The sequence below is a fragment of the Triticum dicoccoides genome, chromosome 5B (assembly GCF_002162155.2).
Source record: "Triticum dicoccoides isolate Atlit2015 ecotype Zavitan chromosome 5B, WEW_v2.0, whole genome shotgun sequence".
NCBI classification, from domain to species: Eukaryota; Viridiplantae; Streptophyta; class Magnoliopsida; order Poales; family Poaceae; genus Triticum; species Triticum dicoccoides.
Window position 1 is genome coordinate 511,332,187 of NC_041389.1, and position 71,824 is coordinate 511,404,010.

General features: G+C 46.4%; 4 protein-coding genes across 6 annotated transcripts in view; all 4 read left to right on the plus strand.

The window, feature by feature from the left end:
* LOC119311234 (vacuolar protein sorting-associated protein 22 homolog 1-like) overlaps positions 1–375 on the plus strand; it is a 4,300-nt gene extending 3,925 nt beyond the window's left edge. The window contains exon 7 of the mRNA XM_037586871.1: positions 66–375. Within this exon, the coding sequence (XP_037442768.1) occupies positions 66–173 (108 nt within the window). The 3' untranslated portion in view covers positions 174–375. The remainder of the gene's footprint in view (positions 1–65) is intronic.
* Positions 376–43,755: 43,380 nt separating this feature from the next.
* LOC119311235 lies at positions 43,756–46,674 on the plus strand. The gene is made up of 2 exons (XM_037586872.1): positions 43,756–44,962; positions 46,255–46,674. The coding sequence occupies exon 1, from the start codon at positions 43,796–43,798 to the stop codon at positions 44,906–44,908; it is 1,113 nt and encodes a 370-aa protein (XP_037442769.1). The 5' UTR covers positions 43,756–43,795; the 3' UTR covers positions 44,909–44,962; positions 46,255–46,674.
* Positions 46,675–46,861: 187 nt separating this feature from the next.
* LOC119311236 lies at positions 46,862–48,863 on the plus strand. The gene is made up of 3 exons (XM_037586873.1): positions 46,862–47,272; positions 48,123–48,486; positions 48,576–48,863. The coding sequence occupies exons 1-3, from the start codon at positions 46,928–46,930 to the stop codon at positions 48,755–48,757; spliced, it is 891 nt and encodes a 296-aa protein (XP_037442770.1). The 5' UTR covers positions 46,862–46,927; the 3' UTR covers positions 48,758–48,863.
* A 174-nt stretch (positions 48,864–49,037) lies between these two features.
* On the plus strand, positions 49,038–53,921 carry LOC119311237. Of its 3 annotated transcripts, none has more exons than XM_037586876.1 (5): positions 49,038–49,755; positions 51,469–51,535; positions 51,629–52,242; positions 52,537–52,657; positions 53,596–53,921. In XM_037586876.1, the coding sequence occupies exons 2-4, from the start codon at positions 51,493–51,495 to the stop codon at positions 52,624–52,626; spliced, it is 747 nt and encodes a 248-aa protein (XP_037442773.1). In that variant the 5' UTR covers positions 49,038–49,755; positions 51,469–51,492; the 3' UTR covers positions 52,627–52,657; positions 53,596–53,921. The 3 variants fall into 3 exon arrangements, with proteins under 3 accessions (XP_037442773.1, XP_037442772.1, XP_037442771.1); XM_037586875.1 differs by lacking the exon at positions 49,038–49,755 and adding an exon at positions 49,766–51,302; XM_037586874.1 differs by lacking the exon at positions 49,038–49,755 and having other exon boundaries at positions 51,317–51,535.
* Positions 53,922–71,824: the final 17,903 nt, after the last annotated feature.

Below are 71,824 nucleotides of genomic sequence, written 5' to 3' on the forward strand. Positions count from 1 at the left end.
AAAATTCTTTGCCGCGTGTATAACATCGGCTATTTCTAACCCATGAAACTCTGTCGCCCGACCAGGAGGGACTTGCTATGATAGACGACGGGCACAGGGACGGCAAGCGTAGATACTGGTTCCCGTGCGTCACCCTCAGTTCCGATGCCTCCGGTTCCGAAGCAAAGTCATAATTTACCTGTGCTGTTGTACTGTTATGCTTGTGTTCATGATAGCTGGAACCACCTGTACCACTGGAGCAGTTACATTTTTTGTCTCACTAGTACGTCCTGTGTAAGAAGGAAAAACATTACCGTAGTACTCCCTTCGTAAAGAAATATATTTCTTTACAGAGGAAGTACCTGACAAAGTAAATTGTGTGCGATTATTACTTCAGAACTTTGTTGTTTTTTCAGTAAAAAAATGTGGACGCCGGTCGAGTTTTACTCGTTTTGTAGAAATCCATTGGCTTCAATTTTAAGCAGTGCTACTATACACACCATCATTTCAGTACAACTCTCGTCCGACACAAAATTTACAGCTATCCATTACATATGTTCTGCAGGCTGCAGCCATCGATTGGAGTATCGCATGCACAGTAATTCCCAATTTTAAGTGTGAAGACATGGAGTTTATATGATTTTTTTTAGTGTGTGGACTTTAGTACTCTCTCCAACTCATATTTATTGACACTGGTTTAGTACAAAGTTAGGACCTATTCTGAACCTCACCAATTCTCAGCTTCAAAAACTCCGAACTGGAAATCGGGCCTAACGCGTAAATTCTCGAAGCTAACCCAGGTCGTAGTGCAATTTGGCGAAGCCAGGAAAGCCGAGCTCCATGTTTAGAAGAATCTTTTTTCTTTTTGAGGATCAATGTTGTCGCTTTATTTAATCATAAGCATTCGGAATCTCGTCCGAAATAACGTCTAGCACAAAGTCTGGGGTAACCCCTAACCAAACCTTACATAGTTCATCTCTAACACCGACTCTAGCAAATCTATGAGCGACAACATTTGCAGAACGACGAATCCACGACACTCTAAACTCCGAAAAAGAAGCAAGCATTGCTTTAAGTTCTTGTATCCACGGCCCAGCGCTCGACAGCTCCTTGTGTGGATTGTTGAGCATCCGCACCACACCCTGAGAGTCCAGCTCTACGTGCACCTTCTCGGCATTCATCTCCTGCGCCACTTGGAGAGCTCGCCTGCATGCGATAATCTCCATGGACTGAGGGTCAGCCATGCCACGGACAAAGTGACACAGCCCAGCTCTAAACGCACCATCATGATCCCTGAGAACAGTCCCGGCTCCTCCCTTGTCGCCACCTTTTGACACGGCTCCATCAGAGTTTACTTTGATCCAGCCAGTGTCCGGGGGTGCCATTTTTTGCTTGATAGTTTGCACCGCCTGACGAACACATCCTGCATGGGCTTCCTTCCATTCATTCATGTGAGCGATAACAGTGCCCATGATCTCATGTGGAGAGGCTATCCTCTTACCGTCCCTTGCCTCATTGCACGCCAACCAGAGCCCATACGATGCTTGGATCATTGCCGCCCTCTCATCATCCGCTGCTGCAGCAAACCACCCTAGAAGCCAGCTAGCTAGCGCACTCTGGGAGTCGATCACACTTGGCAGGGTTGCCGCCAAAACTCCCTTTTTCGAGTGAAGAAGCTGCCAGAACAGTACCGAGTGTGGGCAGGTCCAAAAAGGTGCAGCACCGTCTCCTCCCGCCCACACGCCACGCAGAAGACTCCGGGTTTGATTCGTCGGCGATGAAGTTCGGCTCCCACTGCTAAACCATTACGTATCAGTCTCCACATATGGATCTTTGCCTTGCCCGGTGCACTAGTTTCCCACAGCGCCATATAACCTCTATGCTTTGCCACCGAGCTCGAGGCCTCCGGTTGTCCGGTCCTCGCTCTATTCAACGACATCCTCAGATGATACGCAGACCTTACCGTGAAATCACCGTTCTTTGTAAAGTTCCATGCTGGGTAATCTTCACATCCCGGGCCGCCAATAGCAATTTGCTTTATGCCATCCATATCATCATTAGAGAACATAGCATGCAACTTGTCCAGATCCCAACTTCTTCCATCCGGCATGAGCAAGTGAGCCACTTTGGTCACTCCTGCCATAAAAACCTGTCCCAGCGGACGCATACTCCCCATTCGCGGTATCCAGTTGGTGTGATGAATATTAATGCTGCTCCCATCACCAATCCTCCATATAACTCTCTCACGCAGTAGATCCCGTCCGTGAAGAATACTACGGAAGGTATACGACGCAGAAGCGGGGGCTGTTGCTGTTAGGATCGAATGCTCGCTGAAATAACGCGCCTTAAGCACTCTTGCACACAGTGAGGTTGGCACCTGAAGAACTCTCCAAGCTTGCTTCGCAAATAAAGCTTGGTTGAAAGCCTCGGGGTCTCTGAAACCCATGCCTCCATCCCGTTTTGCTGCATACATTTTCTGCCAAGATATCCAGTGTACCTTTCGCTCACCGTTCGTTGTTGCCCACCAGAATTTTGAAGAAATCGTAGTCAGGTTCCGGCACATCTTCTTTGGTAGCTGAAACAACTCATGGTGTGATTCGGTACAACCTGTAGTCCAGATTTTATCAACACTTCCCTTGCCGCTTTCGACAGCCCTTGGTCCTTCCAACCACCAACTTTGCCTTTCGAGCTCTCTACCACGTATTTAAAGGCGCCCTCCTTGGACTTCCCAACCTGGTAGTCCTAAGTATCTCTCACTGAGAGCCTCAGTTTGAAACCTATTTACGATCCTATTTACGATCAATATGCCATCGCCCAGGAAAACGATTCGACCTCCACGTACAGGCGCACGAACCGGCTCTGACCGAATCGTTTCCCCTCTCATCTATCCCTTGTTTGCTAACCCTCTCCTCGTTCTCTCTGTTAAACCCTACCACCGCTGTCGGAGTAATGGGCCACGGGTAGCCTCACCCGGGACCCTGAACTTATCAAAACTTCGGGCCGGCTTCGCCCCGCGATACCCCAAGCTGAAGCTCCGCCCTCCGGAGGCCGGCTGGCTCAACGGCCGGCCACCAGAGGACGACCAACTACCAGCAGACGGCACCAAGAGCGGCCGGCTCTAGTCAACCGCCCTCCAGAGAGGACGACGTCGTGCAAGCGGCCACTAGGCGTCCTCAGAGTCTGCGCCCCCATCAAGAGGACAAGACTAGGCGTGGCTACAGTGAAGTCCCTCGCCCCCGAATCCTGGGCTTGGCATGGCCACAGTGCCCCGTACAGGCGGAGATCTCCGCACGGCGCGGCACTGTTGCCACTCCCCCCTGACGTCACTCCAGACAGGCGGAGCCCTGTTCCCCATGATGACCTGTCAGTACGGCCTGCGGGCTGCGGGCCCTACCGGGCAGCGATAGCCTGGAAGACGGCGGATGCCGAACCAGTCGGATTTGGGGGAGGCCGGTCTCCAGCAGGCGGGCGTACCCTCCCTCGAAGTAAGCACGCCATTAACCTGAAGAGACAAGGTATGGCTACAGTGACCTCCCACCAGGCGGCGGGACTGTAGCCACACTGAGCTGACCAAGCCCGCGTCATTAGCGGCACGGCTACAGTAAGCAACCACCAACCAGACCCGCCAGCAGCGGGAGCGGCCTGTCGGCTCCGTACCGGACCGGTCGGTGGGGGCCCACCAGGCGGCGGGCCCCAGCAGCCGACGGAGAAGCCGGAGGCCAGAGACACTGACAGCCGGGTCCAGCACCCGGCCAGATTACCATTGTACCCTGATAACCCACAAGTGTAGGGGATCGCAACAACTTTTGAGGGTGAAGTACAACCCAAATTTATTGATTCGGCACAAGGGGAGCCAAAGAATATTCTTGAGTATTAGCAGTTGAGTTGTCAATTCAACCACACCTGGATAACTTAGTAACTCCAGCAAAGTATTTAGTAGCAAAAGTGGTGTGATAGTAATGGTAACAGTAGCAACAGTAAAGGTAAATGTTTTTAGGTTTTTGTAGTAGTTGTAACAGTAGCAACGGAAAAGTAAATAAGCGAAGAACAATATGTGAAAAGCTCGTAGGCAATGGATCAGTGATGGATAATTATGCCGGATGCGATTCCTCATGCAATAGTTATAACATAGGGTGATATAGAATAGCTCCAGTTCATCAATGTAATGTAGGCATGTATTCCGTAAATAGTCATACGTGCTTATGGAAAAGAACTTGCATGACATCTTTTGTCCTACCCTCCCGTGGCAGCGGGGTCCTAGTAGAAACTAAGGGATATTAATGCCTCCTTTTAACAGAGAATCGGACCAAAGCATTAACACATAGTGAATACATGAACTCCTCAAACTACGGCCATCACCCAGAAGTATCCTAACTATTGTCACTTCGGGGTTGTCGGATCATAACACATAATATGTGATATATAGACTTGCAAGATAGGATCAAGAACACACATATATTCATGAAAACATAATAGGTTCAGATCTGAAATCATGAAACTCGGGCCCTAGTGACAAGCATTAAGCATAGCAAAGTCATAGCAACATCAATCTCAGAACATAGTGGATACTAGGAATCAAACCCTAACAAAACTAACTTGATTACATGGTAAATCTCATCCAACCCATCATCGTCCAGCAAGCCTACGATGGAATTACTCACGCACGACGGTGAGCATCATGAAATTGGTGATGAAGGATGGTTGATGATGATGACGACGACGAATCCCCCTCTCGGGAGCCCCGAACGGACTCCAGATCAGCCCTCCGAGAGAGATTAGGGCTTGGCGGCGGCTTCGTGTCGTGAAATGCGATGAAACTTTCTCCTTGATTTTTTTCTCCCTGAGACGGTATATATGGAGTTGGAGTTGAGGTCGAAGGAGGTCCGGGGGGGCCACGAGATAGGAGGGCGCGCCCTGGGGGGCGCCCCCTGTCTCGTGGACAATCCGTGGGCCCCCTGGCCTTGATTCTTTCGCCAAAAATTCTTATTAATTCTGAAAAGTGTCTCCGTGGATTTCCAGGACATTCCGAGAACTTTTCTTTTCTACACATAAAACAACATCATGGCAGTTCTGCTTAAAACAACGTCAGTCCGGGTTAGTTTCATTCAAATCATGCAAGTTGGAGTCCAAAACAAGGGCAAAAGTGTTTGGAAAAGTAGATACGTTGGAGACGTATCAACTCCCCCAAGCTTAAACCTTTGCTTGTCCTCAAGCAATTCAGTTGATAAACTGAAAGTGATAAAGAAAACTTTTACAAACTCTGTTTACTCTTGTTGTTGTAAACATGAAAGGCCAGCATTCAAGTTTCAGCAAATATTATGAACTAACCATACTCACAATAACACATAGGTCTCACAATTACTCATATCAATAGCATAATCAGCTAGCGAGTCATAATAATAAAACTTGGATGACAACACTTTCTCAAAATAATCATAACATGATATAACAAAATGGTATCTCGCTAGCCCTTTCTGAGACCGCAAAACATAAATGCAGAGCGCCTTTAAAGATCAAGGACTGACTAAACATTGTAATTCATGGTAAAAGAGATCCAGTCAAGTCATACCCAATATAAATCAGTAATAATGAATGCAAATGACAGTGTGCTCTCCAGCGGGTGCTTTTAATAAAAAGGGTGATGACTCAATATAAAAAGTAAATATATAGGCCCTTCGCAGAGGGAAGCAGGGATTTGTAGAGGTGCCAGAGCTCGATTTTAAAATAGAGATTGAATAACATTTTAAGCGGCATACTTTCACTGTCAACGCAACAACTATGAGATGGTTTTATCTTCCATACTACATGCATTATAGGCAGTTCCCAAACAGAATGGTAAAGGTTTATACTCCCCCAACCACCAACAAGCATCAATCCATGGCTTGCTCAAAATAACGAGTGCCTCCAACATACAACAACCCTGGGGGAGTTTTGTTTAATTATTTTGATTTGCTTTGATCTTTTTGGGTCATGGGACTGGGCATCCCGGTTACCGGCCCTTTCTCGTGAATGAGGAACGGAGTCCACTCCTCCTGAGAATAACCCACCTAGCATGGAAGATATAGGCAGCCCTAGTTGTAACATGAGCTGCTCGAGCATACAAAACAGAATTGCATTTGAAGGTTTAGAGTTTGGCACATACAAATTTACTTGGAATGGCAGGTAGATACCGCATATAGGAAGGTATAGTGGACTCATATGGAATGACTTTGGGGTATAAGGAGTTTGGATGCACAAGTAGTATTCCCGCTTAGTACAGGTGAAGGCTAGCAAAAGACTGGGAAGCGACCAACTGAGAGAGAAACAACAGTCGTGAGCATGCATTAAAATTAATTCACACCGGATACAAGCATGAGTAGGATATAATCCACCATGAATATAAATATCATGAAGGCTATGTTGATTTGATTCAACTACATGCGTGAACATGTGCCAAGTCGAGTCACTGAATTCATTCAAAGGAGGATACCATCCCATCATATCGCATCATAATCATTCTAATAGAATGTTGGCACGCAAGGTAAACCATTATAGCTCATAGCTAATCAAGCATGGCACAAGCAACTATAATCTCTAAATGTCATTGCAAATATGTTTACTTCGTAATAGTGACTCAAGAACAATGAATCATCATATTTACAAAAACAAGAGAGGTCGAGTTCATACCAGCTTTCCTCATCCCAATAAGTCCATCATATATTGTCATTATTGCCTTTCACTCGCACGACCGAACGAAGTGTATAATAATAAGAGTGCATGTGCAGTGGACTAAGCTGTAATCTGCAAGCATTCAACTCAAGAGAGAAGACAAGTAATATGGGCTCTAAATATAAATAATCAATCATGCATATGAGAGCCACTAAGTATTTTCAATATGGTCTTCTCGACCCCCAAAAGAAAGAAAATAAAATAAAACTATTTACACGGGAAAGCTCCCAACAAGTAAAAGAAGAACGAGAAATCTTTTTTGGTTTTCATTTTAATTTCTACTACAAGCAAGGAAATTAAACTAACTAATTTTTTTTGGTTTTTCTTAAGGTTTATCAAGCACACAAGAAGAAAGCTAGAAAAAGAAATTTAAACTAACATGGATAATACAATGAAAGAGTATGAGCACCGACGACTAGTGTGTGAACGTAAATGTAAAGTCGGTGAGAAATACGTACTCCCCCAAGCTTAGGCTTTTGGCCTAAGTTGGTTTAATACCAAGGATCGCCGCTACTCTCTCTGGTGTAAGGAGAGGTATAATCAGGATAATACTAGCTGGTCATCTCCGGATCCCACTGGACAGATGATGCGCGATAAGGGTCCAGCTCAGGTTCCGGCTCAGGTTCAGGTTCTGGAGTAAAAGCTTGGGCTCGATGGTTGTTCACCGCCTCCGGTGTGACAAAAAATTTTCTGCAAGCAAATCAAACAACAGAGGCGCATGCAAAATAATAATCTCAATGTGTTTCTTGTTAAATCTAAGTTTATACAAAAGCATCTTTTCTTCTTTGTCAACGATAAACTTTTGTGCTACCATGCTCTTGTAATCTAAAATGTGAGGAGGCAATTTTGTCTCCTCCTCCTCAATGTGCCTAATGGGTATCTGAAAATGTTCAGCAAGACGTGCAACATAGATACCTCCAAATATGGGGCCTTTTGTACGATTTAGGGCTAGCCGTTTAGCAACGACGGCACCCATACTAAAAGTATTGTCTCCCAGCAAAGCATGTTGTAGAATAATAATATCTGGAACACTCAAATTTCCACTATTCCCACGACCAATCAAGCATCTACTAGCAAATATGGCAAAGTAGCGTAAAATAGGAAAGTGTATGCTAGAGACTTTTGCCTCAGAGCCCTTCTTTGGCTCTTCTACAGCAATAATTTTAACGAAGCTATCCACATCATCACGATGGGGTTCCTCTAATTCTCCCTCATAAGGTATCCTACATACCGCACAAAAATGACTTAAAGACATTTTTTTGAATTCATCATATAAATGAAATGATACTGCAGACGGTGACTTCTTAGGATAATAATAAAAATTTTGCACGAAAGTATTGGTAAGTAAGAGATACTGATCAATTCGGTCGTTCATGAAACCGGTGAGGCCTGTAGTCTCGATTAAAGCATAAAAGTCTTCATGAATTCCGGCTTCTTTCAAGAAATCCTCACATGGCCATTCGCACGACCGTACTTCCGCTAAGCGAGGAAGATTATACTTGGGTTTTTCCTTCTCTTTGTCTTGTTTTTCCTTAGAGCTTTGGCTAGAAGAGCCTTTAAAGAACCTCCTTAACATTTTCTGAAAATTCTGAAATTTTAGTAACTTCAAAATAAAAGTGGATAAAACTAAACAAGATTGATAGCAACTACTCCTACAAGTGCCTAGAGCCTATATCATGCATTGGAATTGCTTGGGACCTCAAAAATTTAACATGCAAGCTCAAGAACATGGTCACCTATGCAGCAAAAATTTGCAATGAATAAAGCACTAGAACAAAAACTAATTGGACCAACGGAGGAGTCACATACCAAGCAACAATCTCCCAAAGTAGTTTCGCGAATGGAGCTTTGAGCTAAGAGATCGAAAATCGCAGCAAAACGAGCTAGAACTCGGGCTTGAGCTGGATGGGGATTTTTTGGGTAGAAGATGAAGTGTGTGGGTGCTGGCATAAGTGGAGGGGAGCCACCAAGGGCCCACGAGACAGGGGGGCGCCCTCCTCTCTCGTGGCCTGGTGCTTGGCCCTCCTGCAGTGTTTTTAGTGCCTAAAATCCTCAAATATTCCAGAAAAAATCATACTAAATTTGCAGGGCATTTGGAGCACTTTTATTTTCGGACTATTTTTTAATGCATTGATAATTCAGAAAATAGACAGATAATACTATTTTTGCTTTATTTATTCTAAATAACAGAAAGTAAAAAGAGAGTACAGAAGGTTGTGCCTTCTAGTTTCATCCATCTCGTGATCATCAAAATGAATCCACTAACAAGGTTGATCAAGTCTTGTTAACAAACTCACTCCGGATAACACGGAACCGGAGAAATTTCGAATAACACTAAGTTACCTCAACGGGGATATGAAAATCCCCAACAATAAGAATATCATACTTTTTCTTGACAGTAGGGAGAGGAAATTCAAAACCTCCAAAAATGATAGTTGGAACTTTTTCAATAGAATTGATACTATGAACTTGAGATTGTTTCCTTGGAAAGTGTACCGTATGCTCATTACCATTAACATGAAAAGTGACATTGCCTTTGTTGCAATCAATAATAGCCCCTGCAGTATTAAGAAAAGGTCTACCAAGGATAATAGACATACTATCGTCCTCGGGAATATCAAGAATAACAAAGTCCGTTAAGATAGTGACATTTGCAACCACAACAGGCACATCCTCACAAACACCAACAGGTATAGCAGTTGATTTATCGGCCATTTGCAAGGATATTTCAGTAGGTGTCAACTTATTCAATTCAAGTCTACGATATAAAGAGAGAGGCATAACACTAACACCGGCTCCAAGATCACATAAAGCAGTTCTAACATAATTTCTTTCAATGGAGCATGGTATAGTTGGAGCACCCGGATCTCCAAGTTTCTTTGGTATTCCACCCTTAAAAGTGTAATTAGAAAGCATGGTGGAAATTTCAGCTTCCAGTATCTTTCTTTTATTTGTGATGATATCCTTCATATATTTAGCATAAGGATTTACTTTAAGCATATCAGTTAAGCGCATACGTAAGAAAATAGGTCTAATCATTTCAGCAAAGCGCTCAAAATCCTCATCATCCTTTGACTTGGATGGTTTAGGAGGAAAGGGCATGGGTTTCTAAACCCATGGTTCTCTTTCTTTATCGTGCTTCCTAGCAACAAAGTCTCTCTTATTATAACGTTGATTATTTGATTGTGGGTTATCAAGATCAACAACAGGTTCAATCTCTACATCATTATCTTTGCTAGGTTGAGCATCAACATGAACATTATCATTAACATTATCACTAGGCTCATGTTCATCACCTGATTGTGTTTCAGCATCAGAAATAGAAATATCATTGGGATTCTCAGGTGTGTCTACAGTAGGTTCACTAGAAGCATGCAAGGTTCTATCGTCTTTCTTTTTCTTCTTTTTAGAAGAACTAGGTGCCTCTAAATTATTTCTGTGAGAATCTTGCTCGATTCTCTTAGGGTGGCCTTCAGGATACAAAGGTTCCTGAGTCATTCTACCAGTTCTAGTAGCCACTCTAACAGCAAATTCATTTTTATTATTCAATTAATCAAGCAAATCATTTTGAGCTTTGAGTACTTGCTCAACTTGAGTAGCAACCATAGAAGCATATTTGCTAACGCGGTGAAGTTCATCTTTAACTCTAGCCAGATTATTGTTGGGGAACGTAGCAGAAATTCAAAAAATTTCCTACGTAACACCAAGATCTATCTATGGAGAGACCAGCAACGAGTAGAAAGGGGAGTGCATCTACATACCCTTGTAGATCGCTAAGCGGAAGCGTTCAAGTGAACGGGGTTGATGGAGTCGTACTCGTCGTGATTCAAATCACCGATGATCAAGTGCCGAACGGACGGCACCTCCGCGTTCAACACACGTACAGCCCGGTGACGTCTCCCACGCCTTGATCCAGCAAGGAGAGAGGGAGAGGTTGAGGAAGACTCCATCCAACAGCAGCACAACGGCGTGGTGGTGGTGGAGGAGCGTGGCAATCCCGCAGGGCTTCGCCAAGCACCATGGGAGAGGAGAAGAACTTGGGAGAGAGGGAGGGGCTGCACCAAAGGCATAAGGTGTGTTTGGGAGGCCCTCCTACCCCACTATATATAGGGATCCCAAGGGGGGGTGCGCCAGCCCCTAGGAGATCCAATCTCCAAGGGGGCGGCGGCCAGGGGAGGAGTCCTCCCCCCCCCCAAGGCACCTAGGAGGTGCCTTCCCCTGCTGGGACTCTTCCTTTAGGGTTTCCCCAGGCGCATGGGCCTCTTGGGGCTGGTTCCCTTGGCCCATGTAGGCCAAGGCGCACCCCCTACAGCCCATGTGGCCCCCCGGGGCAGGTGGCCCCACCCGGTGGGCCCCCGGGACCCTTCCGGTGGTCCCGGTACAATACCGATGACCCCGAAACTTGTCCCGATGGCCGAAACAGGACTTCCTATATATAAATCTTTACCTCCGGACCATTCCGGAACTCCTCGTGACGTCCGGGATCTCATCCGGGACTCCGAACAACATTCGGTAACCACATACAAGCTTCCTTTATAACCCTAGCGTCATCGAACCTTAAGTGTGTAGACCCTACGGGTTCGGGAGACATGCAGACATGACCGAGACGTTCTCCGGTCAATAACCAACAACGGGATCTGGATACCCATGTTGGCTCCCACATGTTCCACGATGATCTCATCGGATGAACCACGATGTCAAGGACTCAATCGATCCCGTATACAATTCCCTTTGTCTAGCGGTATGTTACTTGCCCGAGATTCGATCGTCGGTATACCGATACCTTGTTCAATCTCGTTACCGGCAAGTCACTTTACTCGTTCCGTAACACATCATCCCGTGATCAACTCCTTGGTCACATTGCGCATATGATGATGTCCTACCGAGTGGGCCCAGAGATACCTCTCCGTTTACACGGAGTGACAAATCCCAGTCTCGATCCTTATAAAACAATAGATACTTTCGGAGATACCTGTAGTGCACCTTTATAGTCACCCAGTTACGTTGTGACGTTTGATACACCCAAAGCACTCCTACGGTATCCAGGAGTTACACGATCTCATGGTCAAAGGAAGAGATACTTGACATTGGCAAAGCTCTAGCAAATGAACTACACGATCTTTTGTGCTAGTCTTAGGATTGGGTCTTGTCCATCACATCATTCTCCTAATGATGTGATCCCGTTATCAACGACATCCAATGTCCATAGCCAGGAAACCATGACTATCTGTTGATCACAACGAGCTAGTCAACTAGAGGCTCACTAGGGACATATTGTGGTCTATGTATTCACACGTGTATTACGATTTCCGGATAATACAGTTATAGCATGAATAAAAGACAATTATCATGAACAATGAAATATAATAATAATACTTTTATTATTGCCTCTAGGGCATATTTCCAACAGTCTCCCACTTGCACTAGAGTCAATAATCTAGTTCACATCGCCATGTGATTAACACTCACAGGTCACATCGCCATGTGACTAATACCCAAGAGTTTACTAGAGTCAGTAGTCTAGTTCACATCACTATGTGATTAACACTCAATGAGTTTTATGTTTGATCATGTTGCTTGTGAGAGAGGTTTTAGTCAACGGGTCTGAACCTTTCAGATCTGTGTGTGCTTTACAAATCTCTATGTCATCTCCTAGATGCAGCTACCACGCTCTATTTGGAGCTATTCCAAATAACTGTTCTACTTGGAGCTATTCTAAATTATTGCTCCATTATATGTATCCGGTCTCTCTACTCAGAGCTATCCGGATAGGTGTCAAGCTTGCATCGACATAACCCTTTACGACGAACTCTTTTACCACCTCCATAATCGAGAAAATTCCTTAGTCCACTAGTTACTAAGGATAACTTTGACCGCTGTCTTGTGAGCCATTCTTGGATCACTCTTGTACCCCTTGACTGACTCATGGCAAGGCACACTTCAGGTGCGGTACACAGCATAGCATACTGAAGAGCCTATGTCTTAAGCATAGGGGACGACCTTCGTCCTTTCTCTCTATTCTGCCGAGGTCGAGATTTAAGTCTTAACTTCGTACCTTACAACTCAGGCAAGAACTTCTTCTTTGACTGATCCATCTTGAACACCTTCAAGATCATGTCAAGGTATGTGCTCATTTGAAAGTATTATTAAGCATTTTGATCTATCCTTATAGATCTTGATGCTCAATGTTCAAGTAGCTTAATCCAGGTTTTCTATTGAAAAACACCTTTCAAATAACCCTATATGCTTTCTAGAAATTCTACATCATCTCTGATCATCAATATGTCAACAACATATACTCATCAGAAATTCTATAGTGCTCCCACTCACTTCTTTGGAAATACAAGTTTCTCATAAACTTTGTATAAATCCAAAATCTTTGATCATCTCATCAAAGCGTACATTCCAACTCCGAGATGCTTACTCCAGTCCTTAGAAGGATCGCTGGAGCTAGCATACCTTTTAGCATCCTTAGGATCGACAAAACTTTTCTGATTGTATTGCATACAACCTTTCCTTACGAAGACTAGTAAGGAAACTTGTCTTGACATCCATCTGCCAGATTTCATAAATGCAGCTAATGCTAACATGATTCCGACGGACTTTAAGCATCGCTACGAGTGAGAAAATCTCATCGTAGTCAACTCCTTGAACTTGTCGGAAAACACTTCGCCACAAGTCGAGCTTCATAGATGGTGACATTACCATCCACGTCTGTCTTCTTCTTAAAAGATCCATTTATCTCAATGGATTGCCGATCATCGGGCAAGTCCATCAAAGTCCATGCTTTGTTCTGATATATGGATACTATCTCGGATTTCATGGCTTCTAACCATTTGTCGGAATTCGGGCCCACCATCGCTTCTCCATAGCTCGTAGGTTCATTGTTGTCTAGCAACATGACCTTCAAGACAGGATCACCTTACCACTCCGAAGTAGTACGTGTCCTTGTCGTCCTACGAGGTTTGGTAGTGACTTGATCCGAAGTTTCATGATCAATATCATAAGCTTCCACTTCAATTGGTGTAGGTGCCACAGGAACAACTTCCTGTGCCCTGCCACACACTAGTTGAAGAGACAGTTCAATAACCTCATCAAGTCTCCACCATCCTCCCACTCAACTCTTTCGAGAGAAACCTTTCCTCGAGAAAGGACCCGATTCAAGAAACAATCCATATTGCTTTCGGATCTGAATTAGGAGGTATACCCAACTGTTTTGGGTGTCCTATGAAGATGCATTTTATCCGCTTTGGGTTCGAGCTTAATCCTGAAACTTTTTCACATAAGCGTCGCAGCCCCAAACCTTTAAGAAACGACAACTTAGGTTTCTCTAAACCATAATTCATACGGTGTCATCTCATCGAAATTACGTGGTGCCCTATTTAAAGTGAATGTGGTTGTCTCTAATGCCTAACCCATGAACAATAGTGGTAATTCGATAAGAGACATCATGGTACGCACCATATCCAATAGGGTGCAACTATGATGTTCGGACACACCATCACACTATGGTGTTCCAGGCGGTATTAATTGCGAAACAATTTCCACAATGTCTTAATTGTGTGCCAAAACTCATAACTCAGATATTCATCTCTATGATCATATCATAGACATTTTATCCTTTTGTCACAATGATCTGCTACTTCACTCTGAAATTACTTGAACCATTCAATAATTCAGACTTGTGTTTCATCAAGTAAATATTCTCAACATCTACTCGAATCATCTGTGAAGTAAGAACATAACGATATTCACTGCATACCTCAGCACTCATTGGACTGGACACATCAAAATGTGTTACTTCCAACAAGTTGCTATCTTGTTCCATCTTACTGAAAATGAGGCTTTTCAGTCATCTTGCCTATGTGGTATGATTTGCATATCTCAAGTGATCCAAAATCAAGTGAGTCCAAACGATCCATCTGCATGGAGTTTCTTCATGCGTATACACCAATAGATATGGTTCGCATGTCTCAAACTTTTCAAAAACGAGTGAGTCCAAAGATCCATCAACATGGAGCTTCTTCATGCGTTTTATACCAATATGACTTACATGGCAGTGCCACAAGTAAGTGGTACTATCATTACTATCTTATATCTTTTGGCATGAAATGTGTATCACTACGATCGAGATTCAATAAACCATTCCTTTAGGTGCAAGAGCACTCATTCAGGTTTAATACTAATCTTGATGGTAGACGGAGCGTGCGATGTTAGATCACATCAAACTTGGAAACACTTCCAACACATATCGTCAGCTCACCTTTAGCCAGTCTCCGTTTTATTCCGTAGCTTTTATTTCGAGTTACTAACACTTAGCAACCGAACCGGTATCTAATACCCTGGTGCTACTAGGAGTACTAGTAAAGTACACATTAACATAATGTATATCCAATATACTTCTATCGACCTTGCCAGCCTTCTCATCTACCAAGTATCTAGGGTAATCTTGCTCCAGTGGTTGTTCCCCTTATTATAGAAGCACTTAGTCTCGGGTTTGGGTTCAACCTCAGGTTTCTTCATTGGTGCAGCAGCTGATTTGCCGTTTCATGAAGTATCCCTTCTTTCCCTTGCCCTTCTTGAAACTAGTGGTTTCATCAACCATCAACAATTGATGCTCCTTCTTGATTTCTACTTTCGCGGTGTCAAACATCGCGAATACCTCAAAGGATCATCATATCTATCCCTGATATGTTATAGTTCATCACGAAGCTCTAGTAGCTTGGTGGCAATGTCTTTGGAGAAACATCACTATCTTATCTGGAAGATCAACTCCCACTCGATTCAAGTGATTGTTGTGCTCAGACAATCTGAGCACAAGCTCAACGATTGAGCTTTTCTCCCTTAGTTTGCAGGCTAAGAAAATCGCCGGAGGTCTCATACCTCTTGACGTGGGCACGAGCCTGAAATCCCAATTTCAGCCTTCGAAACATCTCATATGTTCCGCGACGTTTCGAAAACGTCTTTGGTGCCTCTACTTAAACCATTTAATTGAACTATCACGTAGTTATCAAAACGTGTATGTCCGATGTTCGCAACATCGACAAACGACGTTGGGGTTCAGCACACTGAGCGGTGCATTAAGGACATAAGCTTTCTACTGATCGCATAATCGCTACTATCAACTTTCAACTATATTTTCTCTAGGAACATATCTAAAACAGTAGAACTATAGCGTGAGCTACGACATAATTTGCAAAAGGTCTTTTGACTATGTTCAGGATAATTAAGTTCATCTTATGAACTCCCACTCAGATAGACATCCCTCTAGTCATCTAAGTGATTATATGATCCGAGTCAACTAGCCCGTGTCCGATCATCACGTGAGACGGACTAGTTAACGTCGGGAACATCTTCATGTTGATCGTATCTACTATACGACTCATGCTCGACCTTTCGGTCTCCGTGTTCCGAGGCCATGTCTGCACATGCTAGGCTCGTCAAGTTAACCCTAAGTGTTTTCGCTGTGTAAAACTGTCTTACACCCGTTGTATGTGAACGTAAGAATCCATCACACCCGATCATCACGTGGTGCTTAGAAGCGACGAACTGTAGCAACGGTGCACAGTTAGGGGAGAACACTTCTTGAAATTTTGTAAGGGATCATCTTATTTACTACCGTCGTCCTAAGTAAACAAGATGCATAAACATGATAAACATCACATGCAATCAAATAGTGACATGATATGGCCAATATCATTTTGCTCCTTTTGATCTCCATCTTCGGGGCTCCATGATCATCATCGTCACCGGCATGACACCATGATCTCCATCATCATGATCTCCATCATCGTGTCTTCATGAAGTTGTCACGCCAACGACTACTTCTACTTCTATGGCTAACGCGTTTAGCAATAAAGTAAAGTAGTTTACATCGCGTTTTTAATGACACGCAGGTCATACAAAAAATAAAGACAACTCCTATGGCTCCTGCCGGTTGTCATACTCATCGACATGCAAGTCGTGAATCCTATTACAAGAACATGATCAATCTCATACATCACATATCATTCATCACATCCTTTTGGCCATATCACATCACATAGCATACCCTGCAAAAACAAGTTAGACGTCCTCTAATTGTTGTTTGCATGTTTTACGTGGCTGCTATGGGTTCTAGCAAGAACGTTTCTTACCTACGCAAAACCACAACGTGATATGCCAATTGCTATTTACCCTTCATAAGGACCCTTTTCATCGAATCCGTTCCGACTAAAGTGGGAGAGACTGGCACCCGCTAGCCACCTTATGCACCAAGTGCATGTCAATCGGTGGAACCTGTCTCACGTAAGAGTACGTGTAAGGTCGGTCCGGGCCGCTTCATCCCACAATACCGTCGAAACAAGATTGGACTAGTAACGGTAAGCATATTGGACAACATCAACGCCCACAACTACTTTGTGTTCTACTCGTGCAAAGAATCTACGCAATAGACCTAGCTCATGATGCCACTGTTGGGGAACGTAGCAGAAATTCAAAAAATTTCCTACGTAACACCAAGATCTATCTATGGAGAGACCAGCAACGAGTAGAAAGGGGAGTGCATCTACATACCCTTGTAGATCGCTAAGCGGAAGCGTTCAAGTGAACGGGGTTGATGGAGTCGTACTCGTCGTGATTCAAATCACCGATGATCAAGTGCCGAACGGACGGCACCTCCGCGTTCAACACACGTACAGCCCGGTGACGTCTCCCACGCCTTGATCCAGCAAGGAGAGAGGGAGAGGTTGAGGAAGACTCCATCCAACAGCAGCACAACGGCGTGGTGGTGGTGGAGGAGCGTGGCAATCCCGCAGGGCTTCGCCAAGCACCACGGGAGAGGAGAAGAACTTGGGAGAGAGGGAGGGGCTGCACCAAAGGCATAAGGTGTGTTTGGGAGGCCCTCCTACCCCACTATATATAGGGATCCCAAGGGGGGGTGCGCCAGCCCCTAGGAGATCCAATCTCCAAGGGGGCGGCGGCCAGGGGAGGAGTCCTCCCCCCCCCCAAGGCACCTAGGAGGTGCCTTCCCCTGCTGGGACTCTTCCTTTAGGGTTTCCCCAGGCGCATGGGCCTCTTGGGGCTGGTGCCCTTGGCCCATGTAGGCCAAGGCGCACCCCCTACAGCCCATGTGGCCCCCCGGGGCAGGTGGCCCCACCCGGTGGGCCCCCGGGACCCTTCCGGTGGTCCCGATACAATACCGATGACCCCGAAACTTGTCCCGATGGCCGAAACAGGACTTCCTATATATAAATCTTTACCTCCGGACCATTCCGGAACTCCTCGTGACGTCCGGGATCTCATACGGGACTCCGAACAACATTCGGTAACCACATACAAGCTTCCTTTATAACCCTAGCGTCATCGAACCTTAAGTGTGTAGACCCTACGGGTTCGGGAGACATGCAGACATGACCGAGACGTTCTCCGGTCAATAACCAACAGCGGGATCTGGATACCCATGTTGGCTCCCACATGTTCCACGATGATCTCATCGGATGAACCACGATGTCAAGGACTCAATCGATCCCGTATACAATTCCCTTTGTCTAGCGGTATGTTACTTGCCCGAGATTCGATCGTCGGTATACCGATACCTTGTTCAATCTCGTTACCGGCAAGTCACTTTACTCGTTCCGTAACACATCATCCCGTGATCAACTCCTTGGTCACATTGCGCATATGATGATGTCCTACCGAGTGGGCCCAGAGATACCTCTCCGTTTACACGGAGTGACAAATCCCAGTCTCGATCCGTATAAAACAATAGATACTTCCGGAGATACCTGTAGTGCACCTTTATAGTCACCCAGTTACGTTGTGACGTTTGATACACCCAAAGCACTCCTACGGTATCCAGGAGTTACACGATCTCATGGTCAAAGGAAGAGATACTTGACATTGGCAAAGCTCTAGCAAATGAACTACACGATCTTTTGTGCTAGTCTTAGGATTGGGTCTTGTCCATCACATCATTCTCCTAATGATGTGATCCCGTTATCAACGACATCCAATGTCCATAGCCAGGAAACCATGACTATCTGTTGATCACAACGAGCTAGTCAACTAGAGGCTCACTAGGGACATATTGTGGTCTATGTATTCACACGTGTATTACGATTTCCGGATAATACAGTTATAGCATGAATAAAAGACAATTATCATGAACAAGGAAATATAATAATAACACTTTTATTATTGCCTCTAGGGCATATTTCCAACAATTATCACCTACGCGTCCTATCTCGAAAGCATTATTCTTTAACTCTCTACCAACATAAGCATTAAAATTTTCTTGTCTAGCCATAAAGTCATCAAATTCATCTAAGCATGGGCTATGAAATTTAGTAGAGGGTATTTTAACTTTATCATATCTATAGAGAGAATTTACCTTTACTACCTGTGTCGGGTTATCAAGACAATGTAGTTCTTTAGGCTGTAAATTAAGACCATGTATTTCTTCAATAGGTGGTAAATTCTTAACATCTTCAGCTTTAATACCTTTTTCTTTCATTGATTTCTTTGCCTCTTGCATATCTTCAGGACTGAGAATAAAACACCTCTCTTCTTCGGAGTGGGTTTAGGAATAGGCTCAATTGGTTCAGGAATTACTTCAGGAACTGGCTCGGGAAGAGTCCAATTATTTTCATTAGTCAACATATTATTCAATAGTATTTCAGCTTCGTCGACTGTTCTTTCCCTGAAAACACAACCAACACAACTATCCAAGTGGTCCTTGGAAGCATCGGTTAGTCCATTATAAAAGATATCAAGTATTTCATTTTTCTTAAGAGGATGATCAGGAAAAGCATTAAGTAACCGGAGAAGCCTCCCCCAAGCTTGTGGGAGACTCTCTTCTTTGATTTGCACAAAATTATATATTTCCCACAAGGCAGCTTGTTTCTTATGAGCAGGGAAATATTTAGCAGAGAAGTAATAAATCATATCCTGGGGACTACGCACACAACCAGGAGCAAGAGAATTATACCAAGTCTTAGCATCACCCTTTAATGAGAACGGAAATATCTTAAGGATATATAAATAGTGAGACTTCTCATCATGAGTAAATAGGGTGGCTATATCATTCAACTTGGTAAGATGTGCCACAAAAGTTTCAGATTCAAGGCCATAAAAAGGATCAGATTCAACTAAAGTAATAATATCAGGATCAACAGAGAATTCATAATCCTTATCAGTAACACAGATAGGTGAAGTAGCAAAAGCAGGATCGGGTTTCATTCTAGCATTAAGAGACTGCTGCTTCCATTTAGCTAATAATTTCTTAAGATCAGATCTATCATTACAAGCAAGAATTTCCATAGCAGCTTCTTCATTCATAACATAACCCTTAGGAACAACAGGTAATACATAATCATTGGGGGAACGTTCATCATCACTATCATCAATATCATCTTCAATATTTTCATTCCCCCTAACTCTAGCAAGTTGTTCATCTAGAAATTCACATAATGGCAAAGTAGTATCACACACAGAAGTAGTTTCATCATGCATAGCAGAAGTGGCATCATCAATAACATGCGACATATCAGAATTCATAGCAGTAGCAGGTTCAGGTGTCGCAAACTTACTCATAACAGAAGGAGAATCTAGTGCAGAGCTAGATGGCAGTTCCTTACCTTCCCTCGTAGTTGAGGGATAAATCTTGGTCTTAGCGTCTTTCAAGTTCTTCATAGTGATCAACAGATATAAATCCCAAGTGACTCAGAGAATAGAGCTATGCTCCCCGGCAACGGCGCCAGAAATTAGTCTTGATAACCCACAAGTGTAGGGGATCGCAACAGCTTTCGAGGGTGAAGTACAACCCAAATTTATTGATTCGACACAAGGGGAGCCAAAGAATATTCTTGAGTATTAGCAATTGAGTTGTCAATTCAACCACACCTGGATAACTTAGTAACTGCAGCAAAGTATTTAGTAGCAAAAGTGGTATGATAGTAATGGTAACAGTAGCAACAGTAAAGGTAAATGTTTTTGGGTTTTTGTAGTAGTTGTAACAGTAGCAACGGAAAAGTAAATAAGCGAAGAACAACATGTGAAAAGCTCGTAGGCAATGGATCAGTGATGGATAATTATGCCTGATGCGATTCCTCATGCAATAGTTATAACATAGGGTGATATAGAACTAGCTCCAGTTCATCAATGTAATATAGGCATGTATTCCGTAAATAGTCATACGTGCTTATGGAAAAGAACTTGCATGACATCTTTTGTCCTACCCTCCCGTGGCAGCGGGGTCCTAGTGGAAACTAAGGGATATTAATGCCTCCTTTTAATAGAGAACCGGACCAAAGCATTAACACATAGTGAATACATGAACTCCTCAAACTACGGTCATCACCGAGAAGTATCCCGATTATTGTCACTTCGGGATTGTCGGATCATAACACATAATAGGTGACTATTGACTTGCAAGATAGGATCAAGAACACACATATATTCATGAAAACATAATAGGTTCAGATCTGAAATCATGGCACTCGGGCCTTAGTGACAAGCATTAAGCATAGCAAAGTCATAGCAACATCAATCTCAGAACATAGTGGATACTAGGGACCAAACCCTAACAAAACTAACTTGATTACATGGTAAATCTCATCCAACCCATCACCGTCCAGCAAGCCTACGATGGAATTACTCACGCACAGCGGTGAGCATCATAAAATTGGTGATGGAGGATGGTTGATGATGACGACCGCGACGAATCCCCCTCTCCGGAGCCCCGAACGGACTCCAGATCAGCCCTCCCGAGAGAGATTAGGGCTTGGCGGCGGCTCATGTTGTGAAATGCCATGAAACTTTCTCCTTGATTTTTTCTCCCCAAGACGGTGTATATGGAGTTGGAGTTGAGGTTGGAGGAGGTCCGAGGGGCCCACGAGATAGGAGGGCGTGCCCTAGGGGGGCGCCCCCTGTCTCGTGGACAGCCCGTGGGCCCCCTGGCCTTGATTCTTTCGCCAAAAATTCTTATTAATTCTAAAAAGTGCCTCCATGGATTTCCAGGACATTCCGAGAACTTTTCTTTTCTACACATAAAACAACATCATGGCAGTTCTGCTGAAAACAATGCCAGTCCAGGTTAGTTTCATTCAAATCATGCAAGTTAGAGTCCAAAACAAGGGCAAAAGTGTTTGGAAAAGTAGATACGTTGGAGACGTATCATACCCCTGGGGTGTAGGCCTATATAAACCCCCTAGGGCACCCATGCAAAGGGTTCCCACTCCATTAGAACTAGAAACTGCCCTAGAGCAGGAAGAGAGCTACCCTTGCCTCCTTCTGCTTCTAGAACACAGCTCAAGGAGCACCATTGTATCACTTGTGCCTTAGTGATCATGCAGAGACCCCGTAGAGCAGGACTAGGGGTGTTATCTCCTAGGAGAGCCCCGAACCTGGGTAAAGTGCGCCGGCATACGTGTCTACGCCTTATCCCGCTTCCAGGCACTGGCGACGTTCTACTTGCTCCCACCATGATAAGCCATCCTTTGGCATATGTCGCACCCGACCCTCGACATTTGGCGCTCACCATGGGGCGAGGTGCACCATCTCCCAGAGACCTGCTCTGGACGGGAACCTTGTTACTTCCTGGCAAGCGAAGCCAGCCCAGCACGCCCGACGGCGTCAGCCTCGACGCACTGCACGGCGTGGAGATCGCCTGCACGGCGAGATGCCTCGCCGACCTTGTTGGCGAGATTCACCTCTCCGACGAGCCGGCCTCCGACGCGGGCACTGGCTGCCCCGAAAGCCGTCTCGTCAGCCTCCTCGACCAGCTTCACATCACCAGCGAGCCTGCTATGGACTTGGAGTCTATTGGCTCCACTGGCCCGATGATCGTCGACTCCGACACGGTGTCGCTTGACGCGTTTCCCACCAACGTGGTGGTCTACAACGAGCCGCCTCCTCGCGAGCACAGCGGCGGGAGCATCATCACGGAGGTTCTCGTCATCAACAGTGGAGAGCGCTCGGCCGGAGACGCTCGAGACCCACTCCATGCAGCGCTGTGAGACCTGTCGGCGCCTATTCCGGAGGATGCAGACGCTGAGATGCTGGAGGCACGCTGCGTCCAGCTCCTCGGAAGCGCTGGTCGACTGGCCAGCATGCGACGCCTCTTGGACGCCTATCGGCGCAAGATGGACCGGGCCGTTGGTGGCACACCGGCTCCTGAGGGGCCTAACCGCATCGGCTCGATCTGATAGCATGGCGCGACCATCGCCAGCATGTTCGGGGCAGAACGCCCCGTCTACGCCATGCCTGCAGAGAACATCCGGGCCGCCCAGGTGGTGACGGACAAACTAGACAAGTACCAGGGCGACAAGCGTCGCCACATGACGGAGCGAGTCCAGTAGCTCCTAGACGCGGCCGCCGCGCAGCACGAAGCCGGCTGCCGCGCTGAAGTGCCCGCCCAGCGGACGATGAGCTGCCCCATTGCTAGGACCATGGCGTGACGTCCTGGATGCTGACTGGCGGCGCCCGCGGAAGAAGAGGCAACGAGCCGGCTGCCAGCCGCAGCCGGACTCGCCTCTCCATCGAGCGTGATGAAGACGGCCGCCCTCGGGCGATGGAGCGACGAGGCGACCCGCCTCCTCCTCCGCCTCGTGGAGCAAGGCATCCTACTCCGCCGCTTGCCATGCACCCGACACTCGGCGACCGCCTTGGCCTATGAGAGGGAGTCGGAGAGAATGACACCCGCCATCGGATCGACCATCTCAACTGATCCCTGGCGCTAGAAGAAGAAGACGCATTGAGCCCGCCTTGTTTCGGCCCACGGATCCGAGATGAGCCCTTTCCCAAAGGGTTCACGCTCCCAAGAGATACGCCCAAGTACACCGGCTCCGTGAAGCCGGAGGACTGGCTGGTCGACTACTCCACGGCCGTCAGCATAGCAAATGGCAACAAGCGCGTTGCCATAAAGTACGTCCCGCTCATGCTTCAAGGCACAGCCCGGACGTGGCTCAACAGCCTGAAGCCCCGTGGCATCAACAGCTGGGTTGATTTCACCGAAGCGTTCATCCGCAACTTCGCCAACACGTACAAGCGGCCTCCCAAGCCCCGACAGCTCTCCTTGTGCGTCCAAGGGCCCAACGAATCAACTTGCGACTATCTCACACGCTGGGCCGAGCTGCGCAACTTCTGCGAAGGCGTGCACAAGGTGCAGGCAATCGAGTGTACTTCACCGCCGGGTGCCGAGAGGGCACCCTCCTCAAGCACCAACTCCTCTGCGATGAGCCTGCGACTCTCAAAGAACTGTTGATCATCGCCGACAAGCACGCCGCGGTCGACTCCTCCATGAAGGCGGAAATCCTAGTTGACGCGTCCGGCAAGTTGGCACCTCAGGCCCCTCGGACTCCGGCTGGTGACACCAGTCGGCGACAGCATCTAGGTGACAACAAGCGAAAGGCCACCCAGTCGGCTTCCACCAGCCGACAGGTGGCGACAGTCGAGGACCAGCAGCCGGAGGGGCAGCCAGCGCCCAAGCGTCAGAAGGGCAGCAAGTCCAATTGGTTGTCCGCCTTCTCCTATGAGCAGACCCTAGATGCACCCTGCAAGTTCCATAGTGGTGCGAAGCCGTCCAACCACACCACTCGAAAGTGCCATTGGCTTGCCAGGATAGCTAAGGGAGATGGACTCATGCCTCCTCCGCCTGCCGGCCTGCCGCCTCCTCAGCCCCAGCAGCCGGCGGCCCGGCCAGTCGGCACCATACAAGACGAGTACCCAGAGGAGCACAGAGCCTATGTTGTGTTCACTAGCGTGGCCAATGACAGACGCAGCAAACGGCAACAACAACAAGAAGTACAGGCAGTGTCCTCGAATACTCCAGAGTTCATGCATTGGTCTGAGAAACCCATCAGTTGGAGCAGGGCCGACCACCCGGAAGTGATGCCTTCCCCTGGTTCCTACGCCCTGGTCCTAGAGGCTACCTTTGCAACAGAGAGGCGGGCATCTCGTTTCTCTAGAGTCCTGATAGATGGCGGCAGCAGCATCAATATCCTGTACCGTGACACGATGGAGAAGTTGGGAATCAAGCAGAAGCAGCTCCTCCCCAGTCGGATTGTATTTCATGGCATAGTCCCTGGCCTTTCCTGCTCACCAATCGGCAAGACCCAAATTGATGTTCTCTTCGGAGACAAGAATCATTTCCCCGTGAGCCAGTTTGGTTTGAAGTGGTGGACCTTGAGAGCCCTTACCATGCGCTGCTTGGCTGGCCTGCCCTGGCCAAGTTCATGGCGGTCCCCCACTATGCTTACCTCAAGATGAAGATGCCAAGTACCAAGGGGATCCTGACTGTAGTCAGAGACTACAAAAAGTCGGTCGCCTGCGCCACGGACAGCAGCCGGCTGGCCGAGTCCCTCGTGATTGCAGCCAAGAAGCGGCTCCTTGACCGGGTGGTGGCGTTGGCAGGCAAGAAGCCGGAAATGTCACCCACCCCCAAGGAGTCGGAGGTTGAGGGCTCATTCAAGCCGGCAAAGGAAACAAAGAAGATACCCCTGGACCCGGAGCACCCGGAGAGGCACGCTGTCATAGGTACCAACCTAGACAGCAAATAGGAAAGCGAGCTCGTCGATCTCCTCCGTGAGAATCGGGACATCTTCGCATGGTCTCCCAAAGACTTGTCGGGTGTTTCGACGGATTTCGCCGAGCACAAGTTACATGTCCGACCCGACACCAAGCCGGTCAGGCAGCCCTTGCGCCGCCTGTCAGAAGAGAAGAGAAGAGTTGTTGGAGAAGAGATAGCCCGGATTCTAGCAGCCGGTTTCATCATGGAAGTGTTCTTTCAAGAGTGGCTGGCCAACCCAGTTCTTGTGTTGAAGAAAAACAAGCAGTGGCGCATCTGTATTGATTATACCAGCCTCAACAAAGCTTGCCCCAAAGATCCCTTTGCCCTGCCAAGAATTGACCAAGTGATAGACTCCACAGCCGGATGCGAGCTGTTGAGTTTTTTGGATGCATACTTAGGGTAACATCAGATAAAGCTGAACCTGGCCGACAGGCTAAAGACCGCCTTCATCACACCATTTGGAGCCTTCTCCTACCTGACCATGACGTTCGGCTTGCGAAATACCGGCGCCATGTTTCAGCGTTGCATGCAGAAGTGTCTCCTCAAGCAACTCGGCAGAAATGCCCATGTCTATGTGGATGATGTGGTGGTAAAGACGGAGAAGCGTGGCATGCTGCTGGAAGACCTCAAGGAAACCTTTGAGAACCTGCATCGATTCCAGATCAAGCTCAACCCAGAGAAATGCGTCTTTGGAGTACCAGTCGGCCAGCTCCTCAGTTTTCTGGTCTCTGAGCGTGGCATAGAATGCAACCCAATGAAGATCAAGGCCATTGAGAAGATGGAGGTGCCCACCCGACTGCTGGACATGCAGAAATTCACCGGTTGCCTGGCATCTATCAGCCGTTTCATCAGTCGGCTGGGCGAGAAGGCTCTCCCCCTGTACCAGCTCATGAAGAAGACCACTTTTTTCAAGTGGAACGACAAGGCAGACGAAGCTTTTCTCCAACTCAAGAAGATGTTGACCACCCCGCCTATCTTGGCGACTCCAACCGAGAAAGAGCCCATGCTCCTCTACATCACCGCCACTAGTCGGGTGGTCAGCACAGTCATGGTGGTAGAACGCAAGGAGGAGGGCAGAGCATTGCCGTACAGAGGCCGATATATTACCTAAGTGAAGTACTGTCCGCCTCCAAGCAAAACTACCCACACTATCAGAAGATGTGCTATGGTGTGCACTTTGCCGCCAAGAAGCTGAAGCCTTACTTTCAAGAGCACCCAGTTACTATTGTCTGCACTGCTTCGCTTGCTGAGATCATTGGAAGCCGGGATGCTTCAAGCCGAGTGGCCAAGTGGGCTATTGATCTGGCTCCTTACACCATCTACTACCAGCCTTGCACCGCCATCAAGTCACAAGCGCTGGCCGACTTCCTCGTCGACTGGGCCGAGACTCGGTACTTGCCGCCAGCGCCAGACTCCACCCATTGGCGGATGCATTTTGATGGTTCAAAAATGCACACCGGTCTGGGAGCCGGCATCGTCCTCACCTCTCCCAAAGGCGATAAGCTCAGATACGTGCTGCAAATCCATTTTGCCGCCTCCAACAACGTAGCCGAGTACGAGGCACTCATACACGGGCTCCGGCTTGCCAAGGAACTTGGCATTCGCCGGATCCTGTGCTATGGTGACTCCGACTTGGTGGTCCAGCAGTCGTCAGGCGACTGGGACGCCAAGGACGCGAACATGGCAAGCTACCACTTCCTCGTACAGCAACTCAGTGGATACTTTGACGGGTGTGAATTCCTCCACGTGCCAAGAAATGACAACGAGCAAGCAGATGCCTTGGCACGGATCGGCTCCACCCGACAGGCGATACCAGCCGGCGTCGCCTTGCAGCGCCTCCTCAAGCTGTCTGTCAAGCCATCACCAGAGTCCGACTCCATCTTCATGCCGGCCCCTCCCGAAGCAGTCGGATCCGACTTGAGGACCCTAGAAGCCGGCATGGGGATTTCCGCAGGCGGCCCAGGGACTGCAGCCATTGCACCCGGACCGGGAACTTCAGAACCCGGCCCGGGGACTGCAGCAGCCGGCCCGGGGACTTCTTCAAGGCAGCAGGCAACAATCGACTCCAACCCGCCACCTCCCGGCCCAACTGCCCTTATACAAGTTGCAGTCATGGCAGTTGGAGAGATAGCAGCACCCTCATGGGCTCAACCCATCCTCAACTTCCTGGTGAACAAAGAGTTGCCGGCCGATGAGATCCTAGCCCGACAAGTGCAGTGGCGCCCAGCAGCATACACCATAGTCAACATAGAACTGGTTCGGCGCAGTGTCACTGGCGTATACCAGCGTTGCATGGAGCCGGACCAGGGTCAGGCAATCCTCAAAGATATTCACCAAGGCGAATGTGGTCACCACGCGGCTTCAAGATCACTTGTTGCCAAAGCTTTCCGCCATGGTTTCTTCTGACCGACTGCCCTAGAAGACGCCAAAGAGTTAGTACAGAAGTGCAAAGGGTGTCAGAAGTTCCACTCCAAGCCACACTTACCAGCTTCTGCACTCAAGACCATACCCATTGCCTAGACCTTTGCTGTTTGGGGTTTGGACATGGTGGGGCCATTCAAGATGGCCCGTGGTGGCATGACTCATCTGCTTGTCGCTGTGGACAAGTTCACCAAGTGGATAGAAGCAAAGCCAATCAAAAAGCTGAATGGGCCGACTGCCGTGACTTTCATCGCCGACATCACCACTCGGTACGGCATACCACATAGCATCATCATCGACAACGGCACAAACTTTGCCAAAGGAGCCTTGGCTAGTTTCTGCGTGACGCGGGGCATCCGACTGGACTTAGCGTCCGTTGCCCATCCGCAGTCAAATGGCCAAGTTGAGCGAGCAAACGGCCTCATTCTGTCCAGCATCAAGCCCCGACTGGTCGAGCCTCTAGAGCGTTCGGCCGGCTGCTGGCTCGATGAGCTGCCAGCCATCCTCTGGAGCCCGCGCACGACTCCGAACAAGTCAACCGGCTTCACGCTCTTCTTCCTCATCTACGGTGCTGAAGCCGTCATCCCGACGGACATAGAGTTCGACTCCCCAAGAGTCACCATGTACACAGAGGCGGATGCCAAGGAGGCACGAGAAGACAGCGTCGACCTGCTGGAGGAGGGCCGGCTGTTGGCACTCAGCCGGCCAGCCAGCTACCAGCAGAGTCTGCGCCGATACTACAACTGCAAGGTGAAGCTGTTGGGGAACGTTGCATAAAATAAAAAATTTCCTACGTTCACCAAGATCAATCTATGAGTTCATCTAGCAACGAGAGAGGGGAGTGCATCTACATACCCTTGTAGATTGCGAGCGGAAGCGTTCAAGAGAACGGGGTTGAGGGAGTCGTACTCGTCGTGATCCAAATCACCGGAGATCCTAGCGCCGAACAGACGGCACCTCCGTGTTCAACACACATACGGTCAGCGTGACGTCTCCTCCTTCTTGATCCAGCAAGGGGGAAGGAGAGGTTGATGAAGATCCAGCAGCACGACAGCCTGGTGGTGGATGCAGCAGGGTTCCGGCAGAGCTTCGCCGAGCTTCTGCGAGAGGGAGATGTGTAGCAGGGGAGAGGGAGGCGCCAAGACTTCAGGGTGCGGCTGCCCTCCCACCCCCCTCTTTATATAGGGACCCCAGGGGGGGCGCCGGCCCTAGGAGATGGGATCTCCTAGGGAGGGCGGCAGCCAAGGGGGGAGACTTGCCCCCCAAGGCAAGTGGAGGCGCCCCCTCCCCTAGGGTTCCCAACCCTAGGTGCAGAGGGGGGCCCAGGGGGGGCGCACCAGCCCACCAGTGGCTGGTTCCTCTCCCACTTCAGCCCATGGGGCCCTCCGGGATGGGTGGCCCCACCCGGTGGACCCCCGGGACCCTTCCGGTGGTCCCGGTACAATACCGGTAACATCCAAAACTTTCCCGATGGCCGAAACTCGACTTCCCATATATAATTCTTTACCTCCGGACCATTCCGGAACTCCTCGTAACATCCGGGATCTCATCCGAGACTCCGAACAACTTTCAGTTTGCTGCATACTCATATCTCTACAACCCTAGCATCACCGAACCTTAAGTGTGTAGACCCTACGGGTTCGGAAGACATATAGACATGACCGAGACGGCTCTCCGGTCAATAACCAACAGCAGGATCTGGATACCCATGTTGGCTCCCACATGCTCCTTGATGATCTCATCGGATGAACCATGATGTCGAGGATTCAAGCAACCCCGTATACAATTCCCTTTGTCAATCGGTATGTTACTTGCCCGAGATTTGATCGTCGGTATCCCAATACCTCGTTTAATCTCGTTACCGGCAAGTCACTTTACTCGTACTGTAATGCATGATCCTGTGACCAGACACTTGGTCACTTTGAGCTCATTATGATGATGCATTACCAAGTGGGCCCAGAGATACCTCTCCGTCATACGGAGTGACAAATCCCAGTCTCGATCCATGTCAACCCAACAGACACTTTCGGAGATGCCCGCAGTATACCTTTATAGTCACCCAGTTACGTTGTGACGTTTGATACACCCGAAGCACTCCTACGGTATCCGGGAGTTACACGATCTCATGGTCTAAGGAAAAGATACTTGACATTGGAAAAGGTCTAGCAAACGAACTACACGATCTTGTGCTATGCTTAGGATTGGGTCTTGTCCATCACATCATTCTCCTAATGATGTGATCCCGTTATCAATGACATCTAATGCCCATAGTCAGGAAACCATGACTATCTGTTGATCAACGAGCTAGTCAACTAGAGGCTCACTAGGGACATATTATGGTCTATGTATTCACACGTGTATTACGATTTCCGGATAATACAATTATAGCATGAATAAAAGACAATTATCATGAACAAGGAAATATAATAATAATCCTTTTATTATTGCCTCTAGGGCATATTTCCAATAGAAGCCAAGATCCTTCCAAGAGGGAGACCTTGTGCTCCGGCTGATCCAGCGAACAGCCGGCCAGCACAAGCTCTCGGCACCTTGGGAAGGCCCTTTCATCATCAGCAAGGTGTTGGGCAACGATTCCTACTATCTGATCGATGCTCAGAAGCCCAGAGCACGCAAAAGAGATGACTCAGGCAAGGAGACGTAGAGGCCATGGAATGCAAACCTCCTCCAAAGATTTTACAGTTGAAAGCAGTATGTATCACACTACCTTTTGTATCATGTACGAAGACTCCGGGTCCCCCGAGAAGAACTCGGGAACTACCCTCTTTTTATCTATATGATAAGTGTTATGCCTATGAGTGTGTATTGTTTTATTTCCGCCTGGCATCGGGTTTGACCAGTCGGCCTGGAGGCTCGCCGCCTTCTGCTACATGCAGCCTCCTGCAGCTGGACAAGTAGTGTGTTGGCACCAAAAACTTCCCTTGCCAGAAGCTGCAGCTCGCAGAGCGACTGAATGGCGGGCAGGAGTTGCAAAACAGTACCCATGTGAAAAACGGCTAAGGGAAGAACGCATATAGTCGAGGCCGGCATCTCGCCCGTTCGGCCGGCTGTCGAGCAGCCGGCCGGCCGGCTTCTGCTTGTCTTGCCAACACTCTGAATGGCTAAGTACTTGCTCTCCCATCAAATCTAAAGTACTCAACCCAGCCGCAGTCCACAGAGCGGCTGCTCGGCTGGCCAGAGAGTAGCCGAGGGAGGGCGACAAAGAAAAAAGGCAAGGATATTAAAGGCAAGAAAAGTTAGAAGCCGACAAAGCAAAGCATGAATTACGATAAAATATGTACATAGATAAAGGCCTATCGGCCAGCATTCAGCAGAGTTTGATGTACACCCCGAGGGTGGAATTGTGCAAATTTAACCGAGTTGTCCAGACTAGCAAGCAGGAAAAGGAAAAATCCTAAGGGGCAGTAGAAGGCTCCAGCTGGACGGTGGGGTCGGTAGTACCGGTTGGTGCAGCAGAAGGCTCCGGCTGGATGCTGGGGTCGGCAGTACCGGTTGGTGCAGCATAGGGCTCCAACTGGATGTTGGAGTCGGCGGTGCTGGTTGGTGCAGCAGAAGGCTCCGGCTGGACGATGGAGGCGGCGGCACCAGTTGGGGTGGCGGACGGCTGGACCGCAGAGTCAGTGGCGTCCGTCGATGGAACGGGCGACTGGTCGGTCTCCGCCTGGCCGCCTCCAGCAGTGATCGGCGCCTTGGAGCGCGGATCATTGCTTGAGGCACAGTCAGGTTGAGGCTGGCCGTGCTCTCCAGCCTCCGGCACGTCATCCTCGCTCTCCTCCTCCTCCTCCTCCTCCTCCCCTTCGTCGCTGGAGTCGATTACTTCAGCCGAATCCTCGCTGTCCTCTGGGTTCAGCCCAAGCCACTCCAGCGGCGCTTCGGCACCTTCTTCGACCACCTCCGGGATGAACACGCTAGTGTCGGTGTAGTCGGCGATTGCTGCCACCCTGCTGATAAGCTCGGCTTCCACCGCCACTAGCTCCTCCTGCGCCTGCAGCCGAAACATGGTCAACTGGGCTAGATCTAGCCTAGGGCACCATGCCTTGACAAACTCCAGGGCTCGGCGCGCTCCTGCCCGGGCTGTAGAACCCTTCCAGGCCTCCAGGCGGCCGGCCGCCACCTCCAGCCAGTCGGCAGTCCAACTGGGGGTGCACGGAGCCTGCACACCTGGACAAAGGGCGGAGATCGCCTGGGCCCCGACGCGCTGAAGGCGGCGCAGTATCTGATGGGCAGGCCAAAGATGGGCCTGGATGCTGAGGAGCTGCTCGTTGAGGGTCCGGGGGGCGTCAGGGGCAATCTGCACGCCTTCCGCCCTCTGCTCTTCGCGCTGGGCCTCAATGATCTGGTTTGCGGCGACGGAATGGCCCGGGAAGAAGTCTGCTTGGACAGAAGGCAAGAAAATTCAAATGTCAGAAACTAGCAGTCGGCCTAGATAAGGGCTGGCAGCTCCAAAACAAGAAAGAAAAAGAAACAAAGCTCACCATCGACCAAGTCTTCGATGCTGCTGAAGCAAGCAGTCATCTGCGCCTTGTTGTCGGCCCAGGCGGAGCGCTCGATCTCGAACTCAGCGAGAAGGTCGGTCTCCTTCGCCTTCGTCTCCCTCTAAGCCGTCTTGAGGGCCTCCGCCTGCTCCGCAAGCTGAGTGACCAGCCGGCCAGGCTCTTCGGCCAGCTTGCCACACTCCGCCTCCTTGCCGCGTAGGGCGTGTTGGCTTCGCCCAGCTACTGCTGCAAGGCGGCGTTGGCCTCTGTAAAGAGGGAAGAATGAAAGGATGTCAGTCAAACAATAAAGACGGGATGCAGTTGTCGGGGAGATCCGGTCCGACTGCTCAGCAGTCGGCCCGAATCTCGGGGACTACACCCCGCAGGTGCGCCATCGCGCCCCCGCAGAGACAAAGTTACCAACAAAATAAAAGTCACTGAAAAGATTCGGTCTGACTGCTCAGCAGTCGGCCCGAACCTCAGGGACTACAGCCCGCGGGTGCGCCAGCGCGCCCCCGCGAAGAAAGGAAGTCGGAATTTACTCCGGCTCTCGGACAAGTTGTCGGTCTGCTTCTCCACCTCCCGGACCCCGGAGTTGAAGGCGGCTGCGCGGAGATTGTGGTAATCCTGCAAGAGGGATATCACATAAAGTTAGCATTTGACACCCACAAGTTAAAGTTCCGGACCGCCTGCTCAGCAGCCGCCCCGAAACTTGGGGACTACACCCAGTGGGTGCGCTGGCGCGCCCCCACGAAGGATGCAAGAAGATCAAAATGAAGAGAAGTAAGAAACTTACGCGGATGGCTGATACATCTCCAACGTATCTATAATTTTTGATTGTTCCATGCTATTATATTACCCCTTTTGGATGTTTATGGGCTTTATTTTACACATTTATATCATTTTTGGGACTAACCTACTAACCGGAGGCCCAGCCCGTATTGCTGTTTTTTTGCCTATTTCAATATTTTGAAGAAAAGGAATATCAAACGGAGTCCAAATGGAATGAAACCTTCGGGAGCATGATTTTTGGAACGAACGTGATCCAGAGGACTTGGAGTGCAAGCCAAGAAGCAGTCGAGGCGGCCACGAGATAGGAGGGCGCGCCCACCCCCTCTGGGCACGCCCCCTGTCTTGTGGGCCCCTCGGGCGGCCACCGACGTACTTCTTCCTCCTATATAAGCCTACGTACCCCGAAAACATCTAGGGAGCCAACGAAACACAATTTCCACCACCGTAACCTTCTGTATCCGCGAGATCCCATCTTGGAGCCTTCGCCGGCACTCCGCCGGAGGGGGAATCAACCATGGAGGGCTTCTACATCAACACCATAGCCCCTCCGATGAGTTGTGAGTAGTTTACCACAGACCTTCGGGTCCATAGTTATTAGCTAGATGGCTTCTTCTCTCTTTTTGGATCTCAATACAATGTTCTCCCCCTCTCTTGTGGAGATCTATTCGATGTAAACTCTTTTTGCGGTGTGTTTGTCGAGATCCGATGAATTGTGGGTTTATGATCAAGTTTATCTATGAGAAATATTTGAATCTCCTCTGAATTCTTTTATGTATGATTGAGTTATCTTTGCAAGTCTCTTCGAATTATCAGTTTGGTTTGGCCTACTAGATTGATCTTTCTTGCCATGGGAGAAGTGCTTAGCTTTGGGTTCAATCTTGCGGTGTCCTTACCAAGTGACAGAAAGGGTTGCAAGGCACGTATTGTATTGTTGCCATCGAGGATAGAAAGATGGGTTTTATATCATATTGCATGAGTTTATCCCTCTACATCATGTCATCTTGTTTAATGTGTTACTCTGTTCTTTATGAACTTAATACTCTGGATGCAGGCATGAGTCGGTCGATGTGTGGAGTAATAGTAGTAGATGCATGCCGGAGTCGGTCTACTTGTTGTGGACGTGATGCCTATATACATGATCATGCCTAGATAATCTCATAACTATTCGCTTTTCTATCAATTGCTCGACAGTAATTTGTTCACCCACCGTAAATAGTTATGCTATCTTGAGAGAAGCCTCTAGTGAAACCTATGGCCCCCGGGTCTATCTTTTATCATATTTGCTTTCAATCTACTTTTATTTGCATCTTTACTTTTTGCATCTATAATATAAAATACCAAAAATATATTTATCTTATCATACTATCTCTATCAGATCTCACTTTCACAAGTGGCCGTGAAGGGATTGACAACCCCTTTATTGCGTTGGTTGCGAGTTCTTTGTTTGTTTGTGTAGGTGCGTGGGACTTTTGAGGAGCCTCCTACTGGATTGATACCTTGGTTCTCAAAAACTGAGGGAAATACTTATGCTACTATTGCTGCATCACCCTTTCCTCTTCAAGGAAAGCTTGAGCAAGCTCAAGACGTAGCAAGAAGGATTTCTGGCGCCGTTGCCGGGGATGTCTTCGCTCAAGTCAAGACATACCAAGTACCCATCACAAACCCATCTCCCTCGCATTTACATTATTTGCCATTTGCCTCTCGTTTTCCTCTCCCCCACTTCACCCTTGCCATTTTATTCGCCCTCTCCTCCTCTCTCTTTTCGCTTGCCTTTTTCTGTTTGCTTGTGTGCCTGTTTGTCCTTATGGCTTTGCCTAAGAGTACCGACCACCTTCTTAGAAGGTTGGAAGAGATTGAATCAAATATTATAAGCTTTATGAATTTGCAATTTGAGCATAATAATTTCTTCAGAAAAGAGCTTAAAGAAAAAAAAGGTTTTTTGGGGTTTATGAATAAGGAGCTTGATGATATGAATAAACAATTTTATGGTGTGAACTCTCAAATTACCCAGCTTGAAAATGCTATAGCCAAGATTTCTGATAAGCAAGCTACCTTAGTCAATAAGATGGCTGCCAAACCAGAAAAGTTAGATGAAAATAATGATGAAGATCTTAAAGTTATTGATGTGTCTCCTATTAGATCTTTTGTTTTGCAATATGAATCTTGATAATAATGGGACTGGAGATGAGTCAACTTTAGTTAGAAGGCATCCCAATAATTCGGAGTTTTTAGATCTTGAGGCTAAATTTGGTAAAAGTGGGATTGGAGAGGTCATGACTTTAAATAGTATTGAACCCACTATCTCAGATTTCAAGGAATTTGATTATGATAATTGTTCTTTAGAAGGTTGTATTTCAAGGAATTTAATTCTCCTCATGCTTATAGTCAAAATAAAGCTTTTACCAAACATATCATTGATGCCTTGGTGCAATCTTATGATGAAAAACTTAATTTGGAAGTTTCTATACCTAGAAAACTTAATGGTGAGTGGGAACCTACTATAAAGATTAGAATTAAAGATCATGAGTGTTTTGCTTTGTGTGATTTGGGTGCTAGTGTTTCCATGATTCCGAAAACTTTATGTGATATTCTAGGTTTCCATGATCTTAATGATTGCTCTTTAAATTTGCACCTTGCGGATTCCACCATTAAAAAGCCAATGGGAAGGATCAATGATGTTCTCATTGTTGCAAATAGAAATTTGGTGCCCGTAGATTTTATCGTTCTTGATATAGATTGCAATCTTTCATGCCCTATTATTCTTGGTAGACCTTTCCTTAGAACGATTGGTGCCGTTACTGATATGAAGGAAGGGAATATTAGATTCAAATTTCCATTAAAGAAAGGCATGGAGCACTTTCCAAGAAAGAAAGTCAAATTACCTAATGAATCTATCATGCAAGCTACATATGAATTAAGTGCCAAAGACGGCACTACTTAGATCTATCTTCGCTTTTATGCCTAGCTAGGGGCGTTAAACGATAGCGCTAGTTGGGAGGCAACCCAATTCTATTTGTGTCTTTTTTCTGTTCCTGTTTAGTAATAAATTTTTCATCTACCTTCTATTTAGATGTGTTTTTATGTTTTAATTAGTGTTTGTGCCAAGTAGAACCTATAGGATAACCTATGATGATAGTTGATTTGATTCTGCTGAAAAACAGAAACTTTGCGCGCACGAATTTAATTTTGTTAAATCACAGAAACGTTATTTTGCGTTGATGTTTTTTTCTGCTGATCAATAAAAAAATTGTACAGGACTTCCTATTTTGGTAGGATTTTTAGAGTTCCAGAAGTTTGTGTTAGTTATAGATTGCTACAGACTGTTCTGTTTTTGACAGATTCTGTTTTTCGTGTGTTGTTTGCTTATTTTGATGCATCTATGGCTAGTAAAATAGTTTATAAACCATAGAGAAGCTGGAATATAGTAGGTTTAACACCAAAATAAATAAAGAATGCGTTCATTATAGTACCTTATGTGGTGGTTTTGTTTTCTTTCACTAACGGAGCTTATAAGATTTCCTGTTGAGTTTTGTGTTGTGAAGTTTTCAAGTTTTGGGTAAAGCTTTTATGGACTATGGAATAAGGAGTGGCAAGAGCCTAAGCTTGGGGATGCCCATGGCACCCCAAGATATTCAAGAATAGCCAAAAGCCTAAGCTTGGGGATGCCCCGGGAAGGCATCCCCTCTTTCGTCTTCGTTCATTGGTAACTTTACTTGGAGCTATATTTTTATTCGCCACATGATATGTGTTTTGCTTGGAGCGTCGTGTATTATATTAGTCTTTGCTTTTTAGTTTACCACAATCATCCTTGCTGTACACACCTTTTGGGAGAATCCCACTTGATTAGAATTTGCTAGAATACTCTATGTGCTTCACTTATCTCTTTTGAGCTTGATAGTTTTTGCTCTAGTGCTTCACTTATATCTTTTAGAGCACGACGGTGGATTAATGTTGAAGAAATTGCTAGTCTCTCATGCTTCACTTATATTATTTTGAGAGTCTTTTAGAACAGCATGGTATTTGCTATGGTTACAAATTTGCTCCTAGAACGATGAGCCTCCAAGTTGGGTATAATAAAAACTATCATAGGAAGTGAATTGGATGCTATGATCAATTTGTTGCTTGATAATTGTTTTGAGATATAAAGGTAGTAATGTTAGGGTCATGCTAGTGGATAATTATGAAATTGAGAAATACTTTTGTTGAAGTTGGCAAGTCCCATAGCATGCACGTATGGTAAAAGTTGTGTGACAAATTTGTTGCATGAGGTGCTCTTTTGATTGTCTTCCTTATGAGTGGCAGTCGGGGACGAGCGATGGTATTTTCCTACCAATCTATCCCTCTAGGGGCATGCGTAGTAGTACTTTGCTTCGAGGGCTAAGTAGACTTTTGCAATAAGTATATGAGTTCTTTATGACTAATGTGAGTCCATGGATATAAGCACACTCATCCTTCCACTTTGCTAGCCTCTATTATATCGCGCAACTTTCACCGATATCATGCACCCATTATTTACCTTCCTACAAACAGCCACCATAACTACCTATTATGGCATTTCCATAGCCATTCCGAGATATATTGCCATGCAACTTTCCACTGTTCCGTTTATTATGACACGTTTCATCATTGTCATATTGCTCTTTGCATGATCATGTAGTTGACATCGTATTTGTGGCAAGGCCACCTTCATAATTTTCATACATGTCGCTCTTGATTCATTGCATATCCCGGTACACCACTGGAGGCATTCATATAGAGTCATATCTTGTTCTAGCTTTGAGTTGTAATTCTTGAGTTGTAAATCCATAAAAGTGTGATGATCTTCATTATTAGAGCATTGTCTCGGTGAGGAACGGATGATGAAGACTATGATTCCCCCACAAGTCGGGATGAGACTTCGGACTTTACAAAAAGAAAAGAAAAAAGAGAAAGGCCAAAAAAAGGCCAAAGAAAAAAGAAGAAGAAAAAAAAGGAAAAAAGAAAAAAATGAGAGAAAAAGAGAGAAGGGACAATGCTACTATCTCTTTTTCCACACTTGTGCTTCAAAGTAGCACCATGATCTTCATGATAGAGAGTCTCCTATGTTGTCACTTTCATATACTAAGTGGGAATTTTTCATTATAGAACTTGGCTTGTATATTCCAATGATGGGCTCCCTCAAAATGCCCTAGGTCTTCATGAGCAAGCAAGTTGGATGCACACCCACTTAGTTCTTTTTGTTGAGCTTTCATATATTTATAGCTCTAGTGCATCTGTTGCATGGCAATCCCTACTCACTCACATTGATATCTATTGATGGACATCTCCATAGCCTGTTGATACGCCTAGTTGATGTGAGACTATCTTCTCCCTCTTTTTGTCCTCACAACCACCATCTTTTACCACCCAAGTGCTATGTCCATGGCTTACGCTCATGTATTGCGTAAGAGTTGAAAAAAAGCTGAAGCGCGTTAAAAAGTATGAAACAATTGCTCGGCTCATCATCGGGGTTGTGCACGATGGGAGTATTTTTGTGTAATGAAAATGAAGCATGGCCTAACTATATGATTTTGTAGGGATAAGCTTTCTTTGGCTATGCTATTTTGATAGGACATGATTATTTGTTAGTATGCTTTGAAGCATTATTATTTTTATGTTTTATAAGCTTTTATCTTGAATCATTTGGATCTGAACATTCATGCCACAATAAAGAAAATTACATTGAGAATTATGCTAGGTAGCATTCCACATCAAAATTTCTGTTTTTATCATTTACCTACTCGAGGACGAGCAATGGCTGCCCGCGAATCCAGGAAGGCCTTGTTGCATCGCTTGAGGGCTTCGGCTTCGGCCCGAAGCTTGGCCTGGACGTTGAGGGCCGCCTGGTTCAGGGCGCCCGTCCCGCCTCCGCGCACCCAACCCGCTGGCGCGGTGCTGCTTGCCTCGGTGTCGGGGACCGATGAGCTCGCGACACCGGTGTCCAGTGGCCGCGGTGCCGAGGCCGCCTTCGCAAGACGGCGGCGCGCGGGCGTGCGGACCTCAGGAATCAGGTCCGTCACCACCACGTCCCCAGCTGGTGGTACTGGCGGGGCGGCCGGTTGCTCGTCCTGCGGTCCGTCAGTTGGTGGTGGCGGCACGATGACGTCCGGCATGGCCACGTCGCCGCCCTCCCTCTCCAGGACCGGCTGCTCGTCGCCGGCTCCCTCAGTCATTGCCACAAACTCCGGCGGAGGTGGCGCGGAGTTCAAGGGAGTCACGAGCAGTGGATCCTGGCGGCGTGCGGCCTCTGCAAGCTGCTCCTTCTCCGCGGCATCGGCCTCTGCTTGCGTCAGATTCCTTGCCGCCGATGTTGCGGCCTTGTCTTGCCTCTGCCTTTGCCATGCGGTCGGCTTCTTGTTCCTCGCGCACCTCCCGTGCGTTCCGCTCCTGCGCCTCCCGGAGGTCGGCGGCCGGATCGATTCGCCGGCTGGTGGTGGAGGTCTCCGCCGACCTGATGACCGAGGCGGCGGCCGACTTCTCGAGGGTGAGCGGGGCCCTGAGATAAGAAGACAAGACAAAAGGTTTTTAGGCCAGATCGGCAAATAGGTGGAAGCGTAAGAAGGATACTTACGCTGACACCATGAGCGGCACCTTCGGCTGCCGTTGGAACTTGGCCACCTTGGCCGCGGCTTCTTTCCGCCTAGTCGCCGCGGCCGGGTTCTTGGGCTTCTTCGGCGTGCTGCCGAACAAGACGACGCCTTGCTTCCGCTTGCGCTTGCCGCCTCGGGCGGGTGGCCCGGTAGAGGGGCCTGCGCCGGTGTTGGTGGTGCTCCGGGAGGGGCGCGGCTCGTCTTCGTCGTCATCGTCATCAGGCCAGGTCTCCACACCGCCGCCCTCCTCGGAGCCGCCTGCTCCATCGCCGCCATTTGCTGTATCGTTCTCCAAGGCATCTGCCCCCAAGTCGGGTTCGTCCACATCGCTCACTGCCCGGTCTGGCAGGTAGTCACCACCCAGCCCCACGATGGCGGTCGTTGTCGCGAACATGTAAATCTGCACTCCAAAAAAAAGAGTTGCGTCACACCATGCGCAAGACCAAAAGTCAGAACTAAAAGAAGAAATCGAGGGACTTACGGCAGGCGGCGGGTTGTCGCGAGAATACGGCCGCTTTCCAAACCACCAGTCTCCCTCCGACACCTTGAGGTCGGAGATCTCATTCACCATCCTCGCAACCTCAGCAGTCGGCATCTCCTTTGTACACAACCTGCTCGGGTCGCGGTGCCCGCTCATCCGATAGATCAGATGAGGGCGGCCCTAAAGCGGGAGGACCTGGCGCTCGACGATGGCGATGAGGAGGTCGGAGGCCACGAGGCCCTCCGACTCCTAGAGCACCCAGAGTCGGCTGATGGCGGCTGCCGCGTCTGCCGACACCGGCTTCGGCTTATAGTCCCAGTTGGGCCGAGACCCGCCGGGGGGGCGGCCTCGTAGGCCGGGTTGATGAAGTTGACAGCCGGGTCGACGTTCTCAATGTAGAAATAAGACTACTGCCACAGTTTTACCGAGTGTGACAACTTGATGACTGGGAAGGCATTCCTCTTTGCCGGCCGGCGCACGACGACGAATCTGCCGCACTCGGCCGCCGTGTCCTTGGCGGAGGTACCCAGCTTGCCGTAGAAGAACGCCCCCCATAGCTTGAGTATGGGGAGGATGCCGAGGTAGCCCTCGCACGCCGTGACGAAGGCGGAGAGCAGGGTCACAGTGTTGGGCGTCAGGTGATGCAGCTGGACGTGGTAGAAGTCCATGAACGAGCAGAGGAATCCGCTCGCCGGAAGGCCGAAGCCACGGAGGAAGTGCGAGCGGAAGACGACCCGCTCATTCCCCTTCGGCGCCGGCGAAATCTCCTTCTCCGGCGGCACCCGCGCCTTGACGAATGCCACGTTGGGCATCCGACATGTGTCCCAGAGGAAGGTGATGTGGTCTTCGATGACCGTCGAGCCGTCCCAGTCGCCGCCCTTCTCGCGCGCCATAGCCTCGGGCAGGCTGCGAGGGGAGTAGGGGCGCGACGGCGGCGAACGGCGACAGCACCCCCGCGAGCGCTAGGGCAGCGACAACAGCAGTGGCGGAAGGAGCAAGAGGAGGAAGAGAGTGTGGGGAGGAGGGCATGCGTGCTCCGCCGCTCCCCTTTCCCCCCTACTTATAGCCCTTGGGCTACGAAGCTGAGGGGGCGGGGCACGGGATCATGGGATTAACTGCGCCCACGACCCCACGACCCCCCATTTACCGCGTGAAGTTACTGCGCCTTAAAATGCTCACAGGAATCGCAACCGCCCACCCCGGCCGCAGCGGATCTGCCCGCATGCCGAGGCCCGATAGTGGCGGGACCAGCCCACTGTCATGTCCCATCAGGAGCGTGGGGTGGCAGGCTGGCCGGGCTGACGTTCGCCGCGTGGCGTGCTTGTGGCGAGCGGCGGGCCTGGGAAGCTTAGCAGGCACGCCACCTGTCTCCCGCCTTGGTGTTCAAAATTGACCGACGATCCCACCTTGTCAAAGCCGACTCCAGCAGCCGGCGCGTCGCAAGGCGGATCGAGCATTCTCCCAGATCTCGATGAGGGGGGAAGCCGTTGAGACTCCGCGACCCCTCGACCGCAACGCCTCATCGGCTTCGGGGACTACTGTCGGAGTAATGGGCCACGGGTAGCCTCACCCGGGACCCTGAATTTATCAAAACTTCGGGCCGTCTTCACCCCGCGATACCCCAAGCTGAATCTCCGCCCTCCGGAGGCCGGCTGGCTCAACGGCCGGCCACCAGAGGATGGCCAACTACCAGCAGACGACACCAAGAGCGGTCGGCTCTAGTCAACCGCCCTCCAGAGAGGATGGCTCGTGCAGGCGGCCACTAGGCGCCCTCAGAGTCTGCGCCCCCGTCAAGAGGACAAGACTAGGCGTGGCTACAGTGAAGTCCCTCGCCCCTGAATCCTGGGCTTGGCGTGGCCACAGTGCCTCGTACAGGCGGAGATCTCCGCACGGTGCGACACTGTTGCCACTCTCCCCTGACGTCACTCCAGACAGGAGGAGCCCTGTTCCCCACGACGACCTGTCGATACGGCCTGCAGGCTGCGGGCCCTATCAGGCAGCGATAGCCTGGAAGACGGCGGATGCCAAACCAGTCGGATCTGGGGGAGGCCGGCCTCCAGCAGGCGGCCGTCCCCTCCCTCGAAGTAAGCGCGCCATTAACCTGAAGAGACAAGGTGTGGCTACAGTGACCTCCCACCAGGCGGCGGGACTGTAGCCACACTGAGCTGACCAAGCCCGCGTCATTAGCGGCACGGCTACAGTAAGCAGCCACCAACCAGACCTGCTAGTGGCAGGAGTGGCCTGTCGGCTCCGTACCGGACCGGTCGGCGGGGGCCCACCAGGCGGCGGGCCCCAGCAGCCGGCGGAGAAGCCGGAGGCCAGAGACACTGACAACCGGGTCCAGCACCCGACCATATTACCATTGTACCCCTGGGGTGTAGGCCTATATAAAACCCCCAGGACACCCATGCAAAGGGTTCCCACTCCATTAGAACTAGACACTGCCCTAGAGCAGGAAGAAAGCTAGCCTTGCCTCCTTCTGCTTCTAGAACACAACTCAAGGAGCACCATTGTATCACTTGTGCCTTAGTGATCATGCGGAGATCCCACAGAGCAGGACTAGGGGTGTTATCTCCTAGGAGAGCCATGGACCTGGGTAAAGTGCGTCGGCGTACGTGTCTACGCCTTATCCCGCTTCCAGGCACCGGCGACGTTCTACTCGCTCCCACCATGATAAGCCATCCTTTGGCATATGTCGCACCCGACCCCCGACAGCCGCCGCCAGGGCCGCTCTCCCGTCGCCGACGGGATCCTCTCCTTCGCCTACAAATCCGGCCATCCGAGCCCTTTTCCCTCGGATCCCATCCTCAGCGCCGCTAGTCCCGCCGTCAGTGAGGAGCTCACCCCGGACGCCATTGATGCTCGAGAATGTCTTCCGAGCAAGGAGAAGCATCCCAACGACTGGCCCCCCCTCTCCCGCAATGGGATGCTTCCAGCCGGCCCAAGTTGGGAACATGCCTGCAGTCCCACCAGACGGGCTGCCAGCATACTGTAGCGCTAGGAGGAGCTGTAGGGCTGTCTTTCCCAGCGTCAGGTGAAGCGAGAAGCCAAGCAAGAAGCTGAGGATGTGTTTGGTTGATGTTCTCGTCGCTTCGTGCCTGGACTAGACCCTACTTGGAAACTGTCTGGAGAATGTTTGGTCCAAGTCCACAAAAGTTGATGCTCGCCTGGCCTGGTAACTTGAAAACTTTGCTTAACCTGGCTGGTGCCCAGGCACCTTGATTAGCCTGGCCGAATGGGTCACTTGGGTGCTGCCTGGCAACAATTCTTACTTTAATTAGTTGGATTTTTTGTGGGCCAGGTCTGACACAAATGCCTTTTCCATCGTAAACCTTTTTTAGCTAGATATGCAACCAAACACTTCATGTCTAGGCAGACACAAAATTGCTAGTATCCAGGCTGGCTTCAGGCACCAATTCATGTGAACTAAACGCGACCTGAATCTGAGAAGTTTCTGAGAAGTTGCAGGATCAGAATATGCCCTTAGTACAATTTTATTTTGTACTAAACCAACGTCAATTAATTTGGATTGAAGGAAGTAGTAGTTTTTTCTTCTTACATTTTTTAGGGGAAGTTTTTTCTTTTTACATATTATTTCTTTTTGAGAATCGGATACGATATGTTGCTGGACAAGAAAAACATTGGCCATGACATGGGCCATGGGCTGCGAGCCCACAGCCAATGACGGTGCGGGAGAGTCTTCCCCGTTTCTATCGGTCTCCTTGGGTGACAGGGAATTCCCAGAAGGGGAAAAGAAAGCTGAAAAATGGCAGGAGAAATGGCGATGGAGAAGCGTCGGCGTCGCCACATACCACCGGCGGTCGCCTCCTCCTCTTCGACCCCCGCCTCCTCCGGCCACACGCCGTCCCCTCCGCCGGACCTCCTCCCGGACATCGCCCGTCGCCTCACCTCCCTGGAGGACTTCTTCTCCCTCCGCGCCTCCTGCCGCGACTACCGCGCGCTCCTCCCGGCGTCCCGCCCCCACCTCGCCTCCCAGGCCCCGCTCCTCCTCGTCTCCCTCTACCCCTCCTTCGCCGAGGCGCTCTTCCACCCCCGCCTCCGCTGCCTCCACCGCTTCCGCCTCCCCTGGGGCCACCACCTACCGCCCTCCCGCCTCACCCTCCTCTACGCCCACGGCTTCCTCGTCACCGCCACCACCGCGGCCGCCCAGTACCCCCCCAGGCTCCTCCTCCTCCACCTCTTCACCGGCGACCAGCAGCGCCTCCCCAGGGTCCCCACCCCCTTCTCCCGGGCCATCCTCTCTGCCGACCTCCTCGTCGTGCTCTTCCTGCCCGGCAGGTCCACCGTCCAGCACTGCCGCCCCGGGGATGCGCTCTGGCGTGTGGCCACCGCCGATGCGCCCCACGTGTTCGACGATTTGATCTTCGTTGACGCCACCCTCTACGCCCTGGTTGGCCTCCGTCTTGCCACGCTGGAGCTGTCCGAAAGTTCGCTGGAGTTGTCATTCCTTGGAGGAGAGCATGATGAGGAGAACCGGCCGGTGGGGGAGCGGTTCATGCTCGGGGAGTGCGACGGCGAGGTGTTGCTCATCAGCGAGGAACAGGCAGAGACGGTTGTGTACCGTGTTTTCCGGTGGGTGCCCGGGGAGGGAAAATGGGTGATGATAACAAGCTTGGGTGGGCGAACATTGTTTCTTGGGTTCCACGGATTCGCGGCTTGCATCGGCCCAGGTTTCCCTGGGATTCGAGGTGATTGCATATATGCAGCTGGGCGACGCTTGGGCGAATGGTACGAGTATTCCTTGGTTAATGGAACTTGTGATGTCTGCTATGCTGAATATGCGGGCGCACCACCCCTGAACAGCGATTCACCTCTCAGACCTCCGGTTTGGGTCTTTCCCAGCTTGATGCCAGCCTGAGAAAGGTTACCCAGATTATTGAAGAACAGTGATGCTGACATGAAGTAAGAAAAGGTAAATTTGATCCCTGGGCTTGCTGTTGCTAAATTTTACCATGTCAATTCTGTATAATAGACACTTCATGAAGATCTTTTGTGTGCCTGTTAACTGCTATCTTGGTTGAGGTAGTGAACACTAACAGAACACACTTGTTGAACTTGATTATAGGAAATAATGATACTTTGGTGAATGCAGACAATATTTATTTAGGTATTATGCAATTCGTCGCAATCTCTCTGAACTCTGAAGCTTATTTAGCCTCTTTCTTGCCGTACTGATTTGAGATTGCTGCAATAGTGAGTAAGGTCAGGTATCATATGGAAGAACTGTGCCACCACCTTTTGTGAAATTTCCAAATATCCCAGGAATTCAGATCAGATGGTTATACTTACACGTTTCTTGGTAGTGTATGGTTAAGAGTCTTCATAACATATGAATGTATCGCCTGTGTAGACATATGTACAATGGGGAATATTTCAGAGTTGGAGGCAATATTGAGATAAATTTGTATCATCTTAGAGGAGTTTAGTCATGGATGTTGGCCGGCTTCTGTTTTCAGATTAAACCAGTGGCCCTCTTAACTTGTTTGTTTCTGAATGTAATAATGCGTGTAATGCTGCAAATCCTGTAGAATTGTTACAGTTAGTTCTATGGTAGCAAGAAGACCGATAATAGCGAACATTGAAACATTAGTATTCTTATATGAGCTGTACTCTTAATACTAGGAGTTGTATTCCTGCTAGAAACAGTTAAGACTTAGACTACACTCTACTTTTAAACCCATTTAAGAGTAGAACTATCATAGAGAAGTCACATTCGAACAGGTTCAAATTTGGTTACATGATTACCTGCCCTCAAAAGTCACGTTGGTGAGATAAGAGGAATCCAAACAATTCCTAATTTATTTACACGGTTCCTACAGATATGTACCAGAAGCTTATGTTTGTGCAAACTTGTGTGACATTTCAGATAATCACTTTTTGAGGTCTGGATACATGTTCATAATGTGAAATAGAAGCAGACCTTTGACTTAGGTTAGTCAGAAATCAGAATCCAATACGCTTCAACTATGCTCCCTAATCATAACATTTAGGTCCGAGAATGTTCATATGCTTATTCGAGCTGCTTGGACTGAGTGTGTCATTTGTATCTGCAACAACATATGTTATGTCTGCTTAAGCGGAAAATGCCCGTGGAGCAATTATACTCCTACCAAGTAGCACGCTGGTTGGGGTGCGAAACGACTGAAACTTGTACTGCGTCGTAAATTCTGTAAGCTAAACTTCTCTGCATCGTTTGATTTCCAGGCCGTTGATCCTAACCAGCTGCGTGCAAATGGATTGATTGCTGCTGAATGTGATCCATGTGTGGGGCTACTGAAGGTCATCCGGATGCTGATAAACCTGGCCATCTTCGAAGTTGTCGGTCTTTCCTTTGTGTTACCTTGTTTTTACCTTGCTGTTGACATCTGGTGCTATAGAGCAACAAACAGCAGAGTATCAAAGAGAAGCATGGTAACACAGCTGGACCTTCCCTGCAAATTCCTGTGACAATTCATATATGTTGTTTATGTTGTACGTCTCCTGTCAAAGTTTCTTATGCTACGAGAACATGTATTTTTTTCTGGTTCTTGTGGGAATTTCGAGCCGTTTCTGTCGAAATTTCAACGGTCCAAACAGGGCTGCATAATGCAAATGCAGTATCTACACTAATGTTGTACGTCCTTAAATTGCTGTATTTTCATGTTTTTTTTGAAATAAAACATTCTTCCATGCTTTTTTTGAACCTGATGCTTTATTTTTTGAAATAAAACGTTCTTCCAGAGGCCGTTGCCTAGGGGCACTCTGTCTGTTTTTGTGCGGGTCCCACGTGCAGTGAGCGGCAGGCGGTGAGTGGAATGGAACTCGTCGCCGTCCTCGTCCAATCCAAACCGCAGCAGAGCTGAGCACGCTGTAGCCGAGAAACGCACACCACGGCACGATGCCGCACGCCGCGCTCCTCCGCCCGCTCATCCCGCCGCCTCTCGTCCCCGCGAGGCCGCTCGCCGCGCGATGCCGCCACCTTCGCGGCGTCCGCGGGAGGTGCGCCCCCGGCGAGGGCGCGGGCGAAGGCGCCCCCGGCGCGGAGTGGCTGAGCTCGGCGGTCGGGGAGAAGGTGGACGAGCTGCTGCGGCGCGAGGAGAACCGGGCGCTGCTGGACGGGGTCGAGGCCGCTGAGCGCCGCGTGGAGCTCGCCCGCGCCAAGCTCGCGGACATCGAGCGCCAGGAGGCCGCCGCCCGCCTCGCCACCGAGGAGGTCCGCCGCCTCGAGAGGCGCCGGGACGAGGTACGCGACATCATGCGCCGCGGCTGCACGTAACCTGTTCGATGCTTTGCCTGCTCGGCTCGACCAGTGGTGCTCTGGCGTTGCGTGGGTCACTCGTAGGAGGGCGACCATACGTGAGCGGCCAGTGGGCGGTACGTAGCACGGACCGCCACCGTCACCCTCAGCGCGCCGCTGCTTATTTCTGGCGCGATTCTACGCTACTGTGGATATGGACGTATGGTAGTACCGCTGCCTACCATGTCTCTACCATGTTTGGTGATCGCCGCTCTTGTGTTTGAACTAATGTGGCGCCGACGAACTTGAAGGACGATGAATGGTGCTCTTTAATTGGCCAAACAATAGAAGCTCTCAGTAGGCGCATGTGGTTCGTCAATGCAATGTGTGCCGTGCAGAGCGGTGGGACTGCGATAGACGGACTAGATGCAGGGAATGTGTGCCGTGCAATGCTTGAGTTTTATTTGCTCACAGACGAGAGAAGAACTTGTTGAGTCTAGATAGTTTTAAGAAGCCTGATGGGTGCCATATTAGCTTCTATCAGTAGACTTTTCCACCCTTTTTGGTTCAAGGCTTCAGGACGCCCTGTTGTTTGTTTGGTAAACTGAGATAATGAGATGCTTCCATTTCTTCTTCCAACATAAAGTACTAGTGGCATGTGCCATGTTCATGTGGTCCCGTGATGATGAAGCAGAATGATTTATTGGTTGTGATATCAACTTTATATGATCGTACAGTTCTGTGATCATCAAAATACCTTTCCTTCAATAGTCATAGTTAGACATCAGTTTTTTCTTGCTTGATGCATTTCTTCATAATATACTATATGTTTATAATGCTGCATTACTTAAACAAGATTGCAGAGTCACAGCGGGAATTGCTACAGGCAAGAGAAATGATTGATGAAGCACAGCGTACCTTGACTTCTAGCCTTGAGGATCGAAGCTTTTGGAATACGTCAGGTGGAGCAGATATCGATAAAGATAGTGAGAGGCTTGAATCTGCAAAAGCTGCAGCAATTTCCTCTATAATCGGTGTTCTGGCTAGTTTGCCCATATCTTCCTATGAAGTCCACAGTTTGCCCCAACTGTTTTTTCGATCATCGGTTGTTCTCATAAGTTGTGCATTGTTTGGAGTCACATTCCGGTATGCCGTTAGAAGAGATCTGGATAATATCCAGCTTAAAACGGGAGCTGCTGCCGCATTCGCTGTTGTTAGAGGTAAAACTAGATGATGACATTGCTAAAAACTTCTCGGCAAATATTCCTTTGCACGGTTATTTTCTTCACTGAAACTGAATTGCTTGCAGGTCTTGCGTTGTTGGAATCTGGGAGGCCCTTTGAGTTGAGCACTGACGCCTTAAAGTCACTTGCTCTTGATGGTGCAGTTAGTGTTGTTGGGAGCATTTTTATATTTCTGTCTTCTGCTATTGCACTGGACTATTGTTTTAAGATGAGATTTTTGAGCCCACTCCCTGCAAGGAAACAATAGGTTCTGTGAATAATCAGGAATGTCAACACATATATTGGCTACTGCATTGTAATATGTAATATTGCTGATTTCTTAGATTTATGATGGCAAATATTTCCCCGTGCAACCACCGTTTCCTCAAGTTTATCAAATAATGCTTTCTGTTTATTAGCTGTATCTTGTCTTGTTTCCTCAAATCTTATACTCCCTCTGTCCCAAAATAAGTGTCTTTGATATAGTACAACTTTGTTGTGTGCTTGAATTTTGCTTCCTTTGTATGTGTTCGTCCTGTATGATTGACTGGCCCCGAATGCAATTATTTGTTTCTGTTCCTCCCATATCATTGATCTTCGTCCCAGTGGAATATTTGATTTTCTCTTGAATTAAACGCTTACGATATCTGTTTCACAGGTTTCGCACCAGCCTTTTGTGAAATGTTGCACAACCTTGTATCCGGTTCTCAGTTCAAAAAGAAAAAGAAAAACTGGCATGTCCATGTATCAATCTTCATCTTTGCGCAGTGGGAATTCCCTACTCCTTATGATCGTCCAATGTTTTGAAATTCTAATGAAGAAGCAACATTGTGTGATAGCTTTCTTATTAATGCTATGTACAGTATTTGTCTACTACTGTTGTTCCATCCATTTCTTGATTGCTGTTGAGCAACTAGCTGCTGAACCGTGCTGAATTTTGATACAGTGTTATTCTGGTATTTCATAAAGCGCCAAGCTGGATGGAGCCTGGGGACATGTTATTGCATTACAAATATGGGTCCGCGTGAAGTTGCTACTGTAGATAGATGGATGTAGAACGGGCATTTCTGCTCTTGTGAGATTTGGCTACATGTACCTGGGGCTATCTTCATCCATCAAGGATTGTGGACGCAGCCTGTAACTGTTGAAAGTCGGAGCTTGCTGGCATTGCAAAGAAGACATGCATGTCTCAGCTCCATGCTGAATGGTGGTGCTGGTGGGGGATTGTGCAGAGAAAGCGTCTTATGAACCGTCATACGGACAAAGGTTACCTCTCGTGTTCTCTTGTATTATTATTTTGATGATAACCTGATCAAAGAGGTATTATCTTGCACGTATGGTTAATGTTGACCAGTTTTGGAGCAAACAGCCACACGTGGTCTGTCATGAGAACTTGTATGTGGTAAGCTAATTAGAGAGAGAGAACAAATGAAACCACCTATATGTTTGCCTCTTGCTATTGTATATGCAATGATTTTTTTCGAACCTGACCCTTGAAACTTCCTAACGTGTTTCAGCAGAAAATTTTCCCAATAGCTTGCACATATTTTCTTCATTTGCTTCAATATAAGGAATGCAAGATCAAACATCTCAGTTCATAGAACATGATTGCCTTGACATGGCATACAGCTTGAAAAAGGCACCAAAAACATCATCAACATTTGAATAGGAATTAGTCCCGAGGGAGGGATGGGGGTATTGGGGAGGGGCATTCTTACTCTTGTACCATCTAGGTTGAATGCAAAGTTGATATAGATCACTTGAGAAATTGTAGCAAAGAAAAGAGAATAAACAGTATTGACATCTAAAGATGTGGATATTAGCAACCTGCAACCGTACTATTACTTTTAAAAATGCAAGCAAAATACTGGGGACATGTGACCGAAATTCTGCCCACAAGTTATACGTATCTGCCAGCCATTAGCTGCCAATGTAGTTCTACACTGGGACTCGCTACTTGTCTATGCACTCTAATGCCATAATAAGTTATTGATGATTGCCAACTTGCAGGCTGTCTGCCTGTTACCAGTCATGCTCGGGCGATGACAGCCCATTGTGTGGCTACTGCTCTATGAACAATTAGTGTGACAGTTCACAAGCAGACCATACATCAAAACCCAAGTGAAAGCATCTGCATCTTACTGTTAGATAATAGACTTAGCTTTGCAATTTGCAAGAATCTTGAGAATAGAATATAAACAAAGTAAAGTGTATGAAGATGGAAACATCTCTTTGAAAAGCTAGCATGATGAAGATATCTGTACAGATGTCAAGCATCTGACTAACTAATGGATTTCAATTTAATCCGTACTCTGTCACGTGCTTAATCTGGATTTTGTAAGTTGTTAAAGAACAAAGACTATACTGGTCTAGTCCTGTCTGTGAGGAAAGCTCACCTACTCGGTCCATGCTATGGCCCTGAGGTGACTACTTCGTTAGAAGTTTGCATGATACCAGGAACCAATTAGATCTGATCGATTCTGTCAGTAGGGCTCCAGTATGCACATGCATCATGCCACAGTTTGGTGGTTGGATTATCTCTGAATCATCCACTACCTGTTGTGATTAGCGAGACTGACCTTTGCTTACCGGGAGAGTGCCACAGGTGTCCATATCCACCTCAGTGAAAGAATTTACTTCACTTGAGTCAGGCCAAGCCAGTTGCAACCAAAAGTCCATTCTTTTGTCTCCTGGACCATTCAATTATGAGACTGGTATGCTTATATAAAACCAGGCCTTGCATTTGAGGATCTGAGCTACTGTCTGGCTTTCACCTCTGACTCCAGATTGGCACTAGAGAGATGGCCCTAAAGGTATACATTTAACTCCTGCTGAGACACCGTTTGTCGGTGTATAGTGTATGCTGCAAAGTACAGGTCTTTGCAGTTTCTGCCTCTAAACTATGATTTAAGATTCAAGTCCCTGGTCCTGTATTCAGTGATGTTGCTAATGACCTATGTATTCTTATGGCATCACCAGGTGTTCAATTGGCTGAATCGGAAGATGCATTCCAATGCGGAGTACTGCACCATTGATGATAATAAGGGTAAGCATGTCAGGACTCTGGATACCTCCCTTTTATGCCTATCATGCATTTCTTTGTTCTTATTTATGTTGTCAACATTTTTTAATGGAACAGCCATGGAGAAGGAAGACTCTGTGCACGGGAGTGTGGCTGAGCAAGACACTGAAGCCCTGCTGCTCCGTGATGTGCTTCTTAATGGCATACTTGCGATTGGCACGCTTGGCCACAACGTGAACTCCCTTTGCCCTGAGGCCCGCCATGAACAAGATGAGTTCATCGTCATGGATGAAGAAAAGGTGGACCAAGAAAAGTGCGAAGAGGAAAAGTGTGAGGACAAAGAAGAGGCATTCGCTACAGCACCAAGTGCACCAGAACCTGCTACTGAACCTGCCAAGATGCATTCATCGTCGATGAAAGAATACAACTTCACGTGTTCTGTAAAGGAAGAAATCCTGATGTGTGAAGTTGAAGTGGAGGATGTCGCTAAAATCCAGGAACAACCACTTCTGATGGTAGAGAAGGTGGAAAAAGTGAGAACTACACTTGCTGATCTATTTGCAGCCGAAGCATTCTCACCAAGCGATACAGGGAAGGAGAGTCACCAGAAGACTGTCATTATTGCTGGGGCATCCACTTCAAAACCTACATTGTGCATGGAAAAGACACATAAAAAGAAGCCAATAAAGCCAATGCCAGATCCTCTGAAGGCTACGAGAAAATTAAGTCGAGTATGGCTTTCTTCGTCCCTATCTTTTATGTGTTGCAACTATGCTCATTTTATGGAAACATGGACATTAGTTCTTCTGCAAATTCATGTTAGCCTGTGATGTTACACTGCCTGTTACTTACCTAGAAGTGGTTCAAATTCACCACTTTACTCCATGGACATGACAGTGTTTTATATTTTGTTCATGTTTTTTTTTACCGGAAAGTAAACTTTATGCAGCTTAGCCTATCTTGATAACAAACAGTCACTAACCTGTCATCACCTGATGGTATTGATCATCTGTGGGAATAAGTAGGTCGTGAAGAAGATGCTGGGGAAGAAGATCCACCCAGAGCAGCTCAGTGGACGTTGTAATGCAGAGGAACCTCCTCTGCTTGGTGCGTAGGCTCGCGGACAAGTTTGTTTTCTCTTATCTGGTAATCTACTATCTGGAATTTATTTCATCCGACCTTTGAATTATATATCAATGATGTACCCTTCTCAAGGGTCATCAAATCGACATGCATGGTGTCTTGTGGATGGTTTGTTTACCATTTCAAGGTTTCTTAAGATTTTCTTCCTCGGGCCCCAGTATTTATAATAAAATTATGCTATTTCTGTGACAGTTTTAGTGTAGAATGGGTCCCCTTGGTCAAGTATAGATTTGTTTATGGGCCCAACGACTAAGTCATGACATACGAATCACATTTGAAATAAAGAAACTGTGCATTGTTTAGACTTGCCCGTGGCAACACATTGGGATAATAGAACGTCTGAACACGTGAATTTTGCCAGCTTCAGTAAGGTGAATGGTAGCTTTAAGTAGAAAGGATGATGTGAGTTTGAGTGTCATTTTAATGCCACCGGTCAGGAAGATGATGTCCCATAGGAACAGAGTACTTTCATCATTCTGCGATCTCTTATTATCCAATCATGGAAGATCCTCTGTTAGGAAGAGCGACACGAGTTGATACTCCTGGGGACTACTCCTGGAGTAGTACCAAGGCATGGGGTAGTACTAAACTACTAATAGTAACACAGAGGCATTCCCTCCTTTAGGCCATGCCGCCAAGCTTTCTCGAGCACATGGCGCTGCCGAGTTGCGTGCCGCAGAGCACCACGCAACGGCGAGCCCAACGACGAGTACGGGCTGAAAATCGCTAGCAGACACACAACTGATACAGTCGGGGGCAGCCGGCTATGGGCTGGTACTACGATGCACAGAGCATGCAACCGTAGCGGACCTCCTGGCCATACAATACACGAACGTCTCTGTGGTCTATGCTCTTTTATCGCCTTGTGTCGTGGTATAGTTGAAGCTGTACAGATTTGATTGTGTGCAGATAGCAACTGAGATTGCTCTTTTGCTTTGCAGGATCATGTTACATTCCATTGGATCCCTACAGTGCCCCGGATCTGGATTCCTTTGCTGGAGAGAAGCATCCAACCACAACGTACTACGTTCGTCGACAATGTTTCCGTGCCTGATCAGCTGCCTGTTCGCCCGCCAGTGACGAAGAATAGCCTGCTGCCTATATCTATCTATCTATCTATCTTGTCTATGTTAATTACATGTTGATTCGTGTGTAAAGCTAAAGCTAGCTACAGTTGCAGTGTCCTGTCCTGTAAGATTGATGTTCTCGTAGTACTGCCTGTCTCGTCGTCTCCGTGTGTCGGTATCAATAAACCCTCCGCTTTATCCACTCGCGTCGTCTGCATGGTACCGTCCCGTCAACACTTCTCGTTTATCTTCGCATGGATCATATCATTGATACCCGACAGAACCAAGCCGAAAACTGCCAAAACGGCAGCGGCATGGCCGCATGGGCACACGACGGTGATGATCAGTAACTGTAAAACAGGAAGCCACGCACCCATGAAGCTCTCGTCCCTCGGTCTTTCTGTATGAAAGAGAATGCCCTGTTGGAAATATCAGCACATTTTTAACTAATCTAATCCACGAGTATACAGTAAATATGACAAATCCGATATGCATCTCATACCGATATCTAAGCATGTGAGCACGTACAGTACATAGAAGCGAAACATCTATGAGTAGCATACATATGGCCAGCAGATGAATGAGCAAATAGGGGATGAATGGATCATACCCTTCGGTTGGCTAGGCCAACGTGGCAGCGGCAACATCGGCATCGGCCAAGACCTTCTTCTTGGCAGCTTCGTTGTCAGCCATGGAGTCGATGTCGGGGAAGTAGTGGAAGCAGAGGAGAACAGAGACGGGGACGGATCAGGAGCAGTCGCGTAAGATGCTTCCCAAAAACCTTATTGCGTTCTCCCAGGCAGGACCACGAACAACAGGGTTTCGGAGGCACCTGCTCTCTCGACAAACCGTGCACGCGGTCGTCAGGATGGGATTGCCTGAAGCAGCATAGAAAGAGGAGCAATAGATGACGGCTAGGGTTATGCAAGAGGGAGTGTTAGGTCACTCCACTGGCCAGCGCCTTCTTATATAGGCCGTCGGGTAGATGGGCCTGGGCTCAGGCCCATGATCGAATCCCCAAACAACCCATGGTCCAAGTCTAAGGATATGAAATCGTAAATAGTGAAAAATTCTTGTCTTGCATGGTCTAAGCCTAAGGAAATACAAAAAAATTGCTTATACAATTTCATCTACATCGAATTTATATATCAGAATAGCGGATAGAGGCATCATTAAAGGAGTCAGGTCTACATACTTTATGCTTCTTTCCAATTTTATGGTGGATTTGATAAGAACCCCTTTTGCTTTCTTGATAAATAATCGACAAAAAATGAAAATGCCCACGTTTGCTGGCTTATTTGGCAAAGAAGAATAGAGTATGTTATAAGAAGTTAACTGGTCAGTTGAATATTCTAAAGCAGTAATTTAATCATTCAAATATATTTTTCTTGTTTTATTTTTTTAGTAGTCTTATAGTAAATATGGCAGTAAACAGAGGCAGTACAAAAATATGTAAAGTATAAAAACGAGTCAAAGTGGATTGGCCCACATTAGCACTTCCGTGTAATAACTCCACTAAAGGCGATCCTATTATCGGAATGGCGTCAGGTACACCTATCGCAATTTTGACTGCCCAATAGCCAATTTGATCCCAAGGCAAAGAATAACCAGTTACACCAAATGATGCGGTCAAAACAGCCAAAACCACACATGTGACCCAAGTTAATTCACGGGATTTATGTAAAAAAGGGATCTATAGGGCACATTCAGGATATGCCTCTACTATAAAATCACTTAGTCATATTTTTTCTTCCTTTTGGTATTCGAATCGAAGAAGTACGAGAATTCTATAACTACCAAAAACTTTCGATCTTTCCATTGGAATAGTTTATTTAGTTATATAGTTAGTTGTTTTTGGTAATGAAAAAATATATTACTACTAGAATTCTAATTCTAGTAATTAAATTAATTAAACTTTTTTGGAGGTTGATAGTTTATTTACTGAGGAAGAGTCAATCCTTCTCTTCTCACTTCAAGATTGATCATCTCGGGCCATCCGTTGAGGGTGGAAATTTAAGAATAAATAAGTTTTAAGCAAACTTGTTTAGTCGTCTTTTTCAAACTATGTTTCATTCATATGATAAAATTTTAATATGGGTTTCAATAAATTGGATCTTGGCGGAGGCTTCGCGGATAAAAACTTATTTTCTTTTATCCATATTGCTCCATAGGTAGTAAGTTTTAATTAGTATAGAAAAACTAAACCAATGATTAGTCCTGCTATCTTAATTAGGTTCTAATTTAGTAGTATTCTCATTTTTATTTAATAGTCTTTTATTATTTTATTATTAAAGTTAAATAAAGGAAGAGCTATTTCTTTTTCTAGATATTCTAGAGAAAGCGAGACAAAGTGAAACGAGAAAGTTTCTTTGTATAAGAATTAGATCTACATACACCATATCATACAGAAATGTAACTCGGTATTCAAACAACTATTCGGAGTTCCTAGAGCTCCTTGTACGGCATGTTGGAAAACCCGCCGTCGGACCTGATTCATTGTCGTTTGTTTTTCAAAATAAAGGGTTTTGTTTTTAGACTTTCTAATTGTTCCAAACTAATATAAGCCTCAAATTATTTTTAGAAATTAAAGTAAGCATGCTATTCTAAATCAAAGTAATTTATTACATTCACAAAAAGGAGATAAAATGAGAAATCTTTGCCATCCAATCTGATAAGAATATCATAAAGTATAAGTGGTAGAATATTTTTGTAGGAATGTTTTATCAATTCATGAGATGGATGTGTTGCCACACGAGGAAGGATCAAGTCTGGAATGATGATATACGAGATAGAGTTGGGGTAGCACCAATTGAAGTGAAGCTTGTCCAACATCGTCCGAGATGGTTTGGGCATATTCAGCGCAGGCTTCCAGAAGCTCCAATGCATAGAGAACGGCTAAGGCATGCGGAGAATGTCAAGAGAGGTCGGGGTAGACCGAATTTGACATGGGAGGAGTCCATTAAGAGAGACCTAAAGGATTGGAGTATCACCAAAGAACCAACTATGGACAAGGGTGCGTGGAAGCTTGGTATCCATGTGCCAGAGCCATGAGTTGGTCGCGAGATCTTATATGTGTTTCACCTCTAGCCTACTCCAACTTGTTTGGGACTAAAGGCTTTCATATTCATATGTATGAAATAGATATATGAAGTACGTAGTGGACTTCCCTCCTCTTCTTCTCCTTAGCATTCAGGAAAGACAAGAAAATTTCAGGGTAGGAAATATTTTCTAGAATTTCTCGTAGATTCGAACCCATAGCTGATGATAGAACTAGAATAGATATCTTTTGTTTTATCAACACGGGGAGGAAGTCCCTTCTAAATTGGATTTGTTATTGTAAGGGGATTTTTAAGTATTTATCTAAAGAAAGGAACAAACAAGGATAAGATAAATTTGCTTTGCCTCTGACCATCAAATTAAATGTGAACAACCTGTCCTCCTCTTTGAAACAAGAGGCGCTTTGGTTCTGTGCGTGCTTCAAACAATGTTGTCTTCTCCATATTACCATATCTCTAGAGTCAATAATTTTCTATGAGGAACTACTGAACTCAATCACTTGCTGCCGTTACTCAACAGTTTTCTGTTGAGGTCTATCCCGTAGAGGTAGTCAAATTGGATCAGTGGTCGATTTCTAGGTTTCGTCGTAAACCTAATTGGTTACTTCCAATTACGTAAATCAATAGTTCAAACTGCACTCAAAGGTAGGGCATTTTCCATTTATATAGGAACTTTTGGTAAACACAACGTAACTCACTCGATTCGTTAGAACAACTTCCATTGAGTCTCTGCACCTATCATTTTCCTTTGTATTCTAGTTCGAGAACCCCTTGTTTTCTCAAAACGCGGATTTGACTCGGAATTGCCTTCTTTAATTCCAGGGTTTCTCTGAATTTGGGGACTAGAGCAGGCTACCATGAGACAAAAGATCCTCTTTCTAAAGAGATTCGATTCGGAACTCTTATATGTCCTAGGTCAGTATGGAAATTCTTTCAGAGGTTTTCCCTTACTTTGTCCGTGTCAACAAACAATTCGAAATACCTCGACTTTTTTAGAACAGGTTCGAGTCAAATAGCAATGATTCGAAGCACTTCTTTTTCCATTACGCTATTTCGGAAACCTAAGGACTCGATCATATGGATATGGAAAATACAGGATTTCCGATCCTAGCGGGAAAAATGAGGGAAACGGATACTCAATTTAAAGTGAGTAAACAGAATTCCATACTCGATCTCATAGATCCCTATATAATTCTGTGGAAAGCCATATTCGATGAAAGTCATATTTAGGGCTTGGAGGGAGATCTTTCCTATCTTTCGAGATCAGTAAATTTGAATTGAGACACCTATTCCATGACGGATTTAAACTTACCTTCTATTTTTCGTGCCTTTAGTAGGCTCAGTATTTCCGGCAATTGCAATGACTTCTTTATTTCTTTCTGTGCAAAAAATTAAGATTGTCTAGTACTTTTTAGTGTAAGTAATATAATTGTTGGAAATATGCCCTAGAGGCAATAACAAAATGGTTATTATTATATTTCCTTGTTCATGATAATTGTCTATTGTTCATGCTATAATTGTATTGATCGGAAACCATAATACATGTGTGAATACATAGACCACAATATGTCCCTAGCGAGCCTCTAGTTGACTAGCTCGTTGATCAATAGGTGGTTATGGTTTCCTGACCATGAACATTAGATGTCATTGATAACGGGATCACATCATTAGGAGAAGACCCAATCCTAAGCATATCACAAGATCATGTAGTTCGTTTGCTAAAAGCTTTTTTAAATGTCAAGTATCATTTCCTTAGACCATGAGATTGTGAAACTCCCGGATACCGTAGGAATGCTTTGGGTGTACCAAACGTCACAACATAACTGGGTGGCTATAAAGGTACACTACATGTATCTCCGAAAGTGTCTGTTGGGTTGGCATGAATTGAGACTGGGATTTGTCACTCCGTATGACGGAGAGGTATCTCTGGGCCCACTCGGTAATGCATCATCATAATGAGCTCAATGTGACTAAGCATTTAGTCACGGGATCATGCATTATGGAACGAGTAAAGTGACTTTCCGGTAACGAGATTGAACGAGGTATTGGGATACTGATGATCGAATCTCGGGCAAGTAACATACTGATTGACAAAGGGAATTGTATACGGGATTGATTGAATCCCCGACATCGTGGTTCATTCGATGAGATCATCGTGGAACATGTGGGATCCAACATGGGTATCCAGATCCCGCTGCTGGTTATTGGCCGGAGAGATGTCTCGGTCATGTCTGCATGATTCCCGAACTCGTAGGATCTACAAACTTAAGGTTCGGTGACGCTAGAGTTGTTATGGGAATTAGTATGCGGTTACCTAATGTTGTTCGGAGTCCCGAATGAGATCCTGGACGTCACGAGGAGTTCCGAAATGGTCCGGAGATAAAGATTTATATATGGGAAGTCCTTATTCGGTCGCTGGAAATGTTCGGGGGTATATCGGTATTGTACCGAGACCATCGGGAGGTTCCACCTGCCCCGGAGGGCCCTATGGTCTGAATATGGAGGTGAACCAGCCCCTAAGTGGGATGGGCGCCACCCCCCTAGGGCCCATGCGCCTAGGGTTTGGGGGGGGGGAACCCTAAAGGGGGCGCACCCTTTGGCTTGGGGGACAAGCCTCCCCCCTTGCCCCCCCTCTAGATCCATCTGGAGGGGGCCGTCCCCCCTCTCCCTTGCCCCTATAAATAGAGGGGAGGAGGGAGGGCTGCCACACACTTCCCCTGGCGCAGCCCTCCCCTCCCCAACACCTCCTCCTCCATAGTAGTGCTTGGCGAAGCCCTGCCGGAAAACTGCAAGCTCCTCCACCACGCCGTCGTGCTGCCGGAGCTCTCCCTCAACTTCTCCTCTCCCCTTGCTGGATCAAGAAGGAGGAGACGTCCCCGTGCTATACGTGTGTTGAACATGTAGGCGCCGTTTGTTCGGCGTTAGATCAGATCTTTCGCAATTTGAATCGCCGCGAGTATGACTCCCTCATCCGCATTCTAGTGACGCTTCTACTTAGCGATCTTCAAAGGTATGAAGATGCTCATCCTCTCTCTCTCTCTCTCTCTCTCTCTCTCTCTTGTTGCTAGAATCTGCTAGATTGATCTTGGTGATGCGTAGAAAATTTTGAATTATTGCTACGTTCCCCAACAGTGGCATCATGAGCTAGGTCTATCCGTAGATTCTATGCACGAGTAGAACACAAGTAGTTGTGGGCGTTGGTTTGTTCAATATGCTTATCTTTACTAGTCTTATTTTGATTGGGCGGCATTGTGGGATGAAGCGGCCCGGACCGACCTTACACGTACGCTTACGTGAGACAGGTTCCACCGACTGACATGCACTTGTTGCATAAGGTGGCTAGCAGGTGCCAGTCTCTCCCACTTTAGTTAGATCAAATTCGATGAAAAGGGTCCTTATGAAGGGTAAATAGCAATTGGCATATCACCGTTGTGGCTTTTGCGTAGGTAAGAAACGTTCTTGCTAGAAACCCATAGTAGCCATGTAAAACATGCAACAACAATTAGAGGACGTCTAACTTGTTTTTGCAGGGTATGCTCCGTGATGTGATATGGCCAAAAGAATGTGATGAATGATATATGTGATGTATGAGATTGATCATGTTCTTGTAATAGGAATCACGACTTGCATGTCGATGAGTATGACAACCGGCAGGAGCCATAGGAGTTGTCTTAATTTATTGTATGACCTGCGTGTCATTGAAAATGCCATATAATTACTTTACTTTATTGCTAATTGTTAGCCATAGTAGTAGAAGTAATAGATGACGAGACAACTTCATGAAGACACGATGATGGAGATCATGGTGTCATGCCGGTGACAAAGGTGATCATGCCGCGCCTCAAAGATGAAGATCAAAGGCGCAAAATGATATTGGCCATATCATGTCACTTTATAATTTGCATGTGATGTTTGTCATGTTTACATCTTATTTGCTTAGAACGACGGTAGCATAAATAAGATGATCCCTCATAAAATTTCAAGAAAGTGTTCCCCCTAACTATGCACCGTTGCGAAAGTTCATTGTTTTGAAGCACCACGTGATGATCGGGTGTGATAGATTCTAACGTTCGCATACAACGGGTGTAAGCCAGATTTACACATGCAAAACACTTAGGTTGACTTGACGAACCTAGCATGTATAGACATGGCCTCGGAACACAAGAGACCGAAAGGTCAAACATGAGTCGTATAGTAGATACGATCAACATGAAGATGTTCACCAATGATGACTAGTCCATCTCACGTGATGATCGGACACGGCCTAGTTGACTCGGATCATGTATCACTTAGATGACTAGAGGGATATCTATCTGAGTGGAAGTTCATTAAATAATTTGATTAGATGAACTTAATTATCATGAACTTAGTCTAAAAATCTTTGCAATATGTCTTGTAGATCAAATAGCCCACGCTAATGTTGCCCTCAACTTCAACGCATTCCTAGAGAAAACCAAGCTGGAAGACGATGGTAGAAACTATACGGACTGGGTCCGGAACTTGAGGATCATCCTCATAGCTGCCAAGAAAGCATATGTCCTAGAAGCACCGCTAGGTGAATCACCCATTTTCCTAGCAATTCAAGACGTTATGAATGTCTGGCAGTCGTGTAGTGATGATTACTCCCTGGTTCAGTGTGGCATGCTTTACAGCTTAGAACTGGGGCTCCAAAAGTGTTTTGAGCAGCACGGAGCATATGAGATGTTCCAAGAGCTGAAAATGATTTTCCAAGCTCATGCCCGGGTCGAGAGATATGAAGTCTCCGACAAGTTCTACAGTTATAAGATGGAGGAAAGCACTTTTGTCAGTGAGCATATACTCACTATGTCCGGGTTACACAATCGTTTATCTCAGTTGGGACTTAATCTCCCAGATGACTCGGTCATTGACAGGATCCTCCAGTCGCTCCCACCTAGCTACAAGAGCTTTGTGATGAACTACAATATGCAGGGGATGGAGAAGTCCATTCCTGAGCTATATTCAATGTTGAAATCAGCGGAGGTGGAAATCAAAAAGGAACATCAAGTGTTAATGGTGAATAAGACAACTAGTTTCAAGAAAGGTAAGGGTAAAAAGAACTTCAAGAAGGACAGCAAGGGAGTTGCCGCGCCCGGTAAATCAGTTGCCGAGAAGAAGCCAAACAATGGACCCAAGCCAAGACTCAGTGCTTTTATTGCAAGGGAAATGGTCACTGGAAGCGGAACTGCCCCAAGTACTTAGCGGACAAGAAGGCCGGCAACACCAAATGTATATGTGATATACATGTTATTCATGTGTACCTTACCAGTACTCGTAGTAGCTCCTGGGTATTTGATACCGGTGCGGTTGCTCATATTTGTAACTCAAAACAGGAGCTGTGGAATAAGCGGAGACTGGCGAAGGACGAGGTGACGATGTGCGTCGGGAATGGTTCCAAGGTCGATGTGATCGCCATCGGCACACTACCTCTACATTTACCTACAGGATTAGTTTTAAACCTCAATAATTGTTATTTAGTGCCAGCTTTGAGCATGAACATTGTATCTGGATCTCCTTTAATGCGAGATGGCTACTCATTTAAATCCGAGAATAATGGTTGTTCTATTTATATGAGAGATATGTTTTATGGTCATGCCCCGCTGGTCAATGGTTTATTCTTATTGAATCTCGAACGTGATGTTACACATATTCATAGTGTGAATACCAAAAGATGTAAGGTTAATAATGATAGTCCCACATACTTGTGGCACTGCCACCTTGGTCACATTGGTGTCAAACGCATGAAGAAACTCCATGCAGATGGACTTTTGGAGTCTCTTGATTATGAATCATTTGACACATGCGAACCATGCCTCATGGGCAAGATGACCAAGACTCTGTTCTCCGGAACAATGGAGGAAACAACCAACTTGTTGGAAATCATACATACTGATGTGTGCGGTCCAATGAGCGTTGAAGCTCGCGGTGGCTATCGTTATGTTCTCATCTTCACTGATTACTTAAGTAGATATGGGTATGTCTACTTAATGAAACACAAGTCTGAGACCTTTGAAAAGTTTAAGGAATTTCAGAGTGAGGTGGAGAATCAACATGACAGGAAAATAAAGTTCTTACGATCAGATCATGGAGGATGATATTTGAGTCACGAGTTTGTGCGCACTTAAGGAAATGTGGGATTGTTTCACAACTCACGCTGCCTGGAACACCTCAGTGTAATGGTGTCTCTAAACGTCGTAATCGCACTCTATTGGATATGGTGCGATCTATGATGTCTCTTACCGATTTACCGCTATCATTTTGGGGTTATGCTTTAGAGACAGCCACATTCACTTTAAATAGGGCACCATCTAAATCCGTTGAGATGACACCGTATGAATTATGGTTTGGGAAGAAACCTAAGCTGTCATTTCTAAAAGTTTGGGGATGCGATGCTTATGTCAAGAAACTTCAACCTGAAAAGCTCGAACCCAAGTCAGAAAACGCATCTTCATAGGATACCCTAAGGAAACCATTGAGTATACCTTCTACCTCAGATCGGAAGGCAAGATCTTTGTTGCCAAGAACGGATCCTTTGTGGAGAAAGAGTTTCTCTCGAAAGAAGTAAGTGGGAGGAAAGTAGAACTTGATGAAGTACTGCCTCTTGAACCGGAAAGTAGCGCAGCTCAGGAAAATGTTTCTGTGGTGCCTGCACCGACTAGAGAGGAAGTTAATGATGATGATCAAGGAACTTCGGATCAAGTTGCTACTGAACTTCATAGGTCCACAAGGACACGTTCCACACCTGAATGGTATGGCAACCCAGTCCTGGAAATCATGTTGTTAGACAATGGTGAACCTTCGAACTATGAAGAAGTGTGGCGGGTCCAGATTCCAACAAATGGCTTGAAGCCATGAAATCCGAGATAGGAACCATGTTTGAAAACAAAGTATGGACTTTGACAGACTTGCCTGATGATCGGCGAGCCATAGAAAATAAATGGATCTTTAAGAAGAAGACTTACGCGGATGGTAATGTGACCATCTATAAAGCTCGGCTTGTCGCTAAGGGTTATCGACAAGTTCAAGGGGTTGACTATGATGAGACCTTCTCACCCATAGTGAAGCTGAAGTCCATACGAATCATGTTAGCTATTGCCGCATTCTATGATTATGAGATATGGCAAATGGACATCAAAACGGCATTTCTTAACGGTTTCCTTAAGGAAGAATTGTATATGATGCAGCCGGAAGGTTTTGTCGATCCTAAGAATGCTAACAAGGTGTGCAAGCTCCAGCGCTCCATCTATGGGCTGGTGCAATCATCTCGGAGTTGGAACATTCGATTTGATGATCAAAGCATTTGGGTTTATGCAGACTTATGGAGAACCCTGCGTTTACAAGAAAGTGAGTGGGAGCTCTGTAGCATTTCTCATATTATATGTGGATGACATACTATTGATGGGAAATGATATAGAACTTTCGGAAAGCATAAAGGCCTACTTGAATAAGTGTTTTCCAATGAAGGACCTTGGAGAAGCTGCTTACATATTAGGCATCAAGATCTATAGAGATAGATCGAGACGCCTCATCGGTCTTTCACAAAGCACATACCTTGATAAGATATTGATGAAGTTCAATGTGGATCAGTCCAAGAAGGGGTTCTTTCCTATATTGCAAGGTGTGAGATTGAGCATGGCTCAATGCCCGACCACGGCAGAAGATAGAGAAAAGATGAGTGTCATCCCCTATGCCTCAGCCATAGGGTCTATTATGTATGCCATGCTGTGTACCAAACCTGATGTGAACCTTGCCGTAAGTTTGGTGGGAAGGTACCAAAGTAATCCCGGCACGGAACACCTGACAGCGGTCAAGAATATCCTGAAGTACGTGAAAAGGACTAAGGATATGTTTCTCATTTATGGAGGTGACAAAGAGCTCATCGTAAAGGGTTACGTCGATGCTAGCTTCGACATAGATCTTGATGACTCCAAGTCACAAACCGGATACATGTATATTTTGAATGGTGGGGCAGTCAGCTGGTGCAGTTGCAAGCAAAGCGTTGATGACCCGCAAGTATACAGGATAGTTGTAGCCTCTTTCGATAAGTAAGAGTGTCGAACCCAACGAGGAGCTAAAGGTAGAACAAATATTCTCTCAAGTCCTATCTACCACTGATACGACTCTACGCATGCTTAGTGTTCGCTTTACCTAGAACAAGTATGAAACTAGAAGTACTTTGTAGGTGTTGTTGGATAGGTTTGCAAGATAATAAAGAACACATAAATAAAAGTTAGGGGTTGTTTAGATAAAGAAGCAATAAATTAAATATAGCGAGTGTGGAAAAGTGGTGGTAGGAGTTGTGAAATTGTCCCTAAGCAATTGACTACATTACTAGACCGGTGATCACTATTGCAATTCTATTTGAGGGAGAGGCATAAGCTAACATACTTTCTCTTCTTGGATCATATGCACTTATGATTGGAACTCTAGCAAGCATCCGCAACTACTAAAGATCATTAAGGTAAAACCCAACCATAGCATTAAAGCATCAAGTCCCCTTTATCCCATACGCAAACAACCTACTTACTCGGTTCTATGCTTCTGTCACTCACGCCACCCACCATAAGCAAATCATGAACATATTGCAAACCCTACAGCGGGGATCCCTCACGCTTGCGCGACACGGAGAGCACCATAGGACAGTACCAATAATAAAACATGCAACTCAAACCAATCATAGCAATTCATCAATCATCGATAGGACAACGAAAATCTACCCAGACATCGTAGGATGGCAACAAATCATTGGATAATAATATGAAGCATAAAGCACCATGTTCAAGTAGAGGATACATTGGGTTGCGGGAGAGTGGACCGCTGAATATAGATGGGGGAAGGTGATGGAGATGTTGGTGAAGATGGCGGAGGTGTTGGTGTAGATCACGGTGATGATGATGGCCCCCGGCAGCATTCCGGCGCCCCGAAAGAAAGGGGGAGAGAGCCCCCCTTCTTCTTCTTCTTCCTTGACCTTCTCCCTAGATGGGAGAAGGGTTTCCCCTCTGGTCTTTGGCTCCCATGGCGTGGGAGGGGCGAGAGCCCCTCCGAGATTGGATCTATCTCTCTGTATCTTTCTATTTCTGCGTTCCCAGATCCTTCCCCTTCATCGTTTCTTTTATATCCGGAGATCCGTAACTCCGATTGGGGTGAATCTTTCGCCCAGATTTTTCTCATAAAATTAGCTTTCTTGCGGCAAAAGAAGGGCATCAACCGCCTTACGGGTGGCCCACGAGAGTGCCAGGCGTGCCTAGGGGGGGAGGGCGCGCCCCCTGTCTCTCACCTCGAACACCATTTCGCGTTGATTCTTCCTTCAGAAAATCCCAAATATTGCAAAATAATTCTCCATCTGTTTTTATCCCGTTTGGATTCCGTTTGATATGGGTTTCCTGTGAAACATAAAACATGCAACAAACAGAAACTGACACTGGGCACTGGATCAATATGTTAGTTCCAAAAAATAGTATAAAAAGTTGCCAAAAGTATATGAAAGTTGTAGAATATTGGCATGGAACAATCAAAAATTATAGATACGACGGAGACATATCAACATCCCCAAGCTTAATTCCTGCTTGGCCTCGAGTAGGTAAATGATAAAAAAGATAATTTTTGATGTGGAATGCTACCTAGCATAATCTTGATCATATGTCTAATCATGGCATGAATATTAAGACACGAGTGATTCAAAGCAATAGTCTATCATTTGACATAAAAACAATAATACATCGAGCGTACTAATAAAGCAATCATGTCTTTTCAAAACAACAAGGCCAAAGCAAGCTTATCCCTACAAAATCATATAGTTTTGCCATGCTTCATTTTCGCCACACAAAAATGCTCCCATCATGCACAACCCCGATGACAAGCCGAGCAATTGGTTTATACTTTTTAACGCGCTTCAGCTTTTTCAACCCTCACGCAATATATGAGCGCAAGCCATGGATATAGCACTATAGGTGGAATAGAATATGATGGTGGGGTTTATGTGGAGAAGACAAAAAGGGAGAAAGTCTCACATCGACACGGCTAATCAACGGGCTATGGAGATGCCCATCAATTGATGTCAATGCGAGGAGTAGGGATTACTATGCAATGGATGCACTAGAGCTATAAGTGTATGAAAGATCAAAGTGAAAACTAAGCGGGTGTGCATCCAACTTGCTTGCTCATGAAGACCTAGGGCATTTGAGGAAGCCCAGCGTTGGAATATACAAGCCAAGTTCTATAATGAAAATTCCCACTAGTATATGAAAGTGACACCATAAGAGACTCTCTATATGAAGAACATGGTGCTACCTTGAAGCACAAGTGTGGTAAAAGGATAGTAACATTGCCCCTTTTTTTCCTTTTTTTCTTTTTTCGGTGGGCTTATTTGGCCTCCTTTTTTTATTTAGGCTTCTTTGGCCTTTCCTTTTTTTCTTTTTTTTCTTTTTTTTTCATGGGGCAATGCTCTATAATGATGATCATCACACTTTTATTTACTTACAACCCAATATTACAACTCGATACTGGAACAAAGATACGACTCTATATGAATGCTTCCGGTAGTGTACCGGGATGTGCAATGATCTAGCGTAGCAATGACATCAAAACGGACAAGCCATGAAAACATCATGCTAGCTATCTTACGATCATGCAAAGTAATATGACAATGAATGCTCAAGTCATGTATATGATGATGATGGAAGTTGCATGGCAATATATCTCGGAAAGGCTATGGAAATGCCATGATAGGTAGGTATGGTGGCTGTTTTGAGGAAGATATAATGAGGCTTATGTGTGATAGAGCGTATCATATCACGGGGTTTGGATGCACCGGCGAAGTTTGCACCGACTCTCGAGGTGAGAAAGGGCAATGCACAGTACCGAAGAGGCTAGCAATGATGGAAAGGTAAAAGTGCGTATAATCCATGGACTCACATTAGTCATAAAGAACTCATATACTTATTGCAAAAGTTTATTAGCCCTCGAAGTACTACTATGCATGCCCCTAGGGGGATAGATTGGTAGGAAAAGACCATCGCTCGTCCCCGACCGCCACTCATAAGGAAGACAATCAAAGAAACACCCCATGCTTCAAATTTTTCACACAACGGTTACCATACGTGCATGCTACGAGACTTGCAAACCTCAACACAAGTGTCTCTACAATCCACAACCACCCACTAGCATGACTCTAATATCACCATGTTTATATCGCAAAACTATTGCAAGGAATCAAACATATCATATTCAGCGATCTACAAGTTTATGTAGGATTTTATGACTAACCATGTGAATGACCAATTCCTGTCATCTCTCTAAATAGATATAAGTGAAGCAAGAGAGTTTACAAAAGATATGCCCACGCTCTAACAAATATAAGTGAAGCAAAAGAGCATTCTACGAATGGCGGTTTTCTATGTGAAGAGAAACAAGCAATCCAAACATCAAATGATATAAGTGAAGCACATGAAGCATTCTATAAATCAACCAAGGACTATCTCATACCAGCATGGTGCATAAAAGAAAAGTGAAAACTAAATGCAAAATACGCTCCAAGACTTGTACATAATGCATGAACGAAACGAATCTGAAAACATACCGATACTTGTTGAAGAAAGAGGGGATGCCTTCCGAGGCATCCCCAAGCTTAGACACTTAAGTCTCCTTGAATATTTACTTGGGGTGCCTCGGGCATCCCCAAGCTTGAGCTCTTGCCTCTCTTCCATTTCCTCATATCGAGACATCCTCGATTAGACACTTCATCCACACAAAACTTCAACAGAAAACTTGGTAAGATCCGTTAGTATAATAAAGCAAATCACTACTCTAAGTATTGTTGCAAACCAATTCATATTTGTTTTTGCATTGTGTCTACTGTAATATAACTTTTTCATGGCTTAAATCCACTAATATAAATCCACTGATATAAATTGATAGATTCATCAAAACAAGCAAACTATGCATCAAAACAGAATCTGTCAAAAGCAGAATAGTCTGTAGCAATCCGAACATTCACCATACTTCTGTTACCCCAAAAATTCTACCAAAATTAGAAAAATAAACAATTTGTACATCAAGACAACTCAAAAAGAATCAGAACCGTTTGACGTTCCAGTTAAAAACATAAAATCGCACACTACAACCAAAGTTTCTGTCCTACACCATACAAACCAACAAGCATTGTAAACATCCTAAAGGCAAACCTTGGCACATGATTTTTATAATACAATGGAATTGTACAAGGGGATAATTATTTTTGATGAAAAGTTTCTGTAATTAAGATTCACAAAGTTTCCGTGAGCATGAACAAAGTTCAAGGCTAGCTCTCACTTCAAAATGCTTGTCTCTCTAACTTTCACTTTCCTTTTTGAAAAGTTTTCGGTTCCCCGCTTTATTTTTTGTTTTTAAACTATATAAAAGCACTCAACAGAAATAAATGACTCTCTAAAACTTTTGGGTTGTCTCCCTAGCAGCGCTTTCTTTAAAGCCATTAAGCTAGGCATAAAGTGCTCAAGTAATGGATCCACCCGGATCCCAAGGTATATCAAAGCCAATTTTAATTAACAATGATTTCTAATTTAGTAGTGAGCACAAAGTAACATATATCATGCAACAATGAAGTCTAACTCTCTTCCTATGCATCAGCATGTCATAAAAGAACAATTCATGCACACCAAGTAAAGGCCAATGCATAGTATAAGTAGTTTCTTGCAATTCTATCGTATTGGAAACACAGAGAGGTGGAGATATAGTTCCTCTATCATAATAATTGCAAGTAGGAGCAGCAAGCACATGCATATTATATCTATAAAAATTATCATGTGTAGTAGTAAAAGGAAACCCATCAATATAATCCTTAATAAGCACAAACTTCTCCGATATAGTGTAGTTTGGAGAATTCAAAAAGATAATAGGACTATCATGCATGGGTGCAATAGCAACAATTTCATGTTTAACATAAGGAACTATAGCAAGTTCATCTTCATAAGCATAATTCATATTGGCATCTTGGCCACAAGCATAGCAAGTATCATCAAAAAGGGATATTTCAAGAGAATCAACGGGATCATAACAATCATCATAGCAATCATCCTTCGGTAAGCACGAAGGGGAATTAAACAATGTATGAGTTGAAGAGTTACTCTCATTAGAAGGTGGGCACGGGTAGCTAATCCGCTCTTCCTCCTTTTGTTCTTCGCTCTCCTCATCATCTTTTTCATCCAATGAGCTCACAGTTTCATCAATTTCTTCTTCCATAGCTCCTGCAAAATATTAGTCTCTTCTTGGACAGCGGAGACTTTCTCAATAAATGCATCAATATCGTAATTGTATTCATAATTTTTATAGCAATACCTAAGTATAGCAAATTTTTTAGGTCTATAAAGTATAAACTGAATCATCAAAATTCTCAAACTCTTTAAACATAGATTCAATCTCATAAGCACCCATAAAAGCAACAAATTCTTCTATTTGTTCCACATCATAGTAATCATAGATACCGTTAGCATAAGAAGCTAAGGTTTTATCATCATTAAATTTGCATGAAAAGGGAAGGTGTGGAGCCTTCATCCTAGAGCAACAAGTATAATCATATCTCAAGCATAGTTGCCTAGCATACCAACGTAACATATGAATTTGATCCCATAATAGTTCCCCTTTTTGTGTCAAGCGATAATCCCTAAATTATTCATGTTGATCCAACGTGTCTCCCATAACATAATTGAATGGGGTTTTCTCAGGATTATCAAAGTAGTACACAATATCTTGAACATAACGAGCATCGAGGGTTTTAGGAGGTTCCCCATCTCCATGAGTAGCAAGTACACCTAATTTTTTTGGTATTTTGTTTTCCATATCCATAACTAAAGATAGAGAACAACTTAGAATAGAAAATAAAAATTACTTAGTGATAAAGCAAACAAGCACACACGAGAATATTCACCCCACGCTATGACTCCCCGACAACGGCGCCAGGAAAAGGTCTTGATAACCCGCAAGTATACGGGATAGTTGTAGCCTCTTTCGATAAGTAAGAGTGTCGAACCCAACGAGGAGCTAAAGGTAGAACAAATATTCTCTCAAGTCCTATCTGCCACTGATACGACTCTATGCATGCTTAGTGTTCGCTTTACCTAGAACAAGTAAGAAACTAGAAGTACTTTGTAGGTGTTGTTGGATAGGTTTGCAAGATAATAAAGAACACGTAAATAAAAGCTAGGGGCTGTTTAGATAAAGAAGCAATAAAGTAAATATAGCGAGTGTGGAAAAGTGGTGGTAGGAGTTGTGAAATTGTGCCTAAGCAATTGACTACATTACTAGACCGGTAATCACTATTGCAATTCTATTTAAGGGAGAGGCATAAGCTAACATACTTTCTCTTCTTGGATCATATGCACTTATGATTGGAACTCTAGCAAGCATCCGCAACTACTAAAGATCATTAAGGTAAAACCCAACCATAGCATTAAAGCATCAAGTCCCCTTTATCCCATACGCAAACAACCTACTTACTCGGTTCTGTGCTTCTGTCACTCACGCCACCCACCATAAGCAAATCATGAACATATTGCAAACCCTACAGCGGGGATCCCTCACGCTTGCGCGACACGGAGAGCACCATAGGACAGCACCAATAATAAAACATGCAACTCAAACCAATCATAGCAATTCATCAATCACCGATAGGACAACGAAAATCTACTCAGACATCATAGGATGTTCAAGTAGAGGGTACAACGGGTTGCGGGAGAGTGGACCGCTGAATATAGATGGGGAAAGGTGATGGATATGTTGGTGAAGATGGTGGAGGTGTTGGTGTAGATCGCGGTGATGATGATGGCCCCCGGCAGCGTTCCGGCACCATCGGAAGCAAGGGGGAGAGAGCCCCCTTCTTCTTCTTCTTCTTCCTTGACCTTCTCCCTAGATGGGAGAAGGGTTTCCCCTCTGGTCCTTGGCTCCCATGGCGTGGGAGGGGCGAGAGCCCCCCCCCAAGATTGGATCTATCTCTCTGTCTCTCTCTATTTCTGCGTTCCCAGATCCTTCCCCTTCAC

What these genes read in the sequence shown, in the direction of transcription:
- LOC119311235 (XM_037586872.1), top strand. Translation starts at nt 43,796, where the DNA reads ATGGCAGGAGAAATGGCGATGGAGAAGCGTCGGCGTCGCCACATACCA.
- LOC119311236 (XM_037586873.1), top strand. Translation starts at nt 46,928, where the DNA reads ATGCCGCACGCCGCGCTCCTCCGCCCGCTCATCCCGCCGCCTCTCGTC. An exon ending in TCGAGAGGCGCCGGGACGAG is followed by an intron (nt 47,273 to 48,122) that starts GTACGCGACATC and finishes TACTTAAACAAG; the next exon opens with ATTGCAGAGTCACAGCGGGA. An exon ending in CGCATTCGCTGTTGTTAGAG is followed by an intron (nt 48,487 to 48,575) that starts GTAAAACTAGAT and finishes AATTGCTTGCAG; the next exon opens with GTCTTGCGTTGTTGGAATCT.
- LOC119311237 (XM_037586874.1), top strand. Translation starts at nt 51,430, where the DNA reads ATGTTGCTAATGACCTATGTATTCTTATGGCATCACCAGGTGTTCAAT. An exon ending in CACCATTGATGATAATAAGG is followed by an intron (nt 51,536 to 51,628) that starts GTAAGCATGTCA and finishes TTAATGGAACAG; the next exon opens with CCATGGAGAAGGAAGACTCT. An exon ending in CTACGAGAAAATTAAGTCGA is followed by an intron (nt 52,243 to 52,536) that starts GTATGGCTTTCT and finishes GGGAATAAGTAG; the next exon opens with GTCGTGAAGAAGATGCTGGG.